At 31.5% G+C, this 68271-nt stretch overlaps 5 protein-coding genes across 5 annotated transcripts; 4 read left to right on the forward strand and 1 right to left on the reverse strand.

The window, feature by feature from the left end:
• Positions 1-2030: 2030 nt before the first annotated feature.
• LOC101504914 (aspartic proteinase 36) lies at positions 2031-6573 on the reverse strand. Its single transcript, XM_012714962.3, has 10 exons — positions 6153-6573; positions 5843-5972; positions 5439-5701; positions 4129-4356; positions 3670-3832; positions 3292-3365; positions 3080-3173; positions 2916-2976; positions 2461-2532; positions 2031-2378 (listed from the first exon to the last, which is right to left on the reverse strand). Exons 1-10 carry the CDS (start codon positions 6365-6367, stop codon positions 2218-2220), a joined length of 1461 nt encoding a protein of 486 aa, XP_012570416.1. The 5' UTR covers positions 6368-6573; the 3' UTR covers positions 2031-2217.
• Positions 6574-35571: 28998 nt separating this feature from the next.
• LOC101503621 (uncharacterized) lies at positions 35572-38887 on the forward strand. Its single transcript, XM_004497729.4, has 2 exons — positions 35572-38030; positions 38473-38887. Exon 1 carries the CDS (start codon positions 35915-35917, stop codon positions 37817-37819), a length of 1905 nt encoding a protein of 634 aa, XP_004497786.1. The 5' UTR covers positions 35572-35914; the 3' UTR covers positions 37820-38030; positions 38473-38887.
• Positions 38888-40034: 1147 nt separating this feature from the next.
• On the forward strand, positions 40035-42836 carry LOC101505217 (cation/H(+) antiporter 15-like). Its single transcript, XM_004497734.4, has 3 exons — positions 40035-40226; positions 40498-41508; positions 41619-42836. Exons 1-3 carry the CDS (start codon positions 40035-40037, stop codon positions 42834-42836), a joined length of 2421 nt encoding a protein of 806 aa, XP_004497791.3.
• A 6581-nt stretch (positions 42837-49417) lies between these two features.
• LOC101503948 (nuclear transport factor 2-like) lies at positions 49418-56607 on the forward strand. The gene is made up of 9 exons (XM_004497730.4): positions 49418-49599; positions 49686-49820; positions 50983-51295; positions 54323-54588; positions 54689-54872; positions 55063-55184; positions 55291-55356; positions 55504-55585; positions 56093-56607. Exons 1-9 carry the CDS (start codon positions 49561-49563, stop codon positions 56311-56313), a joined length of 1428 nt encoding a protein of 475 aa, XP_004497787.1. The 5' UTR covers positions 49418-49560; the 3' UTR covers positions 56314-56607.
• Positions 56608-63649: 7042 nt separating this feature from the next.
• LOC101505544 (uncharacterized) lies at positions 63650-65128 on the forward strand. Its single transcript, XM_027333156.2, has one exon. It carries the CDS (start codon positions 63671-63673, stop codon positions 65024-65026), a length of 1356 nt encoding a protein of 451 aa, XP_027188957.1. The 5' UTR covers positions 63650-63670; the 3' UTR covers positions 65027-65128.
• Positions 65129-68271: the final 3143 nt, after the last annotated feature.

Genomic DNA, 68271 nt, shown 5'->3' on the forward strand with positions numbered 1-68271 from the left:
ATATATATATATATATATATATCAAAATTCCCAAATTCCCAAATTGAATCCTAAACAAAGGCAATAACCGAATTTCATCATGAATTAAACACGGTAGGCTCTGATACCAATTGTTAATAATCCATGTCAATTACATGATGAATAACTAAAGGCGGAAGCGTACCTGTGGGAATTGCCATTAATGAAATCGATAGAGCCAATGGGTTGGGTGATCTTCCTTAGCAAAACACCCTGAAGACCTTGCTCTCTTGATGGGGATAGAGAGAACCAGAGAGTTTACTCTTTTAGGGTTTTGAAACTGAATAGTCTTGTTGTGTTTGCCTTGGGGACCATTACCCCTATATATAACTATTATTAGTTATATCCCAAATTGCAGTATTTCCAATTCAGCCCCTCATTAAATTAGAAACTGCCTGGTATCTACACTATTAATTTTCATAACTATTATGCTCTTTAGCCATAAACTATTATATATTATTTGACCCCTAGTTTATTGGCTAATTATATAATGACCCTAACACACTTTATTAATTAATTACATATGTGACCCATAAATCTTACAAAGGAAACTAATGTGCAGATATTCTAGTAAATGATTTATATCATTACATGTAACTGTAGGTCCAATTGGAGTCATGTAAAGAAAATTAGCAGATAGTGGAGTTTATTATATATGGTGGAGGATAAAATTATGGGGTATCTAAAAACATTCATTGAATCAGGGTCTATTTGATTTAGTTTTTAAAAATTTAAAAAGAAAAAACTTGTTTGAATATATAGTTTTGCAATATAATTTTTAAAAACAATTTTCAAAATTAGTTTTTAAAAGAAAAAAAGCATAACAGGTGATACATGTTTTCCTTTTTCCTATTTGTTTTTTTACACTTGAGCACATAACCGAAAATACACAGAAAATATATTTTCATTAATTACAAAATCGTAATACTTCACTAATCAAATTTTCCAAAAGAACATGGGAAAGGTGCAGGCATGATGAAGTCCACGCATAAACTATATTCATCTCTAATATAATATCAAACAAGTTTTTATTTTATTTTTTATCTTTAATATAATATAATATAATATAATATAATATAATATAATATAATATAATATAATATAATATAATATAATATAATATAATATAATATAATATAATATAATATAAATTTTAAGAATATAATTACCAAACAGATTTTATTTTATAGAGGATATTATAGTCCCTGTAGTAGCCTGATTATGTAGACAATAAAAATATTCATTCCTCTTTATTTCCTATATTTTCGATAATAATTTGTTTTCCTATTATTGATCTAGCTAATTGTTCTGTGAATTGTTGTCTATAAAAGCGATTTGATTGGTGGAACATCGCAGGAATATTAATGACCGTTATTTTTCTGTTGTGGAGAAAAAGTAATGTTTTATATTTAAATACCATAAGAAATTATACTCTACCACAAAATAATTAATAACAACATTCAAAACTTTTCTTGAACTGATTTATTTTACTTAAACTTCTGCAGAAGCAAGCAGTTAATGGGATTTTTGTAAAAGCAACTATGTGGCAATTCTTAGATTATAGATAATGTGCAGAGAAGAATCCTTGAGCATTAAGGAATAGTTATTAGCAAGAAATGATACAAAAAATGATTCATTGCTTCCATCCAATACAAAGGATATGTCTTTTGACCTCATCACTTTGATGAGCATGATGAATTTGGATAGCATCTATAGAGAAGAAATCAAAGTGGGAAAAGAGAAGACGCGGCTTCTAACATTCAACACAAACTGAAAAAGTTCAGGTTGCATCAATAGAAGTGTAAATTAGATGTTTTTACAATTTTATGTCAATATAAATAGATTAAATCTTTGACTTGTTCTTTATTTTGAGCTAGCCGCCACTAGTTATATATATATATATATATATATATATATATATATATAAACACCATTAAATTGCTTAAAAGAAAATACGGTTTGTAAGTAATATATAATCGATACAAATTTCATTAATTAAAACCAAAATAAAATGAGATTTTAAACATTCCTAAATTATCCATTCATCCTGAAATTTGGTGACGATATTAATTTCAACTCTCTTTACATATCCATTCATCCTATTCATTTGTTTCATTAGCTTCCCAACCTTCTCAAATGAAAGTGTACAAAAATTCATAAATTGTTTATTTCTAGCACAATTTATATCATATATTTCCTTCATGAAGAATACAATATGTGCATAAGAAAAGCTACAAAGGTTACATGTAAAAACGTGCAGTGAATCCTTAACTCGGAGCTACTGGCACTTGATCGTTTTGTTCTTGGATTTATGTTTCTATCCTTGCTCCGGGTCATAGAGATGTTGACAGGCATAGAACCTAAAAAGAGTTTTCAATTGTAAGACATATTGAAGGAACGTATATTTCTTGCAAAAAATAACAATTCAAATGGTGAACTTACAATTATAGTCGGTCCATCCTATACGCTGATTATCCAAGTCATAAACAACTATCCTATCTTTTAAGACAAGATCTGTGTAAGATACAATCATACTTGTTAATTTATTATTACCATACTTGCATGTAAAGGATAATTTATTATTAACTTACTTGAGCATATATAATTTATGATTAACATACTTGAGCATAGTACATTGGCTTCTTTTTGGAAATTAGATTGTAAAAACAGAGAGCAAACATAAATTTAAATGTATAATGAAATCAAGTTGAATGATGATAATTAGAATCTAATCATTATCATCGTGTGTTTTCCATTATCAACATATACATAAGACATTTCTAGAAGTTTTTATCATTTATAAAAATTTCCATTTAATAATAAAATGAGAGAACTCTATTTATTTATTTTTCCAATTCCTAGCAGCTTTCATAGTCTGTTTAAATTTGTCATCTTACCTCCTAATATTGAGGGTCCACTTTGTATTTTTTGAAAACCAATGCACCACGTTGAAGAGAACTGGTAAAGCATATTTTCACATCAGTGACAAACAATTCCAAAGAATAATTTACTTATATGCAAAAATATAACGAGAGCATAACATAAATACTTCAATGCATACCAAGAAATCATTGTGCACAAGGTACTGTGCTGGTTTTAGAACCATGTGCGCTCCACCAGCAAAGTTAAAGGTGATCGAAGGAAAAATATCTATACTGAATATGTAAAAAAACACAATATTTAATGAGATATTTAGAAAGCCTAATAGAACAAACACTTTTTTCATATGAAATATATAAAGATCTTCATAACAAATATTATATTTGTGATTACCTGGTTGAAACCAGATAGCAAGGACTTCCTTCTGAAATAGCGGGGCTGCCAAGCTGTGATATAGCGGTAGTTATCTACATATTCATTTAGAAACTAAACATCAGTAAATGTTAGATCACAATCTATCTATATTCAACATAATAATATTTAATATCAGCCAATTAAACAGGAATGTGAGAACCCATATTAACTCAATGGAAAATTTTCAAGTGATTTTAGGAAATAGACAAAATATGAGACAACAAACGAAAGAGTAAGAGCATATCCACATTATTTTCTCGCAGTGCTGATTCCTCATCATAGAATAGGCAAAAGAGAAAAATATGTCCAACAAAGTTGAATATTGCAATGTTTTGAGCGGGGTACAAGAAATCTTACGGCATTAACAAGAGGATCATAAGCTTCTTGAATAAGATATGCCAATGTTGTACCGCTGTCAACTACAATTCCTTTGTCGTCTGATGTTACAAATACGGCTGGATTAATTGAAAGGAGATTCCCATTGATAGAAATGCTTTGGAGATTTAAGACATAATGAAGCCTGAGATATAATTAAAAAGGAAAATACTAGTCAATTATACTGCAAAATATCACCTTAAGAGTAAGAAAATACAAGAAAAAAACAACACTAGAAGCATTTTAAACTAATTTTTAACAATATCACCTTTTACATTCAATTAAATAAAAATATTTTAAAATGCTTATCCACTGCTAGGTTGATTCAAACGTAACAAGGGTGTACCATGTGAAGAAACTGTGGATGAAAAATGATAACTAAACTGAAGGGGAAAGAAATGAACTTCAAATTGGAGAAAGAAAAAGGGAAAAGCAACATACCGCGATGGGACCATTGGACTATAAACAATATTCGGCTCCAATATTTCACCAATAACTAGAATTCCTCCTCCATTTCCATCTCCTTTCAAACAGTGAGAGAAAACTTTGGGTGTTTTTCCTTGTGATGACAATTGTGATACAACTGATACATCATTAGGGCCAAACCCAAAGATTCCATCAAACGCTCTTGCCGTCTTGGTAAAACCTCCAGATACCTTGGTGCTACACCTATTTCCAATACACCATCCAGTAAAGTTTACCAAAATCCATATTAAGTATTAGTATTAACAAAAACATGGGAATGAAAGAAAAAACTGAAAGAAGATAAGTAAATCCCACCATTTACTAATTCTCCATTTTATTAAAAAAATCAACTTATTGACAAAACCTGCATTACCAATTTAATCCTAATGCAAAATATTTGTTTAGTAGAAACTCACATAGTTGATATAGAACATTATATATATTTGGAATAACATTTCACTTCTATAACATTAAATAAACTCTTTGGTATTTCTGGTTTTTTTCAATTTTTTTATTTCTTTTTATATTAAGGATTAAATAGAGTATTTTTTGTGCTATGTAATGCTTTCAATCTTCATAAGAAAATAATTATGTTCAAAGTTGTACATTTTCTATGGAAGTATTAAGTTTTTCTATATTCTTAGCACAACTGCTAAAAGTTCAAAACAATACCAGATTCTGTCTTTATAATATTAATATGGCATTGGAAATTGAAAAATAAAATATTAAATCACAGATTAGCTTGTAGCAGTTCTGTTTTTCTCCTAAATTTGTCATTAGCAAGGAATTGAATAATGCTAAGTCTTCCCTACCATAAAACATAAGACTATCACATTGAACTTGTAAATCATTATATTGTTTATGCAGCCTACCTTGAATGTTATTTTGGGTTTAATTCGTGTTACTGACTCGAGTAGCATGTTTACTTATCATAGTAATGGCTAATAATATAACTAAATCAGCACAGGCTATTACTCAATCAAGCATTTAGCCATGCGCTCCAAATCTACCACATTCTGGCTGTTGGCTAGACTATAAGTAAGACCAAAATCAAACCTTCTGCACTGCAGGATCACACCTGTCAGGAACCAATTTAATCCTACTCTCCTCTCCTAACATTATCTCTAATTTTCAGTCCTACAAATCATGTCCAACAGTTCCCTCTACACGGATTGGCTCCCTTGACCCACATATCCAAGTTTAATTTCTATATGTTATGAATCCCAAGAAGCATACAAACACATAGTTATAATTGTCCACAATGAAGAAGAATAGGAGTTTCTTACCCAAAAAGAATAGTGGCTGAAGAGTTAATACTAGTCGGAGAAGAATGCCCGATTATCGTGTCAAAATACATGTTATCAGATAAATAAAAACCGGAGGTAGCACTGTTATCTTGAAACAGAAAGGCGTAGCTGCACTGATTATGATTATCCTTATCAGAGCAACTAGCTTGCGCACCTTGAACCGCGAGAGAGCATATCGGGTCTGAGCAATGTACTAGTGCGGCCGTGGATGAACTAGTTGTGTCAAAAAAATTGAGTTCAATCTGTTCACAATACAACGCAACAAGCAACAAATGTTAAGCTCCAAATCTAAACCTTGGTTCCCAAGGCAACAAAATAAACACTACACTACAAGTAAGTATGCGTATAGTAAAAAAGCAATGATGGAAATTGAAAAACCAGACCCCAAGTCCACTGGAATGAGGGCAACCAGTACAAGGATTACAGTTAACCCATAGAACGTCACTTCCGGTGTCAATCTGAACCGTAAACTCCCTTGGTGGAGATCCAAGCTCTACTTTTGTGGTATAGAGACTGAAAAAACAAACCAACAATAGTATTAATTAAATCTCACTGTGTCGTATTTGATAAAAATGAAATGAAATTCAATTCTGTACAATATAAGAAATGCATGACAGAGCATACCAGAAAATGAAAAGAACAAGGAAATAAGAAATAAATGAAGGAGTATCCAAGAAAGAGGGTTATCCTTACCCAAAGGAGTTTGGATCAGCGATCCCTTGGACTGAGAAGTTGACGCCAACACCACCCAAGATTCTTGAGTGGCGAACTCTGTCGCGAGCTATCAATGTGTCAATCTTAACGTGGTGGTTAAGTGGAATGACCCGTTTTAGAGGAAGGTAAGTGGTGCACACAGTAGGTGCCGCAATGCTGGCCAACAACAGCAGTGTAATGTAGATGAACTGCATATTTGTTTATGGTTATTTCTGGTCTAATGGGGATGGTGGTGGAATAGGTGAAGTGAAAATTGAAATATAAATAGAATAGAGAAAGAGAGAATGATAGTGCAACGAGGGTGTTATGAGAATGATTATTGACACTGATCTATGTTCTATTTATACACTACCTAGCCACATGAATGAAGCAAAGAAAATAAACGAAAATATAAAGAGTAAGTGGATCACCTTTAGCTTTGCAAATCAGCATATCACTAACTTGTTCCTGTTCTTCTTCTTTGTATAAAAGACAACCACCTTCAATGGTGTGTCACCTTTGCAGGTCAGCATTGCATCAATTATTGCCATTCTTTGTAATAAATTAACTACAAAGAGAGTGTGATACATTTGTTGAAGCAATTGAAGATTCTGATCAAATTAGCAATGAAGGACAAAGCCTCACCTTTGCATGTCAGCATTGCATCAATTATTGCCATTCTTTGTAATAAATTAACTACAAAGAGAGTGTGATACATTTGTTGAAGCAATTGAAGATTCTGATCAAATTAGCAATGAAGGACAAAGCCTCACCTTTGCATGTCAGCATTGCATCAACTATTGCCATTCTTTGTAATAAATTAACTACAAAGAGAGTGTGAAACATTTGTTGAAGAAATTGAAGATTCTGATCAAATTAGCAATGAAGGACAAAGCCTCACCTTTGCAAATCAGCATTGCATTAAGCCATTAACTATTGCCGTAACAAATTAACTACAAAGAGAGTGTGATACATTTGTTAGAGCAATTGAAGATTCTGATAAAATTAGCAATTAAGGACAAAGCCTCACCTTTGCATTTGCATTTACATATCAGCCAAATAATAAAAATGGAAACCACTACAAAAGCAATTTGTGAAAGTAGATCTTCGAAATGAGCACGTGGAAGGTATGCATCAAAACACAAAAACCAATTGGGTGGTAACTATTATCCCCAATTTCGTACTTGAGAGTGAGAGAGTGAGGGTGAACGGCGAGAGTGAAGCGTGAGGCGCGAGAACCACTTTAACTTCAAATAATCTAATAAATATTAAATTTGCTCTCAATTTTCATGAGAACCACTTTAACTTAGTGGTACAATGAACTTAAGATCACAAATCCTATCCCTTTTGACAGCATTTGAAAATGTTAAAAGAAGTTTATTTGTTCATAATTTGTAAATAACAAATGTTGGATAATATATTAGAATTTAAAATTAGAATTTTATCATATTTAATATAATTAGGATAGAATGAAATATTGAATAATATAAATTAGCATTTCTTAGTTATATTTAGTTTTATTAATTAAGATAAAATCATTGAATAGTCAAAATTTAAATTTATAATTTACAATGAATTTAATTAATTAAAATTGAACCGTCAAATCGGTAAAATTAAAATTTATAAATTATAACTAGTCTATTTAGTTAAGTTTGAATCGTCTGATTATCATAATTTCTAAGCTATAGTGAGTCTCATTAAATTAAATTGAACCGTTGGATCATCGAAATTAGAATTTCTAACATATAGTCAGTATAACTAATTAGAATTTTCATCTAATTGAATTTCAATTATCAACATATTTAATCTTAAATAATTATATTTGTTATAACTTATAAATTTAATTATCGATAATTTAGCAATTTAATCTTAACTAATTAGACTAAACATAATTTAAAAAAATCTAATATCGACAACCTACCACAGTTTCAAAATTTTAATTTTTCAGATTTGGTTTTAATTCCTGCTTTTTTTAATGTTCTACGGCGTGACATAACTATTTGGATTTTCTATATTTTTTTAAAATATTTATATTTTAATTTTATTAAAATTATTTTAAAAATACGAAACATAATTTAAATGAAAAATTCATTTTTTTAAAAACATAAATCAAAACCCTGGATCTAGTTAAAAGATTTAATCTCTACAAAAGATAATATATCTCTAAATATATTGTTATTCAACAAAACATGCCTTTTATTTTTTATTATCTTTCTTCTTTAGATTGCAATTTGTTTACTTGTTCTTTAATAGGTGGTAAAGATGTAAAGAAAAATACAAAAGAAATAATACAAATAAAAATATTTTGAAAACATTAATTGTTAAAACACAGAGAACGTATGGATAATTTGTAGGAAATTACACGGTCGAGGAAAGAGTTTAAAAAATAAGTCTCATGTTTTTAAAAATTAAAAACAAAGAACAATTATAAAACATTTTATATTGTTTGCTAGCAATTAAAAGTAATTTAAAAATAAACTAAACATATATGGGATGAAACTTTTAATAAAAATCAGCTTCATCGCTCACACGTGTCTTTGCAAGAACAATTGTAAGTTTAAGTCATTCCTTGCACATAGTTACTACTTAAAGAGAGAAAAACACCACCACACAATATTTAAGAAATAAAACTACTATCAGTAATAATAAAAACACATGAGTCAAAAATAGTCTTTCAAAACGTTAGAAATATTTAAATAGTAGAACAAATTTTTCGATTTCTCCACTCATTTTTTAAATGAAAAATCTATGTATATGAAGAAGATAAATAAGCAAACAAAAATACTGTAAATTAAAAAATAAAAAACACTTTAAAGAAACAAGGTCTAAAATATAGTACACATGTGATCCTCTTTTAATTTTTTTTTTTTAAATTTATATATTTGTAAATACTCTAACCCTAGAAAAATGTTAAGTGAAAAAATTATTAGCAATCTTCTATAACAATTTTTATCCATCAAAGTTATCTCCACTTAGAAGAGAAATGTATTGTTGTTGCTGTCTCTTATATATCACAAATGAATCATTCTAACCAAAATGTTCTAATTTTCGTTCAAAATATTACCATAAAAATATCATCAAACTTGTTGGTATTTTGTGATAAAAAAATTTGGAGTTGCTAATATAAACAAAGCTGCAAAATTAGGATTTAGGCTTGATATGACACGCTGCAACTCTATTTACATATAACAAATTTATTAAAATTGAGTTATTGAGTTATTAAATTATTGGGTTATCTTTTTTCTCTCCGATATGTGGTAACATGATTGTTTAATTGATTCAAGGTACTATTATTTGATTGATTTCTTTAGTAACATTTCTTTTTTACAAGTGTGAATTGATTACAAACAATTTTATAAAAAAATTTCTCCTTCATTATAATTTTATGTTATAATATATGATTTGTTAATTCACTCCAATAGGTTACAATTTGATTTCAATCGATTTTACTTACAAACGATTTTATAAAAAATCTCCTCCTTCATTATAATCTTTTTTATTAATTTATTCTTTTCATTATTGGTTGATCGGCTAATTGATTGCTTTTTTCATTATTTCCTTTATATAGTATATCTTTGTTATTATTATTTTGATATCAAAATTAAATAATTAATAATTTATTGAGGTATTGTTTTATTTTGTTTACAAAAGCATTGAATGAGATATTGTAAAAAAACATGTGTACAAAGACCAATTAAAAAGTATTTCGTTAAGACTTATTTTTTATGAAATAAGTCTCAAATATTTATAGTATAGATATATTAATAAAATGATAAAATAGAATCAAAAACATTTCTTGCAAGTCCAAACACTTGACCAATAATTATAACAGTTGGATAAATAAATAGATTGTATACTTTTTTTGAAACTTTAATACATTATATATTATTAATTATAAGAAAGTTCGTCCATCACTGTTGCTCATAGTAGAGTTGTCAAAACGGGTTACTCGGAACTCATACTGACTAACCCGAATGGGTAACAGGTTTATTTGGATCGGGCTAAAAAGTCCTGAAAAAATTCAGACTGAAACTATTAGGCCAAATCCTTATATTTTAGCGAGTTGGGCGGACGGACTCATTCGGGCTAACCCATTTTGACAGCTCTAGCTTAGAGGCTCACCAAATTTATTATATTTATCCTCATTGATCCCAACTTCTAGGTCATTAAATTTCCGATGTGTCAATCCTATAATTTAAATTACCAGATACCAATATTTAGTAGGCACCATTGCAAAAGCAGTGTGAGACTTCTCACCAAACACTTTTTCTTCAAGACTCAATTTCAAATTCTTCATGTATTTTCACATTTGTGGAGTTCAAAAACCCCATTCTTCTATACATTAGCATCATCAACTCTATTTTTCTTCATTATAAAAGTATTGTAGCTCTAAAACTCTTCTCATTATCATTATCATTATCATTTTGGATGTTAATATTTTTTAAAGTAGATTCACAGATGATAGACAATTGCATGAATGAATCTCATCAAGGCGAAATTGAATTTGGAGCCATTTTGAGGGAGTGTACGATTTTTAATTTTTCAGTAAAAAAAAATAAAAAATAGTCACTCCTAGTATTTTGCTTCACGTATAAGATTTGACACAAGAGTAAAAAAATCTAAATTAATATTTAAGTGAAAATTCACTTTAGTCAATAAAAATATGGCTAGACTCAATTTAGTTCTTAAAAAAGAAACATATTACCTCATTGTAGTTGAAAGCAACTTTTAATAAGTAATCAAGTAATTTATTTTCTAAAAATCTACTTAATAGCTTTTATAAAATTTTAAAATCATTTATCATTAAAGTTTATTATATAAATTTTTTTAAGATATCATTTCTCATATTAAGTATAGTAGTGAATAACTAGATAATGATTAATGATCTCCTAGTTCTCATATTAAATTTTCTATCCACTATTGTAAGGTTGTACCATTCTTGTTATGGGCATCATTTTATATCCTTGAAAATATATAATTTATTTATATCCTTCAAAAAATATTTTATATATAATTATTTTAGTCCTTCTAAAAATATTTGATATATAATTTATTTCAGTCCTTTTAAATTTTTTTTTTAATTCATGTAAATATACCACTTTATTTTTTATATTTGTTGTTTTGTTTAATCCATGTAAAATTTATTCATAGAAAAATTAGTTCACATAATATATAGAATATCTATTTTTGTCCTTCAAAATAAGGATTAAAATAAAAATTACAAAGATTAATTTCAATATGAGGGAATTTTGTAAGGATTAAAACAAAATAATAAAGATAAAAATAAAAAGTAGTATATTTGCCAAGATTGAAAACAAAAAACAAAAATTTAGAGTAAATAAAAGCAAATAATGGTATACTTGTAAGGACTAAAAAAATATATTTAATCAGTTTTATAAAGAAAGTGGACAATCTTCAAACAAGAACAAACTAAAAAATTCATGAAAAAACAAAACCTCTAAAATTTACCAAAACTTTGGAGGTAAAGTCATGAATAACATATGTAAATACATGTTTTTGATGAAGACAAAGACCAAGAAGTGTGATCAAAGTTACAAAGCTCAAAAAGAAGTGAAACAATCAAAGTCAACCATGCTCACACAAATTAGAAGATATATAATGTAAAGGTACATGATACAATCTAATATGCTTATATTTCAAATGCACATGAGAACCGTTCATTTTAGCATATGCATCAAAGGATTTTCAAAGTGTCAAAATATATAAATAATGTTTGAAAATAATATTTTTGGCAAAATATAATGTTGTATTCGAATACAACATATTGTAGCCGAATACAGACAAGTCAGTAGCTAAAACTGAACATCTGTATTCGACTATGAGATGGTGTTATCGAATACAAGTGCTAAGTCAGTAGCTAAAACTAAACATTTGTATTCGAATATGAGGCAATGTATTCGAATACGAGTGCTAAGTCAGTAGCTAAAACTGCACATTTGTATTCGACTACAACATGGTGTAGCCGAATAAAAAACCAAGTTAGTGGCAAAATTCACTGATCCGTATACGACTACAAGGTTTCCATATTCGAATACAAGTTGTAAAATTTGAATAAAACTGAACGTTACAAGAGGTGTATTCGACTACACTCCTGTTGTAGTCGAATACAACTGGAAACAATGCAATTTTTCAATTCTGAAATGGTTCCGGATCATTGCATTTCTTCATCAAACCTTTAGGAACGATGGCCACTAATTTGAAGTGATGTCTAAGGAGTATAAATACATCATAGCTTCAAACTTAACAATTAACCCTTTTTCCAACTCTTTTCATCAATCCTACTACCAAACCTTGAACAAACTTTCTGAAATGTTTTGATTTATTCAAAGTTTCACTCTTATATTTCAAGTACAGATTTTACATTGTCATATCATTGAGGAAAGTTCTCTAGTGTACTTGAAATTATATTGGATTGTTATCATTGTACATCAACTGTTATATCATATTAATCTCAGTCAAAATCAATATTGCTAAACCATTCAAATGTTGTAAATTGAGGAAAGTGATGTACTTTCTTCAAGTGTTGGTAACTAAGATAGTGGTGTGCTATCTTAGGCAGTGTGTTAGAAGTTTGTAGTAGTGGTCCTAGGGTGGGACTTGTACTTATTCTAACAATAGTGGAAAATCTCTTGTAGTGTGCAAGAGTACTGGATGTACCATTTGTTATAAGGGGAACCAGGATAAACTGATGTGTTCTTTATTTTTCTGCCATTTATTTTTTTTCATACATTATCTTAAATCAGAAAAATAATCCATTAAGTCTCTAAAAACCAGAAAATTTATATACACCTAATTCACCCCCCTCTTAGGTGCGCCTTTTTTTCTTACAATTGGTATCAGAACATGTTCTGGTAATTTGCTCCTCGATCCTTATTAATGGCTTCGGCACAACTAGTTTTTAGAGCTGGTGGTAGTTGCAATAAACCACCATGCTTCGTTTGAGAACATTATGACTTTTGGAAGATACACATGCAAGCATATCTTAGGGCACAAGGCGATGATATTTGGGATGCTGTAGAAAATGGTCCCTATGTTCCAAAAATAGTCATCGACAATAAAGAAGAATAAAAAATGAAAGCTTCATGGACAGATGATGACAAGAGGAAAGTGCTATTTGATAAAAAAGGCCAAAAATATGTTACAATCAGCACTTGGAATGGATGAATTCTTCCGTGTGTCACATTGCAAAACGGCTAAGGAAATTTGGGATACACATGAAGGAACTATTGAGGTAAAACGTTCCAAACTCAACACATTATCTCAAGAATATGAATTATTTCGAATGCGTCCTGGAGAACCCATTTTGGTATTACAGAAAAGATTTTCTCACCTGACCAACCATTTGTCGGCACTTGGAAAAATCTTCACTAATGATGAATTAAACCTCAAAGTGTTAAGATCATTAACAAGGGCTTGGCAACCGAAAGTAACAACAATTTCTAAAAAGAAAGGTTTATCAAAGATGTCTTTTTCTACACATTTCGGAAAACTTCAAGCACATGAAATCGAACTTGGAAGGTTAGAAAAGAATGAAAGTCATGAAAAGAAGACCAAGAACATTGCCTTGAAAGTAGACTCAAAAGAACAAATCAATGAAGAGAATTCAGATGAAGATGAAAACATCACCTCCTTTGTAAAGAGATTTAGTACGCTCCTTCAAAATGATAAAACTTATAAATTTGAAAAGAAAAGGAAAACTTTCAGGGAGAAGGATGTCTCCACTTCAAATCAAAACTTCACGTGTTTTGAGTGTGGCAAACAAGGACACATAAAGGGAGAATGTCCAAATACTAGCAAGAAAAGTGCTCTCAAAAATAAAGAATTCAAAAAGGCATATATAGCATGGGAGGACAATGAAGTCAGTTCATCTTTAGATTCGAAAAGTGACGAATGCGCAAATGTCGCTTTGATGACATCACAATAATCCAATGAAGAAGAAGATGTTAGTAACAAAGACTCCCTCATCATAATGAGAATAATAGTGAATTAATTATTGAATATAATGATGCTCAAAATGCAATTAAAAAACTACTTATGGAATGTAAAAATCTGTTTAAAATAGTGTCAACTCAAAAGAGACAAATATCATCTCTTAAAGAGGAAATTGACACTATGAAAAAAAATTCTGAAAAATTAAAACATACTTTTACATGCAATAAGTGTGATTCTCTTTCTTTTAAAATTGTCCAATTAAATAGAGTAATTCAAAGATATGAAAAAGGATAAGTTGGATTGGAAAATGTTTTAAATATGCAAAGATCTTCAAATGACAAAAATTGTATTGGTTACTCAAAATTTGATAAACCAAGTATAAATAAAACTATCTTTGTTAAAGAAAGTGACCAATCCAAAGAGAAAGATATAATTATGCAAAGAGATCGTCATTTTAAAGAGAAAATTATTCAAAATAAATCTCATATACATACATATAGAAATAAATATACTCCTATACATGCTTTTATTGTGGTCTAAATGACCACACACCTAATGTTTGTCATTTTAGAAACTTTGGTGTTCCAAATGGACATTATGTGTGGGTCAAGAAAGGTACTAATACAAGGTATTGATACTTTATAAGACACTTCTCTTCAGCATCTAAAAACTTCACTTGATATGTTGATAAAATTAATTCTTTGATGTTTATGTGTTTTATGGGGACCATTTTCTACTACATCCCAAATATAATCTCTTGTGCCTCAAGATATGTCTCTATGCGTATTTTCCAGAAATTATAATGTTCTCCAACAAAACAAGGTGGTTTATTGCTACTACCACCTTCTCTAAAAACTGGTTGTGCGAAAGCCATGAATAAGGATCAAGGAGCTAATTTCCAGAATTTGCTATAATACCAATTGTTAGTATAGAGGCATACCTAAGAGGAGGGGTGAATTAGGTGTTTAGAAAATTTCTGGTTTTTAGAGACTTAGTGGATTATTTTTTTGACTATGAAAAGAGTATAGTAAAATATAAATGGCAAAAAAATAAAGAACACAACGATTTATCCTGGTCCCCCTTACAATCAATGGTACGTCTAGTTATTTTGCACACCACAGGAGATTTTCCATTATTGTTAGAATAAGTACAAGTCCAACACTAAGACTTCTGTTACAAAATTCTAACAATCTTCCTAAGATAGCATACTACTATCCTAGTTTACAACACTTGAAGAAACTACACCACTTTCTTCAATTTCCACAATAAGTTGAACGATTTTACAACAATGATTTTGACTGAAATCAAGAGAATATAACAGTTGATGCTTTCTTATACAATGATAACATTCTAATATAGTTTCAGTTACAACTGAGAACCTTTCTCAATGATATGACAATATAAAACATGTACTTGAAATATGAAAGTAAGACTTTGAATAATTATCAAAATATTTCAGAAAGTTGTTCTAAGATTGTTCTTCAAGTTCTTAATTTAAATCTGAAACTATGAAGTATTTATACTTTTAAACATCACTTCAAATTAGTGGCAATCGTTCCTAGAGATTTGATGAACATATGCAATGATCCAGATTGAATCTGAACTAAAAAATTGCATTGCTTTGCAGTTGTATTCGACTACAGCCTAAGTGTAGTCGAATACAGCTTTATAACATTCAGATTCATTTCAAAATTTTAAACTTGTATTCGAATACAAATCCTTATAGTAGAATATAAATGACTGAATTTTTTCACTAACTTGATTTTGTATTCGGCTACAACATACTATAGTCGAATATAAAAGTGCAGTTTTAGCTACTGACTTTGTATTTGTATTTGACTACAACATCTTGTAGTCGAATACAAATGTGAAGTTTTTGCTACAGACTTGGGTTTGTATTCGGGTACAACATGTTGTAGTCGAATACAAATGTGTAGTTTTTGCTACTAACTTCATTTGTACTCGGCTACACATATATGTAGTCGAATACAACCTTGACTTTTGTCAAAAACTTGATTTTCAAACATGGTTCATGTGTTTTGACACTTTGAAACTTTTTTTGATACATATGTTTAAATAGAAGGTTCTCATGTGCATTTGAAACATATTATTATTATATTCCATCAAGTACCTTAAATTATAAATCTTCTAGCATATTGACAATAGTTGACTTGATTGTTGACTTCACTTTGAACTTGCAACTTGATCACTTTACTTGGTCTTTGTCTTCATAAAAAACATGGATAGTCTTGTCTATTTACACTTTATAATATCCCTTTCTAGTGCAGAAGGACATGCAATTAGTTATTTGGTCACATTAGAAAAACACTTCTCATGGTTAAGTACTAAACCTTCCATACCTATTGAAAAGAGTAATACTAGTGTAATCAATAATAAATATGCATAAGCAAAATAATATATGAAAGATTCAAATTCTATTGTGCAAATTGTCTACTACCTATTGAGAATAGAAGAACTAAAATCAAAGTTGAAATAATAAACTTGTGTTTTCTAATCATTATTCTTCCTCTTCTTCAATGATCCTCTGCAAATTTGTAAATCAATAAGTAAATTTGACGTGCTTAAGTATGTATAAATATAATTAATTTTGTCAAAAATAAAAACATAATAAATAAAATACATATAGATATTTACTTTACTTTAATGATGCACAACTTATATTATTTATTTCAAAGTTATAGTCTTATTCGGTCAAAATATGACCAAATTTCCTTTTAAGATTATATTTTGTTATTTACTATTTTAATGTTTTATATACTTACCTTACTTTGGTCTTTTGTGTTGAAATACGCTTTATGATGATGATGACGACGACGATGATGATTTTATAATGTTTTTACATTTTTTGGGATAAGACTTTGAAATTTTCATATGTTTGCTCCAACTTTTATGTGATCTTTTCTATCTTCTGCTCAAGCTTTCGTAAGCTATTATTCTGGGCAACCATATTTTTCTGATTGCTAGTTGAAGACTTCTTCAACTTGAGTCAAAGGCTTTAATTTTTTTATTGTCCTCTTAATTATCAATTCCTCCTCTAAAAACTATTAACACATATTTATCATTCAATGTAACTTTTTTTTCTCTAAATTAATTATTTGATTGATCATACAAAAATCATAATTAAGAGAAAGCATAAAGAACTAAGAGGTTGAATAATTAGTATCTATGTTTAATCATACTGATATTTTAATCTCAATTATCCTATGGACATATCAATTAATTGTAGTTGGTCACAAGTCAAATGATTGATTAAAGCATGCAAAAGTTGGTTATCCCAAATATGTAAATAAAACAATAAGATAATTTAATTGAGAGAAATATAAAATAATCCAAAATAAAACTAGAATATAAAACCGAAGCATAGTAAAAAAATATCTCAATCAAAAGATTCACCAAAGATACTATATTAGAGTTTAAGTACTCATTGAGATTTAGTAAATGAAATAAATAATAGAAATGCTCATCAAGTTAAAAGAGAAGAAATAAATACCTATAAGAGTATGAATTTTTGCCCTATATTTTGAGACACTTTATTTCAATTCCAAAACGTCCAAAAACTTCCATATGTGTTGATGCTCTTGTGTGGCTAGGGGTCTCCCTTCAAATCTACTTAATCTTTTTGGTAACAATCGACCAGCTAACTTTACCTATATAATAAATTATATTTATATTATATTCTATAATATAATATATATATATATATATATATATTAATTTAATTTTTGTTGTATTATTGGTCTCTCTATTATTATCAATTTACGAAATTGGTCCTCATATTTTAAAAGTTGATAGTTTTGGTCTCTCCATCAAATTTTTGAACTAAAAAAATGATTTGATATATTTTAAATACAGAACCATCTAGATACGTTTATTATTCATATCTCATTAATTAAGTTAAAAATATATAAAAAATTCAGAAGTTGAAAGTTATATTTTTACAGTTTTTTATGTCAATTTTATTGGTGATAATCACCATAAATCATCGTATCATATGTCACGTTATTTAAAGCATCTCACATAATTATTTTTTAGTTAAAAAATTAGAGGGAGAGACCAAAACTATCAACTTTAAAAATAGGGGGACTAAGTTCATGACTCAATATAAATAGGAGGAGTAAAACTGCAATTGAGCATTTAATTTATATATGGTTTAAATTTTAGACGTGTTTCAATGATATATATTATTTTAATTTATATATATCTTAAATGTTAGACGTGCTTTGCATTCAGATTTTAAAAGATTTTATTAATTTGCAATATTTTATTTTTTATTGATTAAATCTGTAAAATACGAAATAAACAAGAATAAGTCTAAATTAAAACCAAAAAATAAAATAAAATAGAGGACAAATTTCTTCTTAAAATCATACAAAAATAGGTTTATTAACTCCCTAACACTTAACCTTTGCTTGTCGTCAAACAAAGTCTGACTCTATGACAAAGTTAAAGAATAAAGGGCACCATAATTGATTTTTTTCAATTTGAATAGGAATCCTTATGAATTGTTTATACTAAATCGAACACCTTCTACACTATGTTGATTAAGATAAATTCTCAGAGTTCATAGTGTGTACGATTAATATCATTGCTTCTAAACAACAAGTAAACAACACTTCACCTCACTTTTCACTTGACTGCTAGTGTAAGTAACTTCAAAGTTAGATAGTGAGATGTTATTTTATTATATTTTTAATTATTTAGACTAAGCTGACATTTCCTTCTTTTTCTTACCCTTTAGCTCATGAAGGTTTATTTCCGCAGTTTTCCTATGTTAAGGATTTAGTTTACTTTAAATTATGCTTAACTGATTTAAATTTGATAAATCTCAAGACACCTAAAGTTATTCGCAACAGGAAATTCTTGTGCAAAAAAAAAAGGAACATCTCTATCCTAACAAACATTGTTTCAAAGTTTCAATATAGTTCTAGAAACATGTTCATCATCACTAGGCTTTGTTTAATGTCTAAAGTCTGACGATTAGCTAAAATGTGGATTAATTCATCTGGAGAATGACATACTTCACTTGAGTAAGCCATTCCTCATAATGCTTAGCGTGTTGTCCGTTGACCTTAGAGGTACTATCATATACTTTTGTGACTTCAAGACTTGATGGAAAGATATGGGACATAGTGTAAAGTCCATACCACTTTAAGTGCAACTTTCCTAACAAAAGATGCAAATGTTAGTTATAAATGAGAACCTTCTCACAAACTTGAAACTCGTGCGGTTGAATACGCTTGTCATGGAACAATTCAAACTTTATTTCTCAATTAAAACAATACAATCTCAATTATCTTTATTTAACTATAATTTTTTAATTTAATTCCAAAAACTTACCAGTACTTATAAAGCCCCTTTGCAAAGTCTTCAATAGTATCAATCAACACTCGATCTTGCCTCCTTGTGGCGTCACGAGTATGACTCCGATAATGACCCATTGATCACCCATCACCTCCTTAATTGCAAGAGAGTTAATCTTCCCTACATCACAATGCATAACATGATAACTGCCACAAATAAGGACTACAAGAAAAAGAAAGCTCTTTATGGCATGCTTCTTTCAAAGATTGTTAGGTATTTTAACATCCCTCTATCTTCTGAATCATCCGCAATAAAAATTTCAAAAAAACATTCTCAAATCTACACTACCCTGTTCCATTCACAAATGCAAATGTTATGCGCGTAAATTTGGTGCCCCCTCTAATGTTCCACAAGAACATTCTCCATCACCTCAAACCACCGAACTAGATCATTCTCCGCCAAATCCTGAAAAAACCACGACTAAAAAATGTTCCCCACCCTACACCCCTCTAGCTACTGCTCAAGAACGTTCTTCACCTTCCCCAAACATTCTCCCTTTTTCCTCCAATCCACCTAGCTTCATGTCCTCATTTCACCATACATCCACAGAGGTACTTGTCGTCCCCTTTCACTATCATTCACTAAGTGACATGTGCTCTGAACTCCCTTTCCATTATACATCAATCATGTCATCTGCTTTTGTCTCTCCACAAAAGACCATTTCATTCATCTTTGGCATCAGTCCGTTTTGGATCTTCCCTGGCACCCATGGTCCGTCTATTCATCCTCCAAAATCACCAGCAACTTCCATTCCCACCATTGCCACTTCCTTTACAACTTTTTCATATTTATGTACTACCATTGTTCCCACACACAACACTATCCCTTCTACCCCTAAAGACAGTTCCAAATGCCCTGCCAAACATCAAAGAGTTGAGAAGGAGTCAACAAGCCAATCAATCAAGGCTGCCCTCCAGCAAATTATGGCACGTCAAGAACATCAGGATAAGAAGTATGCTACCTTATGGGATTGGATGACAACCCAATTTGCTCCAAAGTTAGGAATTGGTCCTCCTCCACTGAATCTTGCTCCTTTTTTCTAGGTTATTTTGGAACCATCTAGATCTTCTTCGTCTGGAGGATCTTCCCCCTCCCTTTCTACTTAGGATTTAATTGTCATTTTTTCTCCTATTCCTTTTTGCGTTGACAGAGGGGGATAATTAGTTTATATTTATTTTAATTTGATATGTACTAAGAAGTCATTTTGTAAATTGAACTTTTGCATATTTTATTTGCTTGAAACATATACCTGAATTCTGTATATTCATCATTCTAAATGCATCAATGAAATTCTATTTTGGTTCAAAATCATAAGCATATTCTGAGGGGGAGCTATTAAGCTCTTTATGATTAAAATTAGGATAAAAATTAAAATCTAAAATAACATATTTGTCATCATCAAAAAGGGGGAGATTGTTGAGACAAAATCCCAAATTAATATTTTGATGTAAACAAAAATTATTAATTAAGACTCTAATTATGATTCTAAATGGTGTGTTAATTTAAGATTTGCTTTTGAGTGTAATAATCCAAGATAGGTACTTAGTAATGCAAGAAAAATCAGTTTAAGGAAAAAGTAAAAAATGAACAAATAGAACCAATAACATTTTTGACAATATTCTGGAAAACCAAGAACGTTCTCCACGTTTTTCATTTTCAACAAGAATGCTTAAATCATCTTTTAATGAAAAGAAAGCTCCTGCAAATTACGAATGCATTTCCAGAACATCTACAAGGAATATACAACTCTCACATCAGCAAAAGAAACACTCCAAAAGATCAAAGGTTAAAAGACATGACTCAAAGCAAAAATGAAAATGATCTTTCTATAGAATATTAACATCAATCTCCAGAATGTTAATATCATTCTCCAGCTTGTTAACAATCAATATCCTGCATGTGGACATCATTCTCCAAAATGTTTACATCAATCTGCAGAATATTAACATCATTCTCCAACATGTAAACATTCAATCTCCAACATGTGGTCATCATTCTCCAGCATGTTAGCACAAATCAAAGAAAATCTTGATCTGAATACATTAAGCACATCTCTGAGATGTCTATGCACATAACAAAGGATCATAAATCACAGTCAAGAATGAGAAGCTACAGATCAACAATTATTATCACAGAAGCAAAACATAGAATGTTCAAGTCAAGAACATTCATGGTTCAAAACGTATGGTCTTTAGTCAAATCTGACACATTATAGTTGGACTCATTCCAACATTCATGTTAGCTGTCATGAACCTCCTTAAAGCCTATAAAAGGAACTTCAAGCTCAAGGAAAAATCAGAACTTCAATTGCTAAGAAAATTCATCATTTACTTACATTCACACACTCGAAGGTCTTTCATCCATCAAAATAATCAGTGTTAGTCATATTCGAATCTCTTGTTATTATTTTACTGAATCTTTAATAAAGAATCTAACCTCAAACAAGTGTTGAGATTACACAGATTCTGCCAAACAATTTAAATCATTATTGTGTAAACTCAAGACTATAGGTGACCCGATTGAATTCATTTCTGGGTGGAAATGAATTGATGTAACAGATGGAGGTTGATATGAACAAAACTGTGTAAAACCAAGAACGTTCTCCATTTGAACACCTAGTGGAAAATCTCATAGTTGTGAGGGCTAAACGTAGCCCGAGTTGGGTGAATCAGGATATATCATTGTGTGACATCTCTTCTCTTATCTTTATTTACTTTTAGTCTTTTTGATTATCAAGTTAAATAAATAAGCTAAATTGTTGATTTTAATTAACCAAGAATGTTCTCCGTTTTCTGTTTTCACAACCAAGATCAATCTTGAGTTATTTTCTTATGTTTTTAATAGGAAATTTTAAATAGGTGAATTTACAATTCAAATCCCCTTCCTTGTAAATTGACATTGCTATTTCAACTTTTTCTATCTTATTGCATCTAGACCTAACATAATGTTTAGTGTGTGTGTCCATTTTTAGGTTGATCCAAGGGAATCCCACTTAACAATATCTAAGAAGATCCTTAGATACCTAAAGGGCACTATTAACTTTGGTTTATTCTATAATTTGTCATCCAAATACAGGTTAATATGATATTGTAATGCTGACTATGCTGGAGATAAGCTTGAAAGAAAGAGCACAAGTGGCAATTGTACTTTCCTTTGTGACAATCTAATCTCATGGTCAAGAAAAAGACAAAGTACCATAACCATGTCAACAGCTAAAGTTAAGTATATTTCAGCAGTTGGATGTAGTTCGCAACTACTTTAGATGAAGCATCAATCGGAAGATTTCAACATATATGAGAGTAACATCCTTTTATTTTGTGATAACACGTCTGAAATATGTTTAACTAAGAATTTGACCCTACACTCTAGGGCTAAACACATTGAAATAAAACATCACTTTATTAGGGATTATGTTCAAAAGGATGTATTAAATATTCAATTTTTATTTTGTGATAACACGTCTGAAATATGTTTAACTAAGAATTCGACCCTACACTCTAGGGCTAAACACATTGAAATAAAACATCACTTTATTAGGGATTATGTTCAAAAGGGTGTATTAAATATTCAATTTGTAGACACTAATTATCAATGGGCTGATATATTCACTAAAGCACTAGCTAAAGATAGGTTTGAACTTATTAGAAATAATCTTAATCTTGTCTCCATTCTTGAGTAATACTCTGCTTATGCATGTTCTGTAGACTTAATATGCATATATTATTTTCCTTGCATGTAACTCTAATCTACAGAATAATGTTAACTCATTAGTCAATTGTCATTCGAATTTCTTCTCTTTTCATCTAATGACAAAATGGGGAGAAAGAGATTGAGGACAATTTCTTTGTGTTTCATGTTACTATGTTTTGGGAAGTTAGAATATGCATGCGGGGATATGCTTAAAATTAGGGGAGCTTTGTTTGTTCACATGTTTGTTTGCTCATGTGTGTTTGTTGCTTTACTATGTTTTTGTTTAAATAAATTGTTATAAAAAAGTATTGTTTTGTCATCATAAAAAAAAGGGAGATTATTGGAACCAAGTTGATTCTTTGAACAATTCCTTTAAATAGTTCTGATGTTAACAAAGGTACTTTGTGAGAATAATTTATTGTACTAATGTTTTTACTAAGTATGTAGAAAATAAAATAGGAAAATCAGAGGATACGACAAGAGGATACCTACTAAAGGGAAGTGATCAAGGGAAGCCACCAGAGGATATAACCAGAGAGAAGTCACCAAAGGAAGTACAAACGTCAGAGGAAATGAAGAAAAACCGATCAATGGAACAAAGAACATTGGGTCAACAGAACAAAGACAAAAAAAGTCAACAAAACAAAGACAAACCTGTCAACGAAACGCTATGAAGAAGAACGTGCATCTTGCCTTTCATATTTGCCTCTAAAGCTTTGGTTTGAAGACTTGTTGTGAATCTACTTCTATATACTGCTTCTAAATAATTATGTGCCTTTGAAGACTCAACGTGATTTTGGAGTCACTATGCCTCTGATGAATAGTGTTTCAGCATACTCGGATGAATAATGCTCCAACATGTTCTGATGAATAATGTTCCAACATGCTCTGATGAACAATCCTCTAAATCCTACATTTAGCATGACTCTAAAGCCTGAAGCCACATATAAAGTATGCATCTGAAGCATTCATTATGCTGACACTAAAGAATTGCAACACGTATCAAAATGCTACCTTTGAAACGTAGCACATACTATGAGGTTTCTCTAACTCTGATAATGTAATCAAATGGTGATATTACCTATGCCACTAATTCTAAGTCGGTAACTTTGCATCTTCCTCTGACTCTGATCATTCAAGCAACACAACATTTGATTCCAACAATCAAGTCAATGAATCTTAAGATTAATTGGTCAATGGCTCTGATGGAAAAGTTAAAAATTCAATTAAAAGACAAACTTGACTTAGTCGTAGCACATACTTAATGGTTCGAGAAGTACGACCAAATATCCCTTTCGCGCTCAAATCAATCAAGCTTATGAAGGAAGATTCACATAAATAATTTGTAAACAAGATCTAAAATTGATACGATAGAAAATTCAAAAGATTCAAATTAGGAATCAAAAGATTACAGATGGTCACATTATCATAACATATCTTTCATAACCAAAAATTGAAGGAAAACTTTGTTGAACAAGGTGAAGAAGAGATATGATTCATAATTAACTCAACAACACTTCACAAACCCTAAATTCATCTATAAATAGTGAGTCAAGGTTGAACAATAAATATAACAACTACACGAACAACATATTCACAAAAACCTCAAGAGCTCAAAGTATTAAGTGTTCAAAGGTTTCAAGTTTCTAGAAAAAAACACTCGTTCAAAAGCAATATACTCTTAGTGTTGTAGTGTGAAAAACATTGTGTAAAATATGCTTAGTAGAAGAAAACCCAACATGTATCAAATTATTGTAACCCAACCTAGTAGTGGACCTAGTTTGCCTCTAACAACCTGTAGGTTTCAGATTGTGAAGAGAAGATTTGACTTATATCGTCAAGACGTGGTTTGCCTCAAAAAAATTGTAAGTTCAGGTTGTTTTTTGAAGACTGACTTGTAAGGTCAAGGGTTGTTGTAATTCAAGTTTTGAAATAGTGGAGAAATCCTTCTGTATGAAGGGATTGGACGTAGCAACCAAGTTGGTGTTGAACCAAGATAATTCCTTGTGTCTTTTTAGTTTTGTTATTTGCCTTTGATATCAAAACTGTTAAGTACCAAAACCATAATTATTTAAGAAATTTAAATTAACCCAAACATAATTCAACTTTCCTTCTCGTGTTTGGCATCTTTCAAGTACACAAGAGGATACTAAAAACTAATTTTCTCATAAAAAGGTCCATGTAATGGAAAAAGGAATTTAAAGCAAAAATTTTAAGAAAAGAAATCAAGATTTATGTATTCCTTGTATAAGAAACAATCAGATTCAGAGATAGCAAACAACAAAATCATAAAAAAATTGACACATAAATTTATCTTTGTTCACCACTAACTTGGCTACATACAGTCCCTTCATTCAAAAGGTTTTAATCCATTAATTCAATTACCTTGAATTACAAAACACCTAACCTCCAAGCCTGTCTTCCCAAACAGCTTGACAGTCCTAGACTTTTGAGGAACTAACCACCTTGACCCTCCAAGCCAAGTCATCTCCTAACAACATTAGATTGAAGAAGGAACTAACCACCTTAACCCTACAAGCCAAATATTCTCCTAACAACCTAACAAACTCAGATCAAAGAAGGAACTAAACAACTATTATGTTGGATAGAAAAGATTGGAACTTGAGTAGTTGCTTATAACAAAGCTGAAAATAATAATTATTATCACACTCTAAGAAAAGAACACTTAGAAAATATTTCTAACTTGAACAAGTATTTCTCTCTTTGAACTCCAAGATGAATTTAAAATTTTGAGCTTGTGAGTTCTTCTACTCTTTTCTGATTTTCGATGTTTTTCTTCTTCAGTCTTTAGTAACTAATTATAGTTAAAATTTAGACTTCAATTTAGTCTTTGTTTAATTCTGAAGTGTATCTTGTTTAGATTGAGTTTGTATATTCTTCAGATTGATTATGTTCCTATTTTGTTTAGATTGAGTCTGTAAATTCTTTAGATTAATTTTGGTCATATTTTGTTCAGATTGCGTTTGTAAATTTTTCATATGGATTATGTTCATATTTTGTTGTAGATAAATCTTGATCAATTCTTCTAGAAATATTCTTCAAATTTTGATCAAATCTTTTACAAATTTTGATTAATGTTCTTCATGTTTTGATCAAATATTCTTCAAATCTTGATTAGATCTTCTTTAAATCTTGACCCCACACACAAATAAACTCATAATAGCGACTAACACGAGTATTTGTGTGTACTGTGGACAAATCCTTCCTACGTAAAAGTAACATACATATGTCCATGCAATGTCACCATCACTCAAATTTGCTTAGCGAAATTTCTTTTTGCTTAACTATTTAGTCTGGCTAGTTCTGATTTTGATTTTCTTAATTTGGGAGTTCTTTTGCCTTCAAAACTCCTCCAATTCAAAAGGAAATTTATTCTAAATGATCCTATAGCTACAACGGTATTTTTTATATTACCACACAAACAAATCTTTTAAAAAATGGAGTATTACAATATTATAACTTCAGTGCAAAAGTCGTTTAATTTAATTTTTAATAAAACTAAATAAAAATATCATTAAGTTGTTTAATTTAATTTTTAATAAAACTAAATTAAAAATATCATTTTCTTAGCTTTGATTTGTATAACAGCAACATTATGGACACAAGACCATATTAACAACTACGTGGGCTTGTTTGAACAAAGTTAAACTCGTATATTAATAAAATCGGACTAGTACGTGCATGTTTTGAGACTTAAAATGATTAATAGGAGAGAAAAAAAATTAAAGATCAATTAAAAAAAAGGTCAAACTTATAATTTGAATTTAAGATGATTAAACAACTATCATGCAGAATTTATGCAAATATAACACACTTTATTTCATTAGGTATCCCCTAATTTGTCAATCATACTTTACGATAATATTTTATGTTCTATATTTTATAAAACATAATATTTTATGCAAACTAAAAGAAAAATTCTAAGTTATAATTTTTCAACCACTGTAACAACAACACAATGGAACAGTAAAAGACGGATCATCAGTACAATATCCTCTATAATATCCCTTGCCAGTACATAAGGTATTGCAATTATTAGTTGTTAGGTCACATTGATAAAAACACTTCTCGCGTTGGAGTACTAAACCGTTCGTACCTGTTGAAAAGAGTAATATTAGTGTAATCAATAATCAATATGCATAAGCAACATAACATATGAAAGACTTAAATTCTATTAGGCAAATTGTCTACATACCTATTGAGAATAGAGTAACTAAAATCAAGGTTGAAATAATAATCTTCAGTTTACTAGTCATTGTTCTTCCTCTTCTTCAATGATCCTTGCAAATTTGTAAATCAATAAGTAAATTTGACATACTTGGGTAAGTATATATATAATTAATTTGGTCAAAAAAATATAATAAATAAAATATATTTATACTTTACTTTAATGATTCACAACTTTTATTATTTATTTCAAAGTTAAAGTCTTATTTCGGTCAAAATATGACCAAAATTTTCTTTTAAGATTACATTTTATTATTGTTTTAAGATTACATTTTTCTTTTAATGTTTTATATACTTACTTTACTTTTGTTAATTGTGTTGAAATACACTTTATAATAACAATTATAATTTTAAATTGACGTTTATCGTCATAGTTAGAGAGAGAGATAGAGAGAGAGAGAGAGAGAGAGAGAGAGAGAGAGAGAGAGAGAGAGAGAGAGAGAGAGAGAGAGAGAGAGAGAGAGAGAGAGAGAGAGACTCTGGACCGACTAGTTTGAGCTATCAAAAAGCGATCTCAAATCAATTCAAACCATCCTATCGGAGACATACATCGTCTTTCACACAAAGCCTCAAACGGAGCCATCTGAATACGAGATTGATAACTATTATTGTATGCAAATTCCATCAAGGACAAATTTTGATCCCAACTACCTCCAAGATCCATAAAACAAGCACAAAGCATATCCTCTAAGATTTTTATAATGAAGTTTGAACGAATTCCAAAATTTAGCAATAAATTAAGCATCATGGACATAAATAATAGACATTGGTACACCATGCAAAGTGACAATTTCATCTAAATAAATTTTAGCATATTGAAATGTAGTATAAGTAGTCTTCACAAGCAAGAAATGTGAAGATTTGGTCAACCGATCTATAATCACCCACACTGAGTCATAACCCTTTTGGGTTCGTGGTAATCTTGTGACAAAATCCATAGCGATGCCTTCCCACTTCCATTCAGGTATTTCAACAGGTTGAAGTAACCCCGCAGGCTTTTGGTGCTCAGTCTTTACTTGTTGACACACTAAGCACTTAGAGTCAAAATCTGTTACGTCTCTCTTCATCCCTTCCCACCAATACAATTATCTATAGTCTTGATACATCTTATTAGAACATGATTGAATAGTATAAGAAGAATGATGAGTCTTATCTAAAATTTTCTTCCTTAAGCCACCAACATTTAGAACACGCAGTTGAGACTTCAACCTCAGCACACCATCAAAATCAACTAAAAGTCTGAAACTTTACCATTCTGAACATTTTTTACCATATTCACCAAGTGTGGGTCTTGACCTTGAGCTTCTTTGATATCATCAACTATGGTTGGACGAATTTGTACATGGGCTAAAAATAACCTCGAATGATCAAGTTCAAATTGAATTCCACTTTCAACAATTTCTTGAAATTCTTTAACTATTGGCCTCTTTACTTCTGCTATATGAGCGAGACTGCCCATGGATTTCCTACTCAAAGCATCTGTAACAACATTTGCCTTCCCTGGGTGGTATAAGATTGTACAATCATAATCTTTAAAGAGTTCCATCCACCTTCTTTTTCTTAAATTTAAATCTCTTTGTTGAAGGATATACTTAAGACTTTTATGATCGGTATAAATCTTGCAAGTTTCATCATATAGATAGTTTCTCCAAACCTTAAGGGAGAAAGTCACTACAGCCAATTTCAAATCATGTGTGGGATAGTTAACCTCATGCCTCTTGAGTTGTCTAGATGTATAGCCACTAACCTTACCTTATTGCATAAGTACACAACCAAGACCAACTCTAGAAGCATCATAATAAACTGCATAATAGAAGTTCATAATGTCCATAACGCGTGCGGAAAGTTGTCTTTGTTATATCATCCCCCTTAATCTTCAACTGGTGATACCCCGACCTTAAATCAATCTTAGAAAAATATTGAGCTCCTTGAAGTTGGTCAAACAACTCATCAATATAGGATAATTGATATTTATTCTTTAAAGTTACTTTATTCAAATGTCTATAGTCTACACATAGCCACATGGATCCATCTTTCTTCTTTACAAATAAGACCAGTGCTCTCCAAGGAGAAGAACTTGGGCGAATAAAACCCTTATCAAGAAGATCTTGAAGTTGCTCCCTTAACTCCTTAAGTTCTGTTGGATGGCAACCCATGAAGTTCTTCAGGAAAAACAACTGGAAATTCACATGATATTGGAAACTTTTTCCAATTTCTCCTCAGCCACTTGTGTATCCCTTACCAAGGCTAAGTACGTTTGACAACCTCTTCTCATTAACTTGCTAGCTCTCAAGGTTGAGATTTGGTTATGTGGTACCCAACAACGTTCTCCTTGAAACGAGAAGACTGATTGTCCCGGTATCTAAAATTTCACCACTTTGTTACGACAATCCAAAGTGGCATGATGCAAAGACAACCAATCGATACCCAAAATCACATCAAAATCTACCAAGTCAATAACTATTAAATCTATTGGCTACACATTGCCCTCAATAGTTATATCACAAGAACGATATACCGACTTAGCAAGCAAATTTCCTCCAACAGGTGTAGCTACAACTAAAGCCTCTTCTAAAGAAGATGAACATTTACCAAGTCGAGTAGCAAACCACAAGGATACAAAAGAATGAGTAGCTCTAGGATCAAATAAAACATGAGCATCTCTCGAATAAATAGAAAGTATACATGTAACTACTGCATTAGATGTCTGAGCATCCTGACGAGTCAAAGCAAACACTCGAGCCTGACCTCTTCATGTTGGTATTTGACCTCTACCACCAAATCTCCTACCTCCCTGCTAAGATGTTCCTGAACCTCTGACATAAGAATTTCCACTTTGTCGCACAGATGGAGAATGAGCCTGAGAAAATGCCAAAGTTGTTGGTGTTGATGCATAACTAGTGGATGGAATGGACGTGTCTATAAGACAATCCCTCCTGATTTGACCTACATGGCCACATTGATAGCACATCTTACCATTACCATCTCTGGAACAATTTCCAAAGTGAAACCTACCACAAATAGAACATTGTATAAATGAAACAACGGAATGTCTCTAAGGGAAAATTGATTGTGATGCTGCTCCAGAATCTGATCTACGACTCTGCATTGTCCTAGAAGATTGCCCGTTATGACCACCTCTTTGAGACATGAATCTTTGTTACCCCTGATAATCAAACATAAATCCACCATCGCAATTCATATAGTTATTGTAAGATCCTTGAACCATTTGTTTCTTCCGTGAATCTTGTCTTTTACCTCATTTTTCCTTTTGTCGCTGCTCAATTTAAAGGGTCAAACTCAAAACCTGAGCAGTTCGGTTTTTCCGCGAAAAAAGAAGTCGCCACTAATTTTATTTTTATTAAAGAAAAAATTGGATAAAACCTAAAATAATGATTTTTGAACCAACAAATTCGGACTCGGGAGTCGATTACGAGTATACGAATAGGGAAAGTATTATCATCCTACAACGTCTGTTAAAATGGTTACCCTATAACTAATTATATACAGACTATTTATTTATTTATACCCCAAAAAAGAATAATAAAAAAAATTATTTACATTAATAAAAGAAGGAAAAATGTTTTTTTTTTATTAATTTGGTTTGACAAAGGAAATAACTTTCTCCTACGTATCCCCAGGTGCAATAGAGAAATCAAAACTCACGTAGTTCTTGGGTAGAAAATATTTATGTGTTGATCGACTTTATTATTAATTTTACTTTATATATATATCAAAATAAATTAACACATAATGGTCGTCTATTAAAATGGTTGCCCTATAACTAATTATATACAGACTATTTATTTATTTATACCCCAAAAAAGAATAATAAAAAAAATTATTTACATTAATAAAAGAAGGAAAAATGTTTTTTTTTTATTAATTTGGTTTGACAAAGGAAATAACTTTCTCCTACGTATCCCCAGGTGCAATAGAGAAATCAAAACTCACGTAGTTCTTGGGTAGAAAATATTTATGTGTTGATCGACTTTATTATTAATTTTACTTTATATATATATCAAAATAAATTAACAACATAATGGTGATAATAATAGTAATAATAACAACAACAACAACAACAACAGCAACAGCAACAGCAACAGCAACAGCAACAGCAACAGCAACAGCAACAGCAACAGCAACAGCAACAGCAACAACAGCAACAACAACAACAACAACAAGAATAATAATAATAATAATAATAATAATAATAATAATAATAATAATAATAATAATAATAGAAGTGATATGTTGTATATTGATTTGTGTATCATTTTATTTTAAGAAAATACTTTTATTACTTTTTAACTTTTACAAACTGTAAATAATAAAAATTCAAGAGTAGATTCGCGAGCCGGCGGTGCATATGTGGTGTGGACTGACGGCGGTAATAACAAAAAGAGTTTAAAATCTAAAACGCAAGAAAGAAAACAAAATAAAGATGAGAGGTCACAATCAAATGAAAATAAAAAACGATTGTATTACAGCCGACTTGATTTTTATTAGTTCATTCCAAAATTTAATCGCCAAACAAAAAAAATCTTTTTAATGTCATATATCCATCATACAAAAACCTCTAACAACAATAATGTCAATAAAAATGGACGGGGAGAAAATGTTTACCACACTAGTTTCTTATGAGCTCGTATTTTCAATCCTCTCCTCCACTTTTCTCCTCTTTTGCCTATTATACTCTCTTCTCTTTTATTTTTTGTGCTCTCAAATTGTGCTCTGAATTATGTCCCTTTGTCCTCTTGTGATAGACTATTTATAGACTTTTGAGTGTAGATTACAAAAGACAAGAGAATAATTGCCAATTGATTACCATTAATCTATTTCTTTTCGGTTTCTTTTCATTTAATTTGCCATAATTATACTGATTCTTATTATTATTGATTCGTTTATTCGGTTTCTTTTCTATTCAATTGATCGCCATTATACTGATTTTTATTACCATTGATTTATTTCTTTTCGGTTTTTTTTCAGTCAAATGATGACCATTATAATGATTTTTATTACCATCAATCCAATTCAATTAAATATGTTTATTTTTTTTTCTTCATATTTTAAAAAATAGTAAAAATTTCTAAAAGGAATCAGAGTCAAATAGAAACCAAACACATCCATGATTTTCTAAAATTTAAAAGTCTAACTATTTATTTTTATTATTATTTTTATCATTATTATTTTTTAATTTTTTTTATATATTTATTAAAAATCATAAAATAGCAGACAAAATTAGGTGTCAACAAAGATCCTTGAAACTTTTGTTTCTTTTGTGAATCTTGTCTTTTACCTCCTTTTTCCTTCTGTCGCTGCTCAATCTGAAGGGCCAAACTCAAAACCTCAGCAAAAGTAGAACAATTCGACCCAACCACAGATCTAAATAAGTAATCCATCAATCCTCTGATGAACCTCTTGACACACATCTCCTCAGTGATAGGGTAAGGAGCGTGTCTAGAGAACTGTGTAAAACGAGCATTATACTCTGAAACTGCCATACCCTCAGTTTGCTCCAATTGCTCAAACTCGTGAGCTAATCCATTTCTAACACTCTCCAGAAGACAACGAGCCATGAACAACTAAGAGAATTCTCTTCATGCTAACGAAAGTGACCCCACTTGTCTACCACGTGACACTATATCAAACCAATCACGTGTCACGCCTATTAGCTGAAATTATGCCAATTCTACTACTCTTACCTCAGAATAAACCAATGCTTTCCAAAGAAGCTCTAGACTATCAATGAATTTTTGGGGGTCCTCAGTTGCGCTAGATCCAGGAAAAGTAGGGGGTTTAAGCTTCATGAAGTCTGGTAAAGTAACCTCAATCCCCCTCGTTGCAGTCGTCGTCTGATGCTCAACTTGTATAATCTCTTGTTGACCATTGGGATTTTCATGTCCTTGATCACCCTCATGTTGTTGTATGGCGACAACCGCAACAAGTTGTGGCACAACCTGTTGTAATCCTTGCAAACCAGCAGCAAACTCTTCCATGGCTAGATTTATGCGCCTCCTCCTAGGTACCTCAAAATCGACATCCAAGCCATATCCGCCAACATTAGCTATATGCCTATTTCGAGCACGAACAAAAACATGATCTCGTTGACGAGTGCCTTGGGCTTAGGCAATTGACTCATCAACAATTCCCCTTATAGTAGGATTCCTAGTCTTGGGTGGCATTCTCACCTAATCAAAGAACATTGATACAAAATTGAACAAGACGACAAGAAAATGTGAAAAGATATTGATGAAGAATTTAAACACATATGAGACTCTCAAAGAGTGTTAATAGCCCTTGCAAGTAAGTTGTGTCTAGGTACACATTTTACTGACAAGAGTCTATTATCACCCTATGTTTGCAGCTATTTTGAACCTACGACTGAGCTCTGATACCAACTTTGTCTCGACCCAAAAACTAAACGTCGTGACCGACGCACAAGTTATACTCCTAGCCTGGCAAGCCTATCAACTAACTTAACAATTAAGCAACTAAATCGTCCTCAATAACCATTTCAAAAATATATATATAATTTCTTCTCGAAATTTCGACATAGTATCCTATGTAACTTCAATGTTTCCAAATTTATAAAATTCTTGTTTAAACTCTCAATTCAGTCATAATACAAAGAACATAATCTAAATATTCAATACATCTCCCAAAAGACTTTCTAGACTCAATAGCTGCAAATTACATCATGACTCAATAGAATTTATAAATAAATAAAAAGGTCCTCAATCAAAGAGGCCTACCAAAACAAATATGATCAAAACTTGAATCTGCTAACAGTTTGCTACTCAATTGCCTACAAATCTGGAAAAAAAAATAAACAACATGAAGGTGTAAGTCACAAAGACTTAGTGAGAAGACAACAATCACCATCAACTAGAAGGGAAACAAAAAAAAAAAGACACGAATAATTGTTTTGTAATCTTGTGGGAATTATCTTAAACAATACTATCTCAAAAATCATAACCAATATTATTTGCAGGAGTATAAGAAATTTTGCTCTTGGGGATGTCAAATTACATTTGAGGTTTGAGGGTTTAAGTATAGTGGAGTGAGAATAAGGATGGGAATAGGCTAGGTCGTCCATTAGGGGTCAATGGCCTGACCTACTTATGGTTTGGCCTATTTAATTAAAAGACTAGGCTCAAACTATTTTTAAAGCCTATTTATTTAAATAGGTTAGACTCAGGCTTATAAAAAAGCTTATTAGGCCTAACAGTCCGACCTATATATATTTTATTATTTATTAATGTTATTTTTTATTATTATTATATTAATAATATTATTTCCTATTTTAAATTCTATTAATTAGGCAATCACTTAGTAGTCATTCCATATTCGGTAGTCGTTCAATATTCGGTAGTGATTCCATATTTGATAGTTGTTTCATTGTCCAATTAGTCAATCACTTAGTAGTCGTTCTATATTTGTTTGAGAGGTAATTAATTGGTGCGTTTGTTACAGGAAAAAAAATCTATTATTTGAAACCAATTTTTTTTTAGGTTTTAAAGGATGTTTGTTTCAGATTTTTTTAAAATTATTTTGTTAGAAAAATTATTTTTTATTTAATATATATAGATATGTACATTGATATTGGTATGTGGAGAGTATCATGTGGTATGAGTAGAGCATTTAATTGTTTTAATGTGAATAAGACTTTTAAATAGGCTTCTAGACCGGACCAAACTTTTAAAAAGATCACCGGAAAAAAAAAACATATGATAGATTGTAAGTTAGACTTAGGCCTAAAAAATTAATCGTAGGTCAGACTCAGACCTTTCAAAATTTAATTTGACTTAATCTATTCTCACCCCTAAGTGAGAAGAAGCAAGGACAAGGACAGAAGAAAAAAAAAAGAAAAAAAAAAAAAGATTTTGCGGAGAAAGAGATAAAAGAGGTAAGTAAAATAGAAAATGAGGTGAAATGGAGATGATTGGTTTGTTTTATTTATTATTATTAATTAATCTCTCCAAAAAATAGCATTTGAATATATTTCAATTCTTAATTTTTTTGAATATATTTCAATTCCACTAGAGTTATTTTTTTTTTTCTTCTAATTTGTATTATATGTGTCCAGAATACAAAATATTTATATTAGTTAGTAACTCCTCACGGTGTAGCATTATTGTCTTCCTTTGATTAAGGTCTTTAACTTCAATTTGTTTTTAACAATAGCTTTACAAAAACAATTTTCTCCGAATCAATTTTTGGTGCAACAGAATTAAGAGCTCGTCACTTTGTCTTCCCTAGCTCACTCAAACCAAACACATCAGCGTTGTTAGTGTGAACTGTGATTCTGTGAATACTGAAACTCTGCTTCTTCATCCTTAACACGCTTTGCATCTCACAAGCTCTCTAGGATTGAATAAACCATCAATAGCCACACACAAACACACAAAAAGTCTGTGTAACCATCTCAACCCTTCTCCACCCAATTTTTCAATACCCTCTTTCTTAATTATCCTTTGAAACTAACAATGTGTTCCCAAAAGACCCTTTTCAGAATCATCAACAAAACTGTGTCTTTTCCTTCAAACCAACAACAACAACATGAACTTGCTCATAAGATTACTCAAATCCTCATCAATTCAAAAACCCCAAACTATTTCAAATCCAATAATACAGAACTTCACTCAATGATCTCCTGCATCACCCCCCATGTTACTTACCGTGTTCTTTCAAACCCCATTCTCCCACCTCATTCCTGTTTATCCTTTTTCCATTTCCTTAAAACCCAACATTCCAACATTTCACTTAAACCTGACCTAAATTCCCATTTGATTCTCCTTTCGAGACTCTTCCAAGCTCGGAAATTCGCTTCCATGAAGACTATTTTGAATTCTGTGGTTAATGATTCAGAATTTGGTTGTCCGGTTTCGGGTATTGTTGATTTGGTTGATGAATTTGAGCCACATTTTGTTGAGGAGCTTTGTGACATGTTGTTTAGGGTTTGTTCTGATAATAGGTTGTTTGAAGAGGCATTTAGGGTTTATGATTATGTGGAAGAAAAAGGGTTGGTGATTGAGGAGAGGTCCTGCTTTGTGCTTTTGCTTGCGTTGAAAAAATTCGGTGAGGTTGATTTGTGTCTTAGGTTCTTTCGTCGAATGGTTGAGTCGGAGAGTATTGAAATTAGAGTTCAATCTTTGACACTTGTGGTGGATGTGTTGTGTAGGAGAGGAGAGGTTGGGAAAGCTAAGGAGTTGATGGATGAGATGGTGGGGAAAAGTATTGTGAAACCGACTGTGTTTACTTACAATACATTGTTGAATGCGTATGTTGGAATAAAGGATCGAAAGGGAGTTGATGAGATACTGAGGTTGATGGAGAGGGAGGGAGTTGTTCGAAGTGTGGCTACATATAGTATTTTGATTCAGTGGTATTCGAGTTCTGGTGATATTGGTGAAGCTGAAAAAATATTCGAGGAGATGCGTGAGAGAAATGTAGAAATGGATGTTTATGTCTATTCATCGATGATAAGTTGGAATTGTAGGTTAGGAAATATGAAAAGGGCCTTTGATTTGTTTGATGAAATGTCTCAGAGAGACATTGCTCCTAATGCGCATACTTACGGCTCTTTGATTTGTGGTGTGTGCAAAGCAGGTCAAATGGAAGCTGCAGAAATCTTGTTGGAAGAGATGCAAAGTAAGGGAGTCGACCTAAATATAGTCATTTTTAACACAATGATGGATGGTTACTCCAAAAGAGGAATGATGGATGAAGCTTCAAGGCTGCAAGGAATCATGGAAAGGAAAGGATTCAACGCAGATGTGTTTACGTACAACATTCTTGCTAGTGGTCTTTGTAAATTGCATAGGTACAACGAAGCGAAGCAAACTTTAAACTCAATGATAGAGCAAGGAATCGAACCAAATGTTGTGACATTCACTACATTTGTCGAGATATATAGCAAGGAAGGAAACCTTGCAGAAGCTGAGAGGATCTTTAGGGATATGGAGAAAAAGGGAGAAGTGCCTAACGTTGTTACTTATAACACTCTAATCGATGCATATTGCAAGAAAGAAAAAGTGAAGCAAGCGCATTCGATAAAATCTGAAATGGTAAACAAAGGGTTAGTGCCAGATGTGTATACATACTCATCACTAATACATGGGGAATGTATTGTTGGCAGGGTAGATGCGGCACTTAAACTTTTCAACGAGATGGGTTTAAAGGGCATAACTGGAAACGTTGCAACGTATACATCGATTATTTCAGGTTTATCCAAAGAAGGGAGATCAGATGAAGCTTTTAACTTGTATGATGAGATGATGAGAAAGGGCCTAACACCTGATGATAGAGTTTTTGCTGGACTTGTTGGTAGCCTTCACAAACCCGTCACTCATGCTGCTCTTAAACAAAATGAATACGAGGAACAAAAGTAGACACTTCAGATACCTTCAATAGGGTCAAATATTTGTTTGTCAAATGCACGAGGGGAGGAAGTACGAAAAATTGGTCGATAAGGGTGTGAGATAATGCTGATTTTTTTCTTGAAGCTCAAGCAAGAAGACATGTGTTGAGGGGAAAATTTATCTTCAACAATACCAAATTAGAGCTTGGAAACTGGGAAAATATGCAAATATTCTGCTCTTGGTAATACACAAACCTTCTCCTTTTCTTGGTAAACGATGCCTTGATAAGGCCATTTTTTGTTGGTATTAAATCATTTTTGCATTGCATTTAAGCAAAGTTGTATTTTTTTTTACAAATGTAACCATGGCATAAATTTGAAAATTTTCTTATTGTAATACTTTCTAATGCGAACCATATCTTGTGTATATACTGTATGCAACATCTTTTGACCAGTGTGATACTTGATTAGTTTTTAGAATCTGCACTATCAATTTATAGCAAGTTCATGATGTACTTGTTGTCATGCCATAGTTTGACCAAACATTAGCTGTAGCAAAAAGATACCGCCACTTCATATATTTCATCAATTCTGAAACCTTTAAAGTATTTATTTCTTGATTTTTTTTCATATTCAAATTCTGAAATTGGTTATAAAACCTCTGGATTTTATTATCATTTGCAGCATCAAGAAAGTATCAGATTTGGGTTCAGTTCACTCAAGGGATTTATTTATAGCTATGTGACTATGGGATCTGAGTGAAGGTTTTATTGTTGATAACGAAGGAAAGCTGTTGTATATGATCATTGATTTCTGCTGAACATGACGGATACAAGTTTCATTTTTACCTCGCCCGTTGTTTTTCGCCCACTTGCAATGTGTCAGAATGTTAGTTTTAAATATTAGTTGCAAAAATTATGCAACAGATTCTACATCAACCGTTTTCTATATTGCTAAATCAAAGTATTTAATCTTTATCTTTTCTCTATATTTAGAAAATCTTATAACTTTAACCTGGTATCAAATGCATACAAATTAAACTTGTAAAGTAAATATCAATATGTAATATAATTTTGGTTTAAATATAATTTTGGTCCTCTATCTTTTACTTAATATTTATTTTGATCTTTTACTTAATATTTATTTTGATCTTTTATTTATTTTTTATTAATTATGATCCTTTATCTTTTATAAGTAGTGTATTTTTATCATTTTCATCATAACTCTTTCAAACAATTGTACAATGGTTGTCATAGACTATTGAAATCAAATATTTGACCGATTGTAAAGTTAAGTATGCAATCTTAATAAGAATGTGGTGAAAATACATATGCTTCAAAGTATGCAAGAAGAATTTTTTTTATATGCAAGTCTATTATTGGATTAAATGAATGTTTTTTTGAAGGAACATTATACAAGATACACAATTATAATTAGATATTTCTATAACTTTTGTTGTAATTGTAATAGTGATTAAAATACACCACATATAAAAGATAAATTATCAAAATGAATCAAAATAAATATAAAAAACCAAAATGAATATTAGATAAAAGATAAAATATCATAATCATATTTCTATAATTAAAATATTAATATGTGTGCACGAGTTAAATTTTCATTATTTTTTTATTTAGAACATTTTCTGATGAATAAAAAAAATCTCTTGAGCCAAAAAATAAATAAATAAAAACCTCTTCGCCTTTTTGCAATAATTTATTTTATGGGGATTGCATCTCGGTATAAGCTCTGCAGTTAAACCAACTAATTCCATCCATTGAGTAAGGCTTGATTGATTATATAGTGACTATATTTTTTTTATCTTTTTAGTCAAAAAAAAATTTATTCGTTATATTTTGTTATATTCTTTAGTTTTTACAGATTTTGTTACTTTTCGTTGAGATAGGTAAATAATAATTACCATAATTAGTTTCATTAATTTTGAATTTGTTTTAACTAACTAATATTAACAAATGTCTATGAGTAAAAAAACAAATCTAAATTTAGTATGTATTAATGGCGGCAGCGGGTACGTAAAATATCTTACAAAAAAATAAACACCAAAGCAAACAACCATTTCTCAACAAAGCACATGAAAATACAGACATACTAGTAACAAACAATGTAAATTGAAATTTCCAGCTCAAATACAATGTCAATATAATCATTATTATTATTATTTAAGTGAAAGAAGAAAAAATAAAACAAAGACAAAAACATTGAGTGCTTCAAACAAAGAAGCAAATATGGAGATGTCATATTTTGCATGTTATAATGTAACGTTGAGTGCTTCAAACAAAATCTGGATGACTGATGATGTTATGATAAAACGCATTCCTCTTTTGTCTCTCCAAATTGCTTATAATATTTTGGCTTCTCGTCTTTTCTACTTCATCCTCAAGCCCCTTCATGTGCCCCTCATTGTTGCACAAATGCTTGTAAGTTTTAATTAATTAATTAATTAATGTTTCTTTCTTTATTTTTCCAATCTCATCATCAATACATCTGATATTTGTCTTTTTAATTTAGAGATATTTACAGTTTTGAGAAAATTTATTTGTTTTTTCATAAAAGTAATTGTGTTGTCATTTCGGGTTGGCACAAGTGAATTAGTCATTGACAAAGTTGGTGAATATTTCGCGCCCAAAAACATTGCATAAATGAGAGAAAAATGTACAAGAATTTTCTGAAGTTTTTTATATTATGCAGGCTGGTTTTGCTTTGAGTCCAACACTGTTTGGAAGATTCGAACAAGTATTCACCTTGTTTTATGGGCAACATGGTATCCTAGCCATTGAAACCTTTTCAAACTTGGGAATTATGTACTATGTGTTCCTTAGTGGTTTAGAGATGAATTCAGAAACCATCTTAAGATCGAGAAAGAAAGGCACAAGCATTGCAGTTGCAGGCATTGTAACTTCAATGTTATTTGGTGTTGGACTTTTTACATTACAACACAAACTTGAAGATAATGAAGATATGATATCACGAAAACCAAACAAACAAAATCAAGCCTATTTGTTTTGGTGTTTAGCTCTTTCTGTAACAGGTTTTCCAGTTCTTGCAAGAATCCTTGCTAATCTTAAACTCTTATATACAAAGCTTGGCAAAGATGCATTAACAGCAGCTATGTTAACTGATGTATATGGTTGGGTTTTGTTCACATTATTGATTCCTTATTCAAACAATGGTGGAAAACCATATCTCTCAGCAATCACTACCTTGTTGTTCATAGTTTTTTGTTTTACTGTGGTGAGACCTATCCTTGTTCCTATTATTGAACACAAAACAAGCACCAACACATGGCGCAAGTCACACATATTGGACGTGTTGATGGGAGTGTTTATTTGTTCATACATTACTGATTTTCTTGGCACACATCCTATTGTTGGAGCTTTTGTGTTTGGACTAATATTGCCTCATGGAAAGTTTGCTGATATGGTGATGGAAATGTCTGATGATTTTGTTTCTGGGATTCTATGTCCTGCCTTTTTTTCTGGATTTGGATTTAGACTCAACTTGCCTTATCTTTGGAAGCAACAAAATTCTGGTTTAATGTTGTTGATTATGCTTTTGTTATGCATCCCAAAAGTTTTGAGCTCTTTAATTGTTACTTTCTTCTTCGGTATGCCGGCTCGAGATGGCCTTGCCATTGGACTGCTTCTCAACACCAAGGGCATCATGGCAGTCATTCTACTAAATGTTGCTTGGGACAAAAGGGTACCAACTTTCTGTCACAATCCTTTTTTAAATTCTTACTTGATTATGATCTGTCTTTTAAATCAAATTTGGTTTTAACTATGTTCCTTTATTTCTTTCTTTGTTTTCAGATTTTGGAGCCATATGCTTTCATGGTTATGATGATGGCTATTATAGTAATGACAGTGATCGTCTCTCCTTTGATCAATGCTATATACAAACCCAAATTTCGATTCATGCAATCTCAATTAAGGACAGTGCAAAAGCTAAGGTTCGATATGGAGCTTCGAGTCGTCGCTTGTGTCCACAATGCTAAACAATCCTATGGCATGATCAAAGTCCTTGAAGCCATAAATGCTAGCAGAGTTTCACCTGTACATGTCTCTGCAGTTCATCTCGTTGAACTCACAAGACATGGCACTGCTATTCTTGTTTCCCAAATGGACAACACTATTGGATCACAAGCAGAGTTTGAGACAATAACTGATATATTTGAAGGATTTACACAACAATACAATGCTGTTAGATTTGACACATCAAGTGTTGTATCATCCTATGCAACTATCCATGAAGACATAAACAATGTAGCTGAAGAGAAACGTGCAAGCATAATTCTTCTTCCCTTTCACAAAGAGTACATAACATCAGAAAGTTCTATAGAAATAAACAACAATGAACATTGTGAGATAAACAAAAATGTTCTTCAACAAGCGCCTTGTTCGGTAGGAATCTTCGTGGATCGTGGTCTAGGATCATTGTCAAAAACAAACATGAGAATCATAACAATCTTCATTGGAGGGTCTGACGACCGCGAAGCGTTGTCTATCGCGTGGAGAATGGCAAGGCATTCGGAAACACAATTACATGTTGTTAGGATCCTTTTGTTAGGTAAAGCAGCAGAAAAAGCAAAAGAGTTGAAAACAAGCAAAACCAAAAGTAATGGAATGTTGTCAACAGTTATGGATGATGTGATGCAGAAAGAGTTGGATGAAGAGTACATACTTTCCTTCAGGCTCAAGGCAGTGAACAATAATGACTCTATTGTTTACTCAGAGAGGGAAGTGCATTCAGACAAAAGTGAAGAGATTCCAACACTTCTGAATGAGATTGACAAACCTGGATATGACTTGTACGTTGTTGGACAAGGGAGTGGTAAGAACTCACCTGTTTTTTTAAGGTTGTTGAAATGGTGTGACCATCCAGAACTTGGTGTTATAGGTGACATATTGGCTTCAACAAGTTTTGGAACACACTCTTCTGTGCTTATTGTGCAGCAGTATCTGCCAGGGAGAAAACGTGTTGTTAGGAAATGTCATCGTGAAATCAAAAGTGGTCCTGAGATTTTATAAAAATATATATTCGGAAAATTAGCAGTAATAGATCAACTATATGGATTGAAGAATATTGTGTATAGTTACAACAATTTTATTTCATTATAATAAATTTATTTTAAGTGTTTCTTTTTTGTTTTTAACCTCTTTTTATGAAAGTGAAAGATTAGCAACTTACACCTTTTCTATTTAGACTAAAAAGCCATAATTAAATCTTTTAAAAATACTACTTTAATAAATGGGTAATGTTGTAATTTGATTTTTTTTATTTTTGTTAAAATTCTGAATTTTTCTTTCGTTTCATGGCATTATTATAATCCCTTTCAAATCAAGTTATTATTGGTAGTGTTTTTATTCTTTTGTTTTCGTTTCCTCTCTTGCATTAATAATTTTTTCTTATTTAAAAACAAAATGCCGTAAGATTTTTAAATTTTAACTTTACCCTTTGTATGTATCAAAAACACTCTATCCTTTGTAAATAAAAACTACCATTCTCATCTTGCATTTTTTTTTATATCAAGCATCACTTGCTTTTTACAAATTTGTAATAAATAAAATGATTACCAATTAAATATAATAGGTTCATATTTAGAACATTTAGATTAATACAACAATAAATTTATTGTAGAATCAATTTTTTTTTACTGTGGATGATGTAAAAAACAATCTTTATTGTGGATTAATATAATAATAAGAGACATAAATGCTATGATGAAACTAAAAAAATCAATTTTTATGTTTTTTTTTTAAAAAAAATTAAAATATAACATACAAAATTACCTTTCCATTTTATTTATTTAAAAAAGTAAAAAATAAAATAAAAATTCTTTTCAAATGTGAAGGTGTAAGTTGTTAGTTAGTCTACACCTAAAAATTACTATTTTAATAATTAATACTTAAAATGAAATTTACAAAACCCCCTTTAATTTTACTTATTTAAAATAGTAAAGTGTAGTTTTTTAGTATAAATAATAAAAGTGTAGGTTGTTAATTTAGACTCATAAAAAGAAATAAATATAAATTACCCTATGTGTAAGCATGAAATCAAGCATGGATGGGAAGCCATTGAAAATTTGAAATAGAGGGCCAGGTTGAGATAAGCAATTGAAAAATGGAAGGAACTACCAACTACATTGATACAAACAACCAAAATTCAAAATTCAAGAGTCTATTCAAAATACCTTACTACTCATCTTAGTTAGATTGACTAACTTTAATCTTTAGTTTACCAATTTTTTGTGTATGTGTATTTGCTTTGTTCTATCTTGTATAACTCTTTTAGTGAATGATTTTGAGCTCTCCACTTCTTGTGAACTATTTACTTCATTTGATCAATTCTTTTTGTTTGATAACAAAGGACCAATTCTTTTTGTTTGATGACAAAGGACGAAGTAGATGTTTTGAGAATAATTATTGTGTTTTTCAAGTTTTTTTAAACTCTTTTGTGAGAATATCACATAGCATTCTCTTTCTGTTACTTTGAATAGTTTTGCATATATATTATATTATTAAAAATAAAAATTGTTCATAAAAGTAGATGTTTTTATTCATAAAAAATAAAGATATTGTTAGAACCAAGTTAATTTGAAGAACAATGACCTTATTTTGTGAGAATAATTTATTGCGCTAATGAATTCATTTAACTTTGTAGACCCTTTGTCGTGAACTTTAAAGACTTTATGTTGCATTATCTAATAAATAGAAAAGAGAAACAAGGAAATCAAGTCAATGCTCATAAGAATCTATTAAAAATGTGTATGACTCTAATAAATACGCTCTCAATGTGCCTCTGTTGAATCTAATATTACAAGTTCGCTCTGATAATTATGCATCAAATAATTATGGAAAGCCAATTGATTGTTTGATTAATGCATCAAGTCAACCCTATAATAAAAAGTCAAGTTTGTTAAGTCATACATTTGAACACATAACTTTGTAGAAGTCAACATCTCAACATCCTTATCAAAGTTGGGATTTACCATCTGATTGAAGAAATGCATGACATCATCTGTCTTTCCTATTGTTTCTATCAAGATACGACGAGTCAATTATGAAAACGAGTTTAGACAAGTTCTTACATGTTGATTCAAGATCTCTGAAGATTTCGGTATGCGTCATTATTTTATATGTTAATTTCATGTAATCACAACAACAGTCAGAAACTCTAATGACTTTGAAGTCTCTCTATAAAAAGACTTGTGATCTTCACTGCAATAGAACGAAAAACATATTGTCTTCATACACAACAACTCGTGAAAATTCTTGTATTAGTTCTAAGTGTTGAGAAACCTCAAATATATTCTGAGAGAATACCTTCTAAATTTTCTCTTTTGAGAGTTATTCAAAAAACATCTTAAACAATCTTTGTAACTTAGCCCAATATTGGTTGTTATCGTCAACAATTTGATTGTACTAAGTTAGAAGGTTGAGAAAACTTGAACACAATTTGATTGACTAATAGGTGTTCAATGGACGTGTGATATTTTTGGTGATTAGTGGATTAAATCTTTCAGGGTAAAAGGACTAGATGTAGCTACCGCATTGATGGTCAACCAAGATAAATTGACTTGTGTTTCCTCCATTTATCTCTTTAGTTTTTTTTTTATTACGTTCTATTTTTTTATTTGTTTTAAAAAGTTTTTTAAAACCTTAGAAACACAATTCAAACTTCTCTTTCTTGTTTTTTTTTTCTCTCTTCATATTCTACATGCAATTTTCATCCTTCACCATCTTTTGAATATATTCCTCTCAATTTAAACGGACACTCTCATTTTTTGATGCATGTACCCCTTATAGGTGTAAGATTTTCCAAGGTATATATTTGTCACTTTTTTCACAACTAAGAATTAACTTTGTCTTTGTATTTGATTATGTTGTGATTGTTTCAGACCTATAGATGACAACAACATCACCATTTTATCTCCCATATTTTCTCGCTCATTTTATCAAATCATCCCTTGCAGCAAACACTTGTAAAAATAAATAAATACATAAATAATAACATTGTGAACTATTATTCTATAAAACTACAAGAAAAATTTAAGTAACTTACTTTGCAAGTGGTAAATACATCAATTGAGTCGACTAACTGTGTGTTTTGATGTTCCATAACGTCATCTATAATGTTAATATTTTCTTCATCGATTCTACTGCTTGAAGTAGCAATGTCAGTTATAAGCAAGGGGATTTGAATTGTAAATTCACCTTGTTAAAATTTCTTGTTAAAACTTGAAGAATTTAACTCAAGATTAATATTAATTATGAAAACAAAAAACAGAGAACGTTATTGGTTAGTAAGAAACACATAATTTAACTTATTTATTTAATTTAATAATCAAAATACTAGAAATAAATAGGGATAAGAGAAGAGATATCACACAAAGATTTATCTTGATTCACCCAATCCGGGTTAGATCAAGTCCTCACAGTTTGAGAGATTTTTCACTAAGTGTTCAAAACGGAGAACGTTTTTGGTTTTTACACCATTAGTCCAGATCAACCTTGATCTGTTACACAACTCTACCTTTCAGCCCATAAATGATTTCAACAGACTATCTTTCTATCTTTTAAGAGAATTTTTACACTTTACTTTTTATTATAAAAGAATTTTCTACAAACTACTCAAACTATTTTCAATACTATAGTCTTGAGTTTACACGATAATGATTTAAAGAGTTTTGTCAGAATCTGAGAAAGCTCAACACTTGTTTGAGTTTAGATTCTTTTAACAGAAGAATAGAGTAGAATGGTTCTAGGAATCAGATCAGAAAACATAAATGATTTTTTGTATGTGAATGAGAGACTTTCGAGTATATGATTATAAGTAAGAGACAAATTATTTTGCACTTGAAACTCTGAATTTTTTCTTGAGTTTGAGGTTCCTTTTATAGGGCTTCAAGGAGACTTGTGACAACTAATATAACCGTTGGAAATGGTTCAGGTGTCATGTGTCAGCTTATGGATAAGATCAATTTTGAAACAAGAATGTTCTTGATTGAACATTCTTTGTTTTTTATGTTTTTTTGAAGAATGTTGATATATAGTTTTTGTGTCATCAATCATTGAAAATAATTCACGGTCCTTTTATCACTTGTGCACATATCTCATAGATAGGCTTGAAGTATACTCTTCAAGATCATTCTTCAATCTTGCCAAAAAATTGGAGAATGGCCTTTCATGAATATGAAGAATAATCTTGTTTGATTCATCATGAGCCATAGCTTTTATCCTTTTCATTTCAGAGTGATTCTTTTGATGAGATGAGCTCTGTATTTTCCTTGGAGAATTCTGGAAACATAATTGTAAAATCCAGGAGCAATTTTTTCTTTAACAAATGAGATCATCGTTCTTGTTATTTCAAAATTGTAGAGAACGTTCTTCGTTTTCCAGACTTTTGTCAAGAACTTTCTTCGTTCTTCCTTTTTTATAATATTTTTCCTCACAACATTCTCACATTAACCGTTTTCTCTCGTTTAATATATTAATTTTAAAATTACAAATCTTTTATAAAAAATAAAATTGATGCATTAACAATTAGCATTTAGTGCATGATTCTATTTCCATCTATATTACATAATGTATTAATGTGTATTGTTAGTAATACAAATCGCAACTCTTGTAAAAAAAAAAAACAATTACATATTAAATATAAATAGTATAAAAAATCAATCACATGTTAAATCATGCCAAAAGAATTATGTGGCCCATAATGAAATCATAGGCAACATAATAATCAACTCTAAATTCTATTTGTCGGGTTTTTCAGAATGCTAATGATTTTAAAATTCTCTCATTGAAATAACATGTATATCTTTCTCACCCCCTAACTTCATGTTTACTTGCTCTCTATTTTGTTATTATCTTATATCAATATTATTTCATTTTCTACTTTTTTTAGTTATTAAGTTATAGTAGAAGACTCTAATCTAACATCATGAAAGTTGTTCCACTTTTATGAACACCTTACTAAGTTGCGAAACCGGCCGGATTGGTTTAACCAGCTACTGTCCATATATGATATATTATCCTAAACCGATTTTTGGTTTCAAAATATAAATTATTTATTTTATTTAGATTCAATGGACCAATTACGATCGAATCAAATATTTTACTTCTTCTTTATCTCAATATCATATTATAAATGAAATTTTAATTTTTTAACATTCATAATATATAATATAACTATTAAGTTTACAGTGTTGTTTTTTATGAATAATTATTATTTAAATTATTAATAATTATATTTTATTTAATTATAAAATTTATTTAAAATATCTCACATAATTTATGTAAATTTTTTATCTTTAATATTTGCAATTTTAATTTATTTATTTTTAACATTACAATAACAATCATAAAATGGTGATATGTAATAATAATAATAATAATAATAATAATAATAATAATAATAATAATAATAATAATAATAATAATAATAATAGTAATAATAATAATAATAATTAATAATTAATAATTAATAATTAATAATTAATAATTAATAATTTAAAATTTAAAATTTTAATGTAATTTGTATTGTATATTTTTATTGACACAATTAGATAATAATTTTATTTTAAAATATATATTTATATATATATACATATAACTTATAAAAATAAAATTAAATCTATATTATATCATTTTATTTATAATTATAATAATATTCAAATTTTATAATTATTTTTCTACCTCGTACAACGGATATACTCAACTATACTATTTGTATATATTAATAATATTTTTTAACATTAAGAAATCTATAAAATTTTACCATGTAAGATATACCCCAGTTGAAAAAGTAATATACCACGTAATTGGTTCCTAAAATACATAGAGAAACAATATGAAAAATATGCTTAAAAAAATCAAAATAATAAAATATTATCAAAAGTATTTTGTAAACCTATTTTATATTAGATTACGATCCGATAGGTGTACGTGATATCAAATTTAAAAATAACATCTTTAATAAATATTTATCACATATTTATATTATAAAATACATTATTAAATTAAAAATTATTATCATATGCATTATGTTTACAAATTGACATTAATATGAAGTTATGATATGTGAATGGCATAAATCAAAATTAATATTTTATAAATTTTTATGAATATGTTATTTTTGTATATTTCAGTAACATAATAAATACTTTTAGATTAAGTTAAATTTTATAAAGATAAGCTATATGATAGTAACTTCCAATACAAAAATCGATTCTGATTTTATAATAATACAAATATAAATTAAGAATTATTAGAAGTGTTACAACATAAATTTATTTATTTTCTCAAGTAGCCTAGTGTTATAATATTACGTTTGAACTTAAATATATGTCTATTAATGGTTTTGTATTTATCAACTTAGCTGTATAAACGAGACCAATTGTAATCTTTTATATTTTATGTCTATACAAATTAAATTCATAAAAATTGTTTATAACTCAATTTTTTATTTTTATAAAATAATAATTAAGAGAAAAAATTTCCAAAAGTAGAAAAATAGATTAATTTGATTATTGATTTATTTGAATGGAATTGAGTGGAGCTTATTGCAGAAAAGGGTCACACAGTACACACACGCAGCATCATCGTATTATCATAGCAGCAATTTCCATCCGCAGAGAGAGATTTAAACAAAAACAAATCTCTCTCTCTCTCAGATCTCTCTCCCACCAATTTCATTTCGGATCTGAATTGACGGCGTTAGGGTTTTGAAGGGTTTTTTTCATTTTCTTCAATGGCTACACCCTTTCCCATTCCTCTCACCGCTGCTCAGGTTCATCCATTTCTCTTCTTATTCTCTTTCTTCAATTTCTCTGAATCGTGAAACCCTAATTAATTGATTCGTTTTTCTTCGTTTAGGTTGGGACTTACTTCGTGGGACAGTACTATCACGTTCTTCAGAATCAACCTGAGTTCGTTCATCAATTCTACTCTGATGCTAGTACCATGCTGCGTATTGATGGAAATGCTAGAGAAACTGCCACTGCAATGCTTGTACTCATTCTTTCTCTGTTACCCCTAATTTTTTTGGGTGTTTTCTCAGATGATTGATTTTTTGTGTGATTAGAATTTGATAGTAGTGAAAATAGGAATGATGTTAGTGTAAGAGTAGGTCTTTTTAGTGCGTGCCTCTTGTTATTGTGTTTCGCTGAAAAGAATTCTGAGTTACTTTTTTATTTTGATTCGACAAGGTCTTTTTAGTGCGTGCCTCTTGTTATTGTGTTTTGCTGAAAAGAATTATATGAGTTACTTTTTTATTTTGATTCGACAAGTGTTAATCACATCTATGATGATTGTGTTTCACTTGTGGGTTTTTTAAGTTGGCGAAAAAAGGATTAAGAATTTAATGAATGTGTGTTAGAAATAAATTTTTGTCGTGTAGTTGTGTCGATTTTAGTGTATATGGTGAGATGAAGATTTGGAATTGATTTTATCGCTATGGAGTAAATTGTTGTGTTTTGTGTATTATTATATGGATTAACAGAAGAGATGACGTGTTGGATTATAGAAATGATTTTTTGAATTTTAAGAGTTTTAACTGCGTTTTTAGGTCGGATTCGGGTCAAGAGCATGGTTCTTAATCATGGTTGTTACAATTTACAAGTATTGCGGTTACAACATTATGTTTTGTTCTTTTAATTTTAATTAAAATATTAAATGTTTCCTCCACGCCAGCGGTATATGTGATTATGTGGCTGGCTGCGGCTTAAATTTTGTGATTGCATCAGGTGACGTGGCATACAATTTAAAACCAATGTTCAAGAAATTCAAAATCTTTGCATTTAAAATAAATTGGATTTAAATTATGATTAGGGATCTAGTGCGTGCATGTAAGATTTATCGACTGTAGTGTGCTAATATTGTTATGTAGTGGTATTTACAATTATTACTGCCTTTTCTGAAATGATTCTTTCCACGTATATTCTAATGAATTTCTTAGTTGAAATTTATGAATGTTTACTTTTTGAATAATGAGCAACTTGTTGAAGTGGTTTCGATTGCTGTTCTTGCTGCTGGTTTCATACTTTTTTTTAGGTATTAATTGTTTGAAAATTGAAAGGACTTGGCATTATCTTCAGTTGCTTATGCACGTTCAATGATAGTAAATTATATACCCCCCTTCCCCTCCAAACTGAAAAAACTTCTTTCTGGGCAGCAAATCCACACACTGGTTATGTCACTTAGTTATACTGGAATTGAAATCAAGACCGCGCACTCTTTGGAGTCTTGGAGTGGTGGTGTTCTTGTGATGGTTTCTGGATCTGTCCAAATTAAGGATAACCAGAGGAGGAAATTCATGCAGACATTCTTCCTTGCACCCCAAGAAAAAGGCTTTTTTGTGCTTAATGATATTTTTCACTTCGTTGAAGATGATCTAATTCACCACCACCACCACCATCAGGCAGTTTTATTAGCTCAGAGCAATCTTGATTCAAAACTGAATGTTCCAAGTTCAATTAATAAGCCAGGTAAATTCTCAGCCAGCTTGTATTTATTTTCCTAAATTGAATTTTTTTCCACTTATTGCAAAGTAATAGAGAAAATGCAAAACTTTGTTTCTCCCGGATAAAAATTCTGAGAGGTCATTATGACTTTTTTTGTATCTGTCCATTTTGTTTACTCATTCTTTCATGATAATTATGGATCTGGTCTAGTTTAGAGTCTAGGTTATATTGGTAATCATTTGTTCTTTTGTTGTCTTTATACTCTCAGAATCTCTAGTTCATATGTTCTTTTAGACAGAAATCTTTATTCCTTAGTCGTTTTTATTGTATGAACTTTTCCCCCTTTGCACCTCAATCTATCATCTTTTTTACATCCACTGCTGTTGGAACTCCTGATTTTTTGAGCTGTTTACAGGAACCATATTTATAGTTTATCACTGTCACCAACCAACTGTATTTGCTACATTGTTATCAGTTGTCGACTGCTACTAGCCACAATTATCATGTTGGCAACACTTTAAAACCATCAGTGCCCTAAAATTGGTTGGAAAAATTGCACTCTTTCTGTTAACAAACTGAATCTTAGCTTTTACTCTCACATATTGAATGATAAGATTGTAAATGGGTTTCTTGGACTTGAAATTAAACAGTTGCAAGCTTAACCTTATCCCTAGATATGCAGATTGTTGTTGCAAGTTGTTGGCTATAGTTTTAACTTAGACGTATAATAGTATAGTGTTGGAAGTTTTCAGGGTAGCTTGATCACAAACTGTTAGGAACCCAAGAATTGGATTCCTTGAGTTAGAGGAACAACACTAATATTTAGAAAGAAAATATAAGAAATAATAAGAGAGAACCTCTCCCAAGAAAATGATACACAAGAGCGGATACGTTCCTACAATGGTTTACACCACTCAATTTCTAAAGTTGATGTAAAGTTCCTTTCTAAAGGGGTGGAAGCCTCTATTTAAAGACTTCCGGTACATTAGGATAGGGATTAGGTCCTAGATAACTAACTAATAACAGAAACACCAACGTAGGTACACCTATACCACTACTAACAACCTAGGAACACAACTACCTACAAACTCCTAATTATCCCTATTTGTATATCCTAACATTACACCCCTCTTCAAAACAACCTTGTCCTCAAGGTTGACATATACTACAGTCTTCTTGTTCAATGGTTAAAAATTAAAAAAAATTCCCATTGTTGAGGACTCAACTTCAGCTTTAGGCACTTTCATATTCCCTTTTTCTGCACTTTCCTGCCATAGCTGCAAACCCGCTGAGTCCTGAATTGCCCAACAAAGTATGGCCTCTATTTAATGGCGGTCGGACCAATTTGGTTGTGTTGGATTTCTCGAATGTGGGATTGGCTGATCAAAGGTGGTGGCGGAAGGCAAATGTTCGAGAAGCTTTTCAGCCACAATTTCAAGTGTGAGGAACAAGGAGACAGTTTGAATCAAGAGAACATTGCTGCATCGAGTATGGCTTAATGGGGGAAAGCTCCGCAAAAAGAAAAATAGACAATACACAAGACAAGAAAAGAGAAAGCAACAATGCCATTGATGAACCTTGAGATGTGGCAACTCATTGCTGCTGTCCTTCAGGTCTGGTGGTTTTGGTGGCGGTAGGTCTTGTGGTTTTGGTGGTGGTGGGGGAGCTACAATCAGCGAATAAGCCATCAGATGCAGTTCCTTCGTGGTTGGTTTCCCCTATAACTGCGATCCCTGTTGTTTCTAATTGCACTTTCCAATCAGGCGACAGCACAAGGCTTGCCAGAATCTTAATGGACACAGAACCAGTGCCTTTGCGCACGATGCAGTGGCTGCTTCCTTCTTCCTCTGCCATTGTTGTTTGTTTGTCGCTAAACATTATTTCCTCCATATCCAAATTTCCAGAATTTAAGTCTTTGATAGAATGTTCATCTTCTTCATAAGTTTTCTGAATCAAAAAGAACTTCCTAGCACTGTTCATCCAACCAAACGGGTCATTTAAGGTGTGATGTTTCCTTCTTCAACCACAAACGCAAGACTGGATTTTCTTCCTTTTCTGAATCTTTCTTCATCGATTCTTGCTCTGTTAACTTCCCACTCTTTATTGATTCTGATTTTTCTGATGGTTCTTGGTTTTCCGACGGCAACCCCCTTGCAGTACACAGCTGATTTGCTGATGTGGCGTCTTCAAGGGCCTCTTGTACTCCCTTCTTGGCTTTGTTTTCTAGTTCTTGATTGCCAAATCTGCGATCAGACCTATGCAAAAAGATTCCCAGATTGGATCTGGGTTTTCTTGATCCCAAGAACGAAACCAAATCAGTATCCATGCATCCAAGCTCATGAACGCCCACTGCACTTTATCGAACCAATGAATTTCATGCTTTAGAAAGAACCTTTCAACCTTTGCGATCCACCCACTAGGATCAGTCCCTGAAAAATTTGGCAGCTCCGCCTTCTTAGCCCACCAATCTTCCAATTCCATGCACACTGGCACTCCTTCGAATCCGGCAGGTCAGACCAATTGTTAGGAACCCAAGAATTGGATTCCTTGATTTAGAGGACCAACACCAATATTTAGAAAAAAAAGATAAGGAATAATAAGAGAGAACCTCTCCCAAGAAAATGAAACACAAGAGCGGATACGCTCCTACAATGGTTTACACCACTCAATTTCTAAAGTTGATAAAAAGTTCCTTTCTAAAGGGGTGGAAGCCTCTATTTAAAGACTTCCGGTACATTAGGATAGGGATTAGGTCCTAGATAACTAACTAATAACAGAAACACCAGCACAGGTACACCTATACCACTACTAACAACCTAGGAACACAACTACTAACAAACTTCTAATTATCCCTATTTGTATATCCTAACATAAACCTCATTTAATTATTAAAGATAAACATCTTGCATCTTTGAAAAAATCAAATTATTAAACAACTTTTACGTTAAAAAATTTAGGTGAATAACCAATTTTCTGATTATTGCAATATTACTGATTCTTGAAATCATGACATTTCAACTTTTAAGTGATTGATAGCTATGGATTTTGCAGTATCCAACTATATGCTGGGTGGAGATATCCAGGCTAGGGAGTATGTTGCTCCAAATGAGGTCAAAGAAAATGGCGTAGTTGACAATTACGGATTTTCAGAACAACGAATGCAACGGGGCCCTGATTCTGAACATATTAGGGAAGATAATGTTGCTGAAGAGTCAAATGGCTCACTTCATTCTTCAGGGAACGCTGTGCAAGATCACCTACCTGCTTCTCCTGAAGAATCTGTTGGGGAGCCACAAAAGCACACTTATGCCTCCATTGTATGTTCTGATTAACTTTTATTTTAAGTTCTAAAAATGTTTTCTTTTGGGATTTAGTAATGACATTGGAACTGACTTTGATATGGACTTCTGTTGGAAGTTACGTGTTGCTAAAGGACAATCTACGCCATCTGCGGCTTCTCAGCCCTCTCATAAGACTGTTTCCCCTTCAGAATGGGATCAAGCTCCACCGAGCAGTAATCAGCAAACAACTGCATCGGCAAATGCATTTGAAAGGTCTGAAACAGATGCAGTGGAAGAGATTCCTGCAGCAGAATATGAAGGTTACTGTGTGTACTTTTTTTATTTATGGAATTGATTATCATGTTTTTCCATTTATTATTTATAGTTTCTTTCTGGCAGTGAGCACATATTCACTACCCATTACATAATAAACTAATATTTTTAATAGAAGCTATAAAGGGTTTCATTGCTCTCCTCCACTGATCTCTATTTTCTTTGCAATACTTTCAGATGAAATTAAATCCGTTTATGTCAGAAATTTGTCGCCTACAGTGTCTCCTTCTGAAGTTGAAGAGGAATTCAAGAGTTTTGGCAGAATCAGGCCCGATGGTGTTGTCATAAGAAGTCGCAAGGTTTATGTCTTTTCCTAATTTCATCTATAAACAACTATATTAATTAATGTTAGTACATTTATGACCCATTTTGATTTATAAATCTAAACTTTTCACTTATGCCCAGGATGTTGGTGTTTGTTATGCATTTGTTGAATTTGAAGATATATCAGGCGTTCATAATGCAGTCAAGGTTTGGATTTTCTTTTATATTATATGTTTGAGAGTTATAGTCCTCTAATTATTTTGTAGTGATACCCATTCATGACCCAAAACTAATATCTTGCTAATTGGTGACATTGAGGGAACACCGACTCTTGTTTGTTTTGTATGTTTCCAGGCAGGATCTGTTGAGATAGCAGGAAGACAAGTATATATTGAAGAGAGGAGACCAAACAGTAACATTCCTTCTCGAGGAGGAAGTATGTTCTGGTCCTTGTTACTGTTAATTTGTTATTGTTGTTATTATCATTACTACTTCTGTTTTGTGAAACTTCTTCATCATGAATGTCCGCAGATGTCTCAAGTGCATACATTTATGTACAATTATAATTTAAGCTACAATTTGCTAAATTTCATTTAAGGATGACATCTGTTTTACACTGATTATTTATTAATTCAAGTTTGAATTTGTCAGTCCTGCAGTTTAGTGACTCTTGCGATGCAATATATAAATGAAGATGTTATATTCTGACATGACTAGCTTCTCTCTTCATTTAATAATATGTATCATAAATTTTAAATGATCTTATCATCAAGTTTTACCCACTATATTGTGTATCAATGATGGTGTTGACACTGACTACAGCGAGAGGCATTTGTTTTCTTTTAGTGTCCGTGTGTTTTTTCCTCCATATTACTCAACTGGTTATAAGACATTTTTACAGGTTTGTTTCATTTCATCATATTTATTTTTGCTGTATTAACAGGACGGGGTAGAGGCAGAGGTAGCTATCAATCAGAGGCACCAAGAGGCCGTTTCAATTCAAGGAGCTATGGCAGGGGAAGTGGTCAAGATGGTGCTGATCGCGAGTATAACAAACCGAGAGGAAATGGTTTCTATCGACCGAATCCGCGCCAAGAGAGGGGATATTCAGGGCACCAAATGCCAAGAAGTGGGCAGAACCTGGCTGATTCCTCAGTCAACTAATTAAAAAAAGTTAGCAAGAGTCCAATTTTGGGTCCATATATTTCAGCTACCAGTAGTCAATTTTCAATAGATTAGACCAAATATTGGTATTTTTTTAGTCTTAAATTGAGATGCTAAAGGGAATATGGATGGGATATTTTCGTTTCTGATCAATTTTGTTCAAGGAGATGCTATTCCATTTATTTCTCCAGGAATTTTTGTTTAGCTGGTATTGTGTTTATTTAAAACATTTAAACATGACATTTGTTTACTCCCAATTGAAATTTGAAATTTAGTTGTTATTATCTGTCAAAATTCAGTATATGTTTTTATTATTATCTGATTGTGTAAAATTTTAAGTTAATTGTTATTAGTCCTTAGTCAACACAACTTTCTAGATATTGAATGTAAATAGGTGTGATCTCACAAGATACACATAAATTAGTCATATTTTACATGATATCAAGAGCAGATTTTGATTATGTGATATATCTTTATATTTCACTAGTGCGGCAGCACCACCTTTCAGAGTTTTCAATTTTTGACACACCACTAATTAACAGCCTTTATTTTTTCTTCTCAGTTCCTTATTCACGAGTAAAAAAGTACTGCTGTCTGTTGGTGCCCCTATTCTCACTATCAACATTCTAGTTTTTCAGCTGCACTATAATCTAACATTTTTCGGTAGTTCCATCCTTGTTTACACTATTACAACTATGCCAACATCATTTGCACCTTTTCGAGTTAGTTTCCACTATACAAAACTATCATACACCGCCGCCCAATCATCTGACACAGCACACAGCATGTGCTGTCACACGTGTCCACCTTCTTTATGCGTTGTGTCACACGCTGCCACCAAATCCACACGTGAGAGTCCATGCACCTATCTTCGGCCACCATATTTCGTCATCAGCTATCGCAAACTCCCTTTTGCTTCCTTATGTGGACCTTTTCATCATTTGGTGATTTCTCCATAACTTATCTTTCAATTCCCCCTTTTTGCACTATATTTGCTGCTGTGAGAACTTAGTTTCAAGGACAAGATACCATTTACTCAGACAATCATTTTGTTTCCACGAACGATTAATCCGATGGTGACTCTATTCTTACATATGAATCATATTAGTGGCACTTTTTATTTCCACCGACGATCAATCCGGTGATCACTCTACTCCCACACATGAATCATATTAGTGACACATTTTATTCTCACCAACGATCAATCCAGTCGTGACTCTTTACCTACACACATAAATCATTAATGGTATTTTCTCTTCTCAAACAAGTTCAACAATTGTCAAACTTAGTTTTAATTTTTGTGATAAAATATTATGATGTAACAAGTTTAAAGCATTGTAAGCTTTAGTTTGTGGGAGTGTTAAAATTCAGTGTGTATTTTTATTATTCTTTAATTGTATAACATCCTAGGCTAATTGTTAGTAGTTTTTGTCAATACAACTTCTTAGACATTGAATGTAATTTTTGCAACATCATTATAAATAGAATTTGTGATCTTACAAAATACACATAAATAAATTATTAATATTTTACATCATCGTTAATAATAATCTTGAGTTTGATATTGATCACTTGAATGATATATTAACGAGATAAATGTAAATGTAACATGTTGAAGCTCTTGTCTTGATTTGCAAATCCTAATATTTTGAATCTAAATTGTGTTTTTTCTTAACGAAATAAATGTATATTGTTGAGACATATGTAAGACCCATAATTTTAAAGTACCCTTTTATGTATTTTTGGTATATTTTGGATTTTTGCTCGGAGGCTTTTAAGCCAAAGTTAATAATATTTTGGAGTTTTATAATCAAAAAGATATTTCGATGCCAATTAGAATTTCTCGTCGATAAATAAATTGAATTTAACTGCGGTAAATACTTCATAGTTAATTTAAGGCGTTTCGGGTGAAACGGTAATTTAATAAATATCTAGATTTTGAGATATTTGTTAAGTTATATTTATTATATATATATATGTTTGCTTGGAGGGAAAAAGAAAGGAAAACTAGAAGGAAGGAAAAGGAAAAGAAAATAGTATATAAAGGAAGGAAGGAAAAAGGAAGAAAGGAAAAACAAAGGAAAGAAATAGAAAGGAAGGAAAATCTCAAATTCCATCTTCTTCCTCTGAACTCACGTGAGCTTTAACCAAAAATCCATCCTTTCTCCATTTTTCGTTTTCGTTGCTTCCTTTCTTCAAAGCTAGTGACCCAAGGTTGGGTGTGAGTTAGATCAAGGTTTTTGCAACTCCACTCTTCCTCTTTGATTCGAAAACGAAGAAAAACGGTTTTGAGATCCAAACACAAACCCCTCCGTTTCTCCTTGATCCAAACCTCATTCCTCGAAGAGATAGAAGGGAAAGTTGCTCACCACCACGCTACGGTGCTAGTGAACTAATTTGGAAGCGGCGTTACGAGCGGAGATTTTACCGGAATTTCTCGCGGAACCGGAAACTCTCGATAAAGCTAACATTGAGGTAAGGGCTCCTTCCAAACTTCTAGCTTGCATTAGGGACTTATCTGTAGTTGTGTGGGAAGGAATTTGTTAGGGTTAAATGTATCGATTTGGGGAAAAACGAAACTAGTGCGTTATGGGTAAAAACCTTAGAGTTAGGTTTTGTTTATAGTGATGAATGTTTCGTGGTAAATGAATTTGAATGTCATTGTGTATGATTATGGGTAAATGAAATTTGATGTATCTGGGTGTTATGTTGCGTGATTTGTGTTCGGTATATTCGGTGTGTTCGTACTTGATGTTTGTTAATTGGTGTGGTTGTTGTGAATTATGGTTTGAATGTGAAAGTATGTTTGAATTTGTTTCTGTGGAATTTGAAAACCATTAGAGTTAAACGAGTATTAAAAATGGGGAATCTTTTAATACCTCGGTTTACTTAATGTGTATTTGAGGAAAATGTTTAAGTTAACTGGGCGTTGAGAATGGGGAATCTCTTAATGTCTCGGTTACTTAACTATCGTTTTTGAAAATCGTTTCGGTAAATGAGTATTAAGAATGGGGAATCTCTTAATGACTCGTTTACTGAATGTTTTGCGAGAAAACCGTTTAAGTCAAAAGTATATTAAGAATGGGGAATCTCTTAATATGACTGTTTGCTTAACGTTTTGTTTTGAAAATCATTAAGTTAAATCGGTATTAAGAACGGGGAATCTCTTAATGACTTATTTAATTAATGTTGTTTGAAAGTCGTTTAAGTTAAATGGGTATTAAAAATGGGGAATCTTTTAATATCTGCATTTGCTTAACGATTGTTGTGAATGGAGTCTGTGTATGCTCATGCATTTCATTTGGTAAATTGTGTCGACCCGTGATAGGTGACACCTTGGTAAACTGTACTGACCCGTGATAGGTGGTACATTTACGATTCCCGCTTTTTCTTTTAGTAAATCGTGTTGACCCGTGATAGGTGACACCTTGGTAAACTGTACTGACCCGTGATAGGTTGTACGTTTACGATTTACTATTTAGTAATTCGTGTTGACCCGTGATAGGTGACACCTTGGTAAACTGTACGGACCCGTGATAGGTTGTACGTTTGCGATTTACATTTTAGTAAATCGTGTTGACCCGTGATAGGTGACACCATGGTAACTGTACTGACCCGTGATAGGTGGTACATTTACGATTTACATTTTTGGTGAATTGTGCTGACCCGTGATAGGTGGCACCTTGGTAAACTGTACGGACCCGTGATAGGTTGTACGTTTGCGATTTATATTTTAGTAAATCGTGTTGACCCGTGATAGGTGACACCATGGTAACTGTACTGACCCGTGATAGGTGGTACATTTACGATTTCCGCTTTTTCTTTTAGTAAATCGTGTTGACCCGTGATAGGTGACACCTCGGTAAACTGTACTGACCCGTGATAGGTGGTACGTTTATGATTTACGCATTTTAGTAAATCGTGCTGACCCGTGATAGGTGGCACCTCGGTAATTGGTACTTTGGCCTGCGATAGGCGGTACAATTATGATTTACGGCCCTTCGAGGAGGGTTTTGGTTTGGAATTCCGAGTCCATGCATTTTGGCATATACGCATTGCATTAGGGTGCCTGGCACGCGAGTCATGTTTGATTTGAGTTTATGATTGAGTGATTCGAATTTTGATTTATCGTGATAACTGAGATGAAGGTGTTAAGTGTTATGTGTTGTTTATTGTGTGTAAGTATGATGGTTATCGAACCTTCGTGTGTCGTAGTAATCGCGTAGGAATTGCTAAGTGTTAGGTTGTGGACTTGATTAGGAATGACTTAGGTTAATTCATGAATTTTTGGAAAACTGATCAGGGAAATCGATTTCCCAATCGATTGGATGGGTAAACAGGGACTTGGCCAATTCACAAAATCGATTAGCCAATCGATTTCGAAATCAATTTTCAAAGGAATCAGTTAAGAAATCGATTGCCCAATCGATTAGGCCTTAAGTCAGGGGCTCAGGAACCAATCAATCGATTTACCAATCGATTGAATTCAGCCCAGGATTCTGTTTTCATTAAGAATCCCTCACCAAATCGATTAGGAAATCGATTGGCTCGAAACCAGGGGCTCAGGAACCAATCAATCGATTTACCAATCGATTGAATTCAGCCCAGGTTTCTGTTTCCATTAAAAATCTTCACCCCAATCGATTGCCCAATCGATTGGCTCAGTGAAAATCCTCATTTTTAGTTGTATGATTAATTGCTCATGAATCTATCCATGCCTTGTTTTATCATGTGTTAATTAGGAGATCGAGAACTGCATTTTACCTTCATTTTCATTGGCAATGTAATGTATGAACTTTTCGCACATTGAAAATCCTGTTAAGGTGCATGCTTAGTTAAAAAGTTGTTTTGAGCATTCAAAAACTTAATTGCTATGTGTTATCTGTTATTTTCTGGTTGGTGACCCTTTACACTATTGTGGAAATCTGGGCTTTGCCCTCAGATGAGAGTCAGGACGGCCCTACTGGTTCGTACCCTACGGACAGGGATGGAGATGGGAATGCTTGACTGCAGTTGTGTTAGGAGGATCTCACGGGGCGCGTGGAGATTACTCAGGGTGTATAGTTTTTGGTAGGATGATCAGATTAAGATGATGTATAGGGACTAGGGGTCCTTCTTTTTGGTTTGGAGTATTTTAGTTTTGGAAAACTGTACTTATACAAATATTATCAGTTTTATATCATCTTTGAATGGGTTCCATGTACCATTTGATGTTTATGTAGAAATGTTTTGGATTTGTAATTGGAGAAACTTTTCCGCTGCTTGTAAATTATAATGACTCAATTATTTATCCAAAAGCATTTCCTGATTTATTTCTTTGTTCGTTTTTAATTACTTTTAGAAAAAAAAAATATATATACCTTCGCTTTGAAAAACGGGGTGTTACAACATACATGTAGAATGCATAAATAATTGTAAGCTTTTTGGGGTTAGGAGGTTTTGCAAAATTCTTGCAGGTGAAATATTTATAATCGTAAGCTTCATTATGAAATAGTGTTAGTAAGCCATTTATACGTAGCATGGTCGTTTTTAGCATTTACTAAAAGTTAATTTGTTTGAAAGAAATTTCTGCTGCCATTTACGAGTTCAATTTAATTTTCAATACAAAATTATAAAATATTTTACTTTAAATATGTCTTCGATCCATGTAAATATACCATTTTTTATTTTAGTCATTGTAACTTTTTTTTTGTTTAGATTTAGCCCATGTAAAATAAGAGACGGTTGCTTTTAGTCCTTAACTTCACATCAAAAGTTATAAAAAAAAAAGAATTGACAAACTATCGTAGCACGGAAGAAGACGAGTTTTCAAAAAATCCCTAAACCTCACTTTTAATTTCTATTCATACTTTTTTTTATAAAATAATACTAATTATTAAATGATAATTAATAAATTTATTTATTAATAATATAAAATATTTTAATTTTTAATATATCATAAAAATGATGTGTTGATGTGCATTTACGTGTGCCGACACACTTTTTTTGTAATGTTGATTGTACGTTAGGACCAAAGTTGATAGTATCTGATTTTATAGGGATTAAAAAGTAATATATTTGCAGAGATCATAGATATATTTAAATTAATATTTTATTATAAATATGTTATTGTTAAGTTAATTTTCTATTTTTAGTGAGTTATATTTATATCTCTCCTAATTGTTTGAGAAAAATAACTATGCACAGTCGAGGTAAACTAAGTTTATATTAATAATTAATATCTATTATCTTGTGACTGTAACTTTTATCAATCAGTTGCTATAAACTCAATAACTGATAATATTTATTAGTATAAAAATATTTACATTGATAATACATAATCATTAAATCCTAATAGTTTTATTTTTGTTTTAATAAACTTTTAGCTGAAAAATAGTTTTTGTTTTATCCCAGTAGATAAATAATTAATTTTCAAAGGGTTAGCAAATGTCTTGAATTATACATATGGAGTGTATCATTTGGACACACTAAAGTTAAACACTATATTCGATATTGAATAAAATATAACTGAGACGTGTATAATGTTAGAATTACAAGAAGAGAAAAACAATATAAAATACGGAAACGTACTAAATTTATTCTTGAAAAATAAAAGCAAAATCTCTCTCAAAATATCCTAAGTTTGTCTCCCGTCATCCATTCTAACAAATAATATATGTACTCAATTTAATCACAAATAACAATTTTTGTCATAAACAAATTACAACAATAAGCATCAAGAAACAATACTAACTTGAAGATGCGAGTATAATAGTAAAAAAATCACAGCTGTTTTTTGTGAAGTTAATTGCAGCTTAACCTGTCTCAGCAAGCTAATTAAGGAGCTTAAATTAGTAATCCATAGTTGTACCTATATATTGCAATTATAAGTGTTGAAAAGTGGCAATATTCTAAAATAGGTAGATACACCTTATAATATGACATAGTAGCAAGTCATGCAACGTAGCTTTACCAACAATTAATCCTAATATAGACTCATATATCAAAAGGAGAGAATTTCACACATCATCACCGAAAATAATGGACCAAATTAAAGGTTGAAATTTATTCAATACTCCTTTGATTTGCTGTATTAAGTGTATCATATGCCTTATTTGATGTAACGCACTCAACATTAACAACTTCATTACCTTTCATTGTTTCCAATTTCAAAAGTATATTAAAACAAGACAACAAAACCTATTATCATAAAACTCTAGCACAAACACCTTCATTCTTCCATTCCCTTTTGTTGCAATTATTATTACATTGTTACTAATTATAAACTAGTTTCAATTCTTGGCCTTGCATTTCAACTTGTTTCAACTTGTCTCATCTTGTTGATGCTATTGCATCACAACATTTAGAAGTCGGTATCATGTCTAACGTTTTGGCGTGTTACCAACTTCTGGAACTCAATGTCATCTCCGCGCAAGACTTGGCTCCGGTGGGCCGCTCTATGCGGACTTACGCAGTTGCATGGGTCGACCCAGACCGCAAACTCTCCACTCGGGTTGATTCACATGGTGGTATCAACCCGGCGTGGAATGATAAGTTTGTCTTTCGGGTTGACGATGACTTCTTAAATGATGAAAATTCGATAATAACAATTGACATATATGCCCTTCATTGGTTCAAAGACATCCATGTTGGCACGGCCCTTGTCCTCGCCGACGACATCATCCCACCATCGCGACCTTCTCACAATAAAAACTACAAACCCCCGGGTATGAGGTTTGTAGGGCTCCAAGTTCGACGACCCTCAGGTCGTCCGAAAGGGATTTTAAACGTCGGTGTAGTGGTCATTGATAGCTCTATGAGGAGCATGCCTCTTTACACACACGACAACACCCCAGCCGTTGGATATCATCAAGATGATCATCATAATCAGTCAAGTCATCAAGCGATGCCGGAGCTTCGGCGCACAAAGAGCGACACAAGCTCAATGATGGGCTCAGAAGTTGTGGAACATGAAAAAAGAATCAAGGCTCAAAGGAGAAGAGCAAATTCCCAAGTTACCCCTTCTGAAGTTAGCACAGACAGCAAGAAAAAAACTAACTCTACGTTGAGCGGCTCAGATGTGAAGGCTAAGCCAACTACAAAAAAGGGCAAATTTGGAAAAACAAAGAAAAACTATTCAAATGAAAGGGATAATATTAGTTATGAGTACGAAGTTAAACCCTCGCCGAAACCACAGTTTCAAAACACTCCGGCGAGGACTTATAATAAAGGTGGTGTACGAGCCACTCCACTACATGCATTCGCTGTAAATAATGCAACTATGGAGTATAGCACTCCATACAGAAGTCACATGGGCCGCCACCGTCCTATCATAACGGACTCTGAATTGGGTCCATCAGCATCAGAGGTAGCAGCGGTGGTGGCAAGACAACCTGTGATGGACGAGGGAGATAATTCTACCATTGGAAGGTGGAGCTTGGACGAGAGTGTTGAAGAATTGCAACCTAAAATTGAGAGGTGGCAAACGGATTTGGCACCGGTGTACGACGGCGGAGAGATGTCAAGTGTGCCCACATCTAGCAAGAAGAAAGGGAAGCATTCACGTAGACGCACGGAAAGCAGCAGCGGCGGCGGCGGTGGTGGTGGAAATGGTTTGTTCTCTTGCTTTAGTGTTATTTGTGGTCTTGAATGCTCCATAGTCTGCGGTGGCGACAACAAGAAAAGTAGGCTTCGCCGGACTCAATCGATTGACGACGATGCAAGCTTTATATGAGAAAAGGGTGTGAATTAGGATGCATGCATGCAATGTCGATTGAACAATGGAATTCCCTAAATTTGTTATAACTTATTTTTTATTCAATGTTTTTTTTTATCTGTTCCCCATAAATTTCACATTCCATTTCAAATATAAGTTTGGTGTACTTTTTTCTTTTTAATAAATGGTTGATTCAGTTTTCGGATAAATTTTTTATGTTTTTCTTTTTTTAAGTTTTATAAGTGACACTTTGTTTGTAATGTTGATTGTTATGTTATTGTCTATTTGTAAAAATATTTTTTTTATTAGTTTCGTCAAAAAATATCACGTGTGCAAGACGATGATGATGTGACAAATTATAAAAGTAAATAATTCTTATATTGATCTTTTATGTTTTAAAAAGATACAACAATGACCTCTAAGTTTAAACCAGTTTTCACTCAAGCTCAAGCTCAATCTTCATCTTTTATCTTTTTATCATCTTCCTGTTCACCATCTTTCTCTTCTACTTCATCTTTAAAAAACCTAAAATCTAAATTTTGTAATTTCAATAGAAAAATTCAAAATGTCGACTATGTGAATTACAGAAAAATCAAAACAAGAAGCCCATCATTTCAACAAGAATTAAAAAATAAGTTGGTGTAATTAAAACAATCCACCATAAATCCACTAAAAATAAATTAGTTGTTCGTACTTTCGAGAATTGGATCAAACATAGTGTAATTCATTACTCTATTTCATACAAATATCAAACACGCACATAAAGATACATAAAGATGTGCATTTTTTAAGAATATTTGAGTTAGTAAATATTTTTATTTGTAATATTTTATGATTCAAATTTAAAGATATTTAAGTTGAGTCACAATCTAAACAATTATATTTTGCTATTTATCGATTTATTTTAATAACTCGGTACGAGTCGTATAAATATTTAGGTATCAACCATGTATGAATGCGAATATTGAAATTACTACTTTCAAATGTAAGAATACATTTTAAATTAAGAGTACAAATATTATAACACTCTAAAATAATTAGGATAAATTGCATTTTTAACTATTTTTTTATCTAGTTAATTGATGTACAAATAACTCATTTATTTTAGTGGATTTATAGTGAATTTCTTTTTATGTACAACCGTTGAGACAAAATCTCTCTCAAATATTTTAATAATAACAAAATTGTTTCAAAGATTCTGATTATGTGTGTTATCTAACGTGTGCTCTTGAGTGTATCATATTTAGAAAACAGGTTCCTCATCCTCTTGATGAGATGAAATGTTAACACATATTTATATGTCATCTACGTTATAGGATAAACAAAGAAAATGATGAAGTCATGACCTCTATAACAGAGGATAAACAATACTGAAGAGAGGATGAAGTTACGTCAGAGGATAAACAAAAAAGAGGATGAAACTATGACCTCTATGACATAGAATAAATAATATTAAAGAGATTATGAATTTATGTCAAAAGTTAAACAACGCAGAAGAGAAGATGAATTTATGTTCTCTATGTCAGAGGATAAACAAAGCAGAAGATAGGATGAACTTTTGTAGTCTATTCATCCTCGTACATGGGAAAATGAGTCAAAGTACCAAAGGACAAATAATGATGTCCTTGACTAAAAAGGCAAGACACTACAGCTGTTGGAAAAGTAAAAGTCAAAAAGCACAAATCAAATCAGATTTAATGAAAGATTTATCATTCTACCCGATGATAGACTGAAACACTCATCCTCCCAACATTCCTTTAACAAGGAGATCTAAAAGGCATATTTGCAATTCCAAATAAAACCATTGGCAATCATCTAAGTCTCCAACGGATACTTTGTGGTTTTCCTCATATTTGCACCACCATCACTTCTATAAATTCAGATGATCTCATCTTCATCAAATACAACAATCATCATACAAAAACAAAATATAAAAGTTGTGAAGGACATTCTCATCCTCAACATACTTTCTACTAATCTTAATTATATCTTTGATATGATCCTCTTAGAAAGCATATCTTAGTGGAAGAATTTACCTTATCAAATCTCTCCAAAACTTGTATATCCTCAAGCTAATATTAACTTGTTGATAGTTGTAAAAAAAAGAAAATAAATTATTTTTGTAAGCTTGATTAGGCTAAGAAAATATTGTTGGAACCAAGTTGGTTTTACATTTAGAGTTTTTATGTTAACAAAAGTATTTTATGAAAACAATATATTTGACTTTAAAGAGTATGAAAGAAGATTCATGTTTTTGAAGAAAATCTAAAATAAGATTTGATTCCAAATTATAATTGATGAAAATTTAAAATAAGATTTGATTCAAATTTATAATTGAAGAAAATCTAAAACAAGATTTAATTCAAATTTATAATTAAAGAAAATCTAAAATAAGATTTGATTCAAATTTATAATTGACGAAAATCTAAAATAAGATTTGATTCAAATTTATAATTGATGAAAATCTAAAATAAGATTTGATTCATATTTATAATTGAAGAAAATCTTTTACCAAGTTGAAAAGAAGATATGGTCAAGATTTGAAGAATATTTGAAGAAGATTTGATCAATTGTTGGCCAAATTTTCCAGACTCTTTCTTTTGTTGCCACTTAACCTGTCTTTCCTCTTGTACCTTCTTTAAATTGTCTTCAATAATGTAGCTCTTGTGTACAAGAGTAGAATAGTTAGTAAGTTCCATATGGCATATGTTTCCTCTGATTTCAGGCCTCAATCCCTATTCAAACTAGTTTATCTTCCATTCTTCTGTGGGTGCATATTGGGCATATGGAGAAAATTTGGCCAATTCTTCAAACTTAGCAACATAATCTGCAATAGACATGTCTCCTTGTTGCAGAAGCACAAACTCCAACTCTTTTTGTCTTCTGGCAATTTTTGGATAATACTTGTCTAAAAAGGCCACTTCAAAGTGCTCCCAATTCATATGGGTTCCTTGAGTCTGAAGATAAGCATTTGCACTCCTCCACAAATACTATGCCCCACCCTTTAGTAGATGGGCATAAAATGCCACTTTTTATTCGTCACTACAAGACACTACTTCAAATGCCTTTTTAATCTCATCCAGCCAAGCTTGGGCCTCTGAGGGATTGTGGCTGCCCTGGAATGTTGGATGTTGCAACTTAAGAAAATCATAAAACACCCTATTGGCATTTGGAGTGCTATCTCTTTGCATTGCCATTTGTTGTACCAGATTATGGGTAGTCGTTGCTTGCATTTGAATAGCTTCCTTAACCTTTTCTCATGG

This window comes from Cicer arietinum, chromosome 4 (genome assembly GCF_000331145.2).
Source record: "Cicer arietinum cultivar CDC Frontier isolate Library 1 chromosome 4, Cicar.CDCFrontier_v2.0, whole genome shotgun sequence".
In the NCBI taxonomy this organism is placed as follows: Eukaryota; Viridiplantae; Streptophyta; class Magnoliopsida; order Fabales; family Fabaceae; genus Cicer; species Cicer arietinum.

What these genes read in the sequence shown, in the direction of transcription:
- LOC101504914 (XM_012714962.3), bottom strand. Translation starts at nt 6,367, where the DNA reads ATGCAGTTCATCTACATTACACTGCTGTTGTTGGCCAGCATTGCGGCA. An exon ending in GCTGATCCAAACTCCTTTGG is followed by an intron (nt 5,973 to 6,152) that starts GTAAGGATAACC and finishes TTGTTTTTTCAG; the next exon opens with TCTCTATACCACAAAAGTAG. An exon ending in AGTCCAATGGTCCCATCGCG is followed by an intron (nt 3,833 to 4,128) that starts GTATGTTGCTTT and finishes ATTATATCTCAG; the next exon opens with GCTTCATTATGTCTTAAATC.
- LOC101505217 (XM_004497734.4), top strand. Translation starts at nt 40,035, where the DNA reads ATGGAGATGTCATATTTTGCATGTTATAATGTAACGTTGAGTGCTTCA. An exon ending in TCATTGTTGCACAAATGCTT is followed by an intron (nt 40,227 to 40,497) that starts GTAAGTTTTAAT and finishes TATATTATGCAG; the next exon opens with GCTGGTTTTGCTTTGAGTCC. An exon ending in ATGTTGCTTGGGACAAAAGG is followed by an intron (nt 41,509 to 41,618) that starts GTACCAACTTTC and finishes CTTTGTTTTCAG; the next exon opens with ATTTTGGAGCCATATGCTTT.
- LOC101503621 (XM_004497729.4), top strand. Translation starts at nt 35,915, where the DNA reads ATGTGTTCCCAAAAGACCCTTTTCAGAATCATCAACAAAACTGTGTCT.
- LOC101505544 (XM_027333156.2), top strand. Translation starts at nt 63,671, where the DNA reads ATGTCTAACGTTTTGGCGTGTTACCAACTTCTGGAACTCAATGTCATC.
- LOC101503948 (XM_004497730.4), top strand. Translation starts at nt 49,561, where the DNA reads ATGGCTACACCCTTTCCCATTCCTCTCACCGCTGCTCAG. An exon ending in TTCCTCTCACCGCTGCTCAG is followed by an intron (nt 49,600 to 49,685) that starts GTTCATCCATTT and finishes TTCTTCGTTTAG; the next exon opens with GTTGGGACTTACTTCGTGGG. An exon ending in AGCACACTTATGCCTCCATT is followed by an intron (nt 54,589 to 54,688) that starts GTATGTTCTGAT and finishes TTCTGTTGGAAG; the next exon opens with TTACGTGTTGCTAAAGGACA.